The sequence below is a fragment of the Astatotilapia calliptera genome, chromosome 3 (assembly GCF_900246225.1).
Source record: "Astatotilapia calliptera chromosome 3, fAstCal1.2, whole genome shotgun sequence".
Lineage (NCBI taxonomy): Eukaryota > Metazoa > Chordata > Actinopteri > Cichliformes > Cichlidae > Astatotilapia > Astatotilapia calliptera.
In genome coordinates, this window is record NC_039304.1 from 40,403,481 (window position 1) to 40,475,569 (window position 72,089).

The following is a 72,089-nucleotide window of genomic DNA, read 5'->3' on the forward strand; positions in this document are numbered from 1 at the left end:
AGCAAGAAGTAGGAGAAGGAGTTCAAATCCACAATTGGGCAGTGGGTTCCATCTGGTTTGCAGTTATTACGCCTAGGTTAATATGTCATTCTAAACTAATTTTAATATTTTTTTCTCCGTATGTGTTAGCCCTGTCATAGACTGGCGATCTGTCCAGGGTGTACCCTTCCACTTACCCTATCACATCTGGGATAGGCCCCAGCTCCCCCACAACGCCGATGAAGATAAGAGAGTGGAGTGAAAGTTGTTATAAATCTATTACGTTTTAAGTTAACTAGACTGTTGAAGATTATGTAATATGAAGACAACATATAGTACTTAAGGGACCAAGTACTATTGGGGTAAAAGTTATTGTATAGTGTTGGAATAAAGTGACAAAATTGCGAAGGATTTAAATATTCCAAGAGCTCCACTTATTTCATCTAAATATGTTTCAATCACGTTTTATCAGCACAAAAGGTTTATTGAATATGAATAGTTGTGTTGTTTTAACTCAGTTGTTTAAGTTTCTGTCAAAGCAAAACATTTTTGTGCAACCAATGTCCACTATTCAGTTAAATACAGGGAGTGCAGAATTATTAGGCAAATGAGTATTTTGTCCACATCATCCTCTTCATGCATGTTGTCTTACTCTAAGCTGTATAGGCTCCAAAGCCTACTACCAATTAAGCATATTAGGTGATGTGCATCTCTGTAATGAGAAGGGGTGTGGTCTAATGACATCAACACCTATATCAGGTGTGCATAATTATTAGGCAAAATGGGTCAAAAGAAGGAAAAGTCAAAAATAGTGAGATATCTTGCAGAGGGATGCAGCAGTCTCAAAATTGCAAAGCTTCTGAAGCGTGATCATCGAACAATCAAGCGTTTCATTCAAAATAGTCAACAGGGTCGCAAGAAACGTGTGGAAAAACCAAGGCGCCAAATAACTGCCCATGAACTGAGAAAAGTCAAGCGTGCAGCTGCCAAGATGCCACTTGCCACCAGTTTGGCCATATTTCAGAGCTGCAACATCACTGGAGTGCCCAAAAGTACAAGGTGTGCAATACTCAGAGACATGGCCAAGGTAAGAAAGGCTGAAAGACGACCACCACTGAACAAGACACACAAGCTGAAACGTCAAGACTGGGCCAAGAAATATCTCGAGACTGATTTTTCTAAGGTTTTATGGACTGATGAAATGAGAGTGAGTCTTGATGGGCCAGATGGATGGGCCCGTGGCTGGATTGGTAAAGGGCAGAGAGCTCCAGTCCGACTCAGACGCCAGCAAGGTGGAGGTGGAGTACTGGTTTGGGCTGGTATCATCAAAGATGAGCTTGTGGGGCCTTTTTGGGTTGAGGATGGAGTCAAGCTCAACTCCCAGTCCTACTGCCAGTTTCTGGAAGACACCTTCTTCAAGCAGTGGTACAGGAAGAAGTCTGCATCCTTCAAGAACAACATGATCTTCATGCAGGACAATGCTCCATCACACGCGTCCAAGTACTCCACAGCGTGGCTGGCAAGAAAGGGTATAAAAGAAGAAAAACTAATGACATGGCCTCCTTGTTCACCTGATCTGAACCCCATTGAGAACCTGTGGTCCATCATCAAATGTGAGATTTGGGAAAACAGTACACCTCTCTGAACAGTGTCTGGGAGGCTGTGGTTGCTGCTGCACGCAATGTTGATGGTGAACAGATCAAAACACTGACAGGATCCATGGATGGCAGGCTTTTGAGTGTCCTTGCAAAGAAAGGTGGCTATATTGGTCGCTGATTTGTTTTTGTTTTGTTTTTGAATGTCAGAAATGTATATTTGTGAATGTGGAGATGTTATATTGGTTTCACTGGTAAAAATAAATAATTGAAATGGGTATATATTTGTTTTTTGTTGAGTTGCCTAATAATTATGCACAGTAATAGTCACCTGCACACACAGATATCCCCCTAAAATAGCTAAAAGTAAAAACAAACTAAAAACTACTTCCAAGAACATTCAGCTTTGATATTAATGAGTTTTTTGGGTTCATTGAGAACATGGTTGTTGTTCAGTAATAAAATTATTCCTCAAAAATACAACTTGCCTAATAATTCTGCACCCCCTGTAAATCCTACACGTTCTTTGAACAACATTGCTTTTATTTTCACAGACTGTACACAAAAATGAAACAAACATGAAGGCAACAAAGAACCAAAAACTAGAGACAAAAGTAATTAAAACTCAGAGGTTTTGAAAAATGAAATATAATAATCCTTTAATTCCAAAGAAGTGTTTTGGATTTTGTATGTGTTTTGTCTCTAGGGGCCACCGTAATGACCATATGCACAGAGCATGTACAAGAATTTAAATTTGCAATGCTCCCATGGCCCTCAGTGTATGAACAACAATGAAGAACTTAAAGATAAAAAGATCAAAATAAATGGTTTGGTATGGCTGTGGGGCAGGTGGTTCAGAGGGAAGAGGTGAATGCAGGTCTGGAGTTTTTGTGTGTGAGAGAGTCGAGAGGGACAGAGCAGGGATAGCCTAAAGGCCAGAGAGGGGAGGTGCATTTCACCATAGGTCTTGAATGCAGCTATGGACGAGTGCGCCGGACAACAGCAGCATGTGGAGCAGCTTTAAAGGTATGAAAAGTGATTAGATTTATTTTAAGTTTCTAATATCTATGTCTTAAGGTTTCTGTTGAATAGGAAAAGTACACCAAAAATCTAAATTTCAGCATTTTCTGTCTGAATGTAAAAAGTTATTTCACAATGATGCTAATATTGGTTAGCTAGTTGATAATTTGGAAATATGTTTTAGCCAAGTAGCCCGAATAAGCAAACCACATATAAATTAGACATTCAGAACTGACTTAGCTTAAAAATCAAGATACGTTTGATCAAACTTGGTCTTTGACAACCAAAGTTTCAATATTTTAGGGGATTTCAACTTTCTATGCTTTTATGATTTTAAAATAAAAAAGTTTATTAGCAGCCTTAGGTTTTTCATGTGCAAGCTAGGAATGAGTATTAGTTTGTTGATTAAGAGGTGCTAATCAAAAAGAAAAAACTAGCCTAACTTCACATACAGGTCTATTATGATATTTGTTTTATTTATTTATTATGTCACCCATATGTCACAAAAATTTGATTTGCAAAATACAGATTCCTCAAGCGATGAGAGTGAATCAGCGGCTGCTTAATATGGACATTAAACAATAAGAGATCCAACATGTCCTCTTATCTGGACCGACAGCACTGATCACAGTGAGGATTACAGAGTCTGTTACACATACTAGTCGTTCTGTGGTGAAGGAAATGTGTCTCTATTAGAAGGACCAGACCTCAGACCTCATACTTCCATTCTTCTTGTTATCTCCAAACACCTTCTTGTCCCATTTACGTCTCTGTTCTAGTGTTCATGTCCCACCCTCTCTCTCTTTGCTCGTTTGTCACTTTGTCACGTCTCATTGCAACCAGGGAGATCTGCCTGACCCAGGATCAGACACTGAACCTCAGCCTGAGGCAAGGGTGGGCAACTCCAGGCCTCGAGGGCTGGTGTCCTGCAGGTTTTAGATCTTAACCTGGGTCAACACACCTGAATCACATGATTAGTTCATTCCCAGGCCTCTGGAGAACTTCAAGAAATGTTGAAGAGGTCATTTAGCCATTTAAATCATCTGTGTTTAATCAAGGACACACATAAAACCTGCAGGACACCGTCCCTCAAGGCCTGGATTTGCCCACCCCTGGCTGAGGTGTAGATAGTTGTTTACCATTCATTCAATTGAATTTGATTTATAGAGCACCAAATCATCACAGCTATTGCCTCTCATCTTCTATCAATAAAGTTATGTTGTATATTCACTCTCATGTTGTTTACCTTTTACATTAGAGCAACCAAATCTATATTAAAAATACTGCAAACTTACTGAAGCTGCATGTATGACCATGTTTTTCTGCACTTGTGCACAATGGTACCTCTGTCGCTCTCTCTCACAAACAAGAACACACACACAGACACACACACAGCCTTTATCTTAAACGGTGCAATATAATAAATATAATTATCACATGTTTAGTCATTACCACAAACATAAATTATTTTTTTCTTTGATCGGAGGATCAATCAGTGAAAGAGATGCGCTACCGTAAACCTCAGTGTAGAAGCGCAAGGAAAATTCACCCGCAGCTGCTGTCACCTGACCACGTCCCGGTAAGTCACGTGTGTGGAGGCTCAAACACAGCACTGTGTAGCTGTAGTGTCTCCGTGATTTACAAACATATATAAAGAAGATTGGATCCCCGCAAAACGCTCGTGTCAGTGTTCATGTTGGAGTTTAATCTGTGACGTAGAGCTCGTTACCATGGAGCCTGCCGACAGGAGAAGGGGTTTCCCTCTACGGAAGCACTTTGAGCTGATCTCTCCCAATAAGGTACTCCATACAATATACCTCCATCCTTCGTGCATCCTTCGTGCATCCTTCCTCCATCCTTCCTCCATCCTTCCTGCATCCTTTATCCATCTATACTCTTTCTATCCTCCATCTGTCTGTTCTGCTGATCCGTATCAGCGTCACGTGACCACAGTCTTTGCTCCATGTTAGAAACACTGGAGCGGAGTCACCATAATCATCTCATTTTCTGCTGAATTTATTTAAATGTTTATTGAAACCATAGCGACACATTTTTGATCTCAGCATCTCTCGCCCTTTAAACACGTTAAAATGACTGAATCTCACAAAATGATACGTAGCCATTTTTGTTTCCATGGCAACAGCTGAGCAGCATCTTCACCACCAGGTGGAGCACCAGTCTGATCATAGGCTGGAGGAAACATGGTGGATGATCACCTGAGCTGTACTCAGCTTCTGATAAACAATCAAATCAGATACAGAAAACAGGATTAATATTCATGAATGACAACAAGGGAAATGATGACATCATAACAGAAACGCAAACAAGACGTACATGAGTATAAAACATGCCAGACTGAAGATGAGACGTCAACAGCACCGCAAACATTAACTTTTAAAGCTTCCATGTGGTTTTACATTTCTTCCATGAAAACAGGAAGTGCCGCTTTTCATTTGAAGACTCACATTTATGGACGTGGACGTGGAAAAGTATAAATCTGGGAGCTTTGTTTGGACATGAAGTTGGTAATGTGTCTGTGTGACAGCTGTGTGGAAGCATGAGAGCAACGTTTGCGGGAAAATCCACAGACTGTACCACTCGGACGTGTTTCAAGGAGGTTTTTCACAATAAAATCAAAGCATCGGTTTAAATAAAACCTCCTTCACCTAGTAAGGAAACATTTTGTGGACACGATTTATTTCCATTTAACAAAGTTAGTTCAGTGAGAGATGGCAGGAGGAGCAGAGGTCAGCTCATGGTGACAGAGGTCAAACAGATGTGAGGAGGAACAGCACACACAGCACTGGTGTGTTTCATCTCCACACATAGACAAACCACAGCAACACTGACTCCACTCTCAGCCTCCCAGTGACCATGAGCTTACCCGTGTCACCGGTGCCAGCCTCTGTGGAGCCCAGTGTGTCATATGATGATGATACAGGACATTTTCCACACCCAGCTCCACGCTGAGTCCTGGCTTCAGTGGGTGAGTCCATCCAGCAGAGACGTGGAGACACAAAGACTGAGAACGGCTGGACAGGTTCAGGTGTTACACTTCAGTTCAGTGTTCATGAACGCAGGTTCATTGTTGTGCACTAGAACCTGATGTAGAAGTTACAGCATGCAAGCACACGGTGATGGGGCCGAGGAGCAGCTCTTTACTGACATCTAGTGGTTCTACATCTTTTTCCTGGTTAATAAAGTTCAGCTTTCTTCTCCTGCAGATCATTTGACAAATCTTTTGCTGTCCCCATGACTCGGGAGCCAAAAACGTCGGTGCAGCACTGGACCTGCAGCGTCTGTCTGAAGGCCTGAAACTCCTCCCACGCTGATCACAGGTGAGCATGGTGACCTTCAGTAAGGTAAACCTGTGGTTGTTTCTGTCCAACACAGCTGTAGGGCAGTAAAGAACGTCACCCAACCTCCACCAGAGAGAAAGAAAAATGTCTGTATCACGATTCATATTCTGTCAGAGTAATCACAGATCCCTGTGGGGTGTTTGAACACTCGTACACACTTCCAGCTGCACTGTGGAGGTGCAGTGATTGGAGTGTACCCGTGGGGATCTGTGATTTTGAAGGCTAGGACGTGTTTCAGCCTCTGCTGTCGTTGATGTCACAGAATAGTTAAATCCTTCCTGTTTCATGGGATCGTCCTTGTCTTCTGACAGCAAGCAGAAACATGGCTGTGGTATAGTTTTGTCATGTTGACGTCTTGTCACGATGTGAGCGTTTCATTTTATGACCAGTCCTGATGGACTGTGATTAGTGAAACTGGAGACTTGCTCCGCCTTCCACCTCTTCCATCATTTTCCTGTTTGTTATCCCAGTGTGTGTGTGCTTTGATGTGGATATATCGTCAACGTGTCCTTTAATGACGTGACTGTGTGGCTGCTGTTGCTCTGTCTCTCGTTTCTCTGGATCAGCTTTGTTTTCTCAGTCTGGAGGAAATGGGTGTAATACTCATGCCTACTCTAGGCCCCTCCCACAGGATAGACAGATTGACTGTGGCATCATCATGTGATAAAACCCATTCTGTTAAATCTTTCTGTACTTCCTGTTTAGTGACCTCATCATTTAGCACAGCCTCATTAAATCTGCAGTATTTAGATAGTTTACTCGTCCTGTCCTCACTGCCAAAGATACTGGTTTGTGTCCACACACAGTGGTGGGGTCTTTATTACAGTCACTGGTCCTATATAGTTTTTTACCAGGTGGTGTTGAAGAGCTCCCATGGACACGGGACATGAAGGTGACGTTAGTGGCCCAGTTCTGCTGGGAGCCGCTCCACAGTCTGTCTGAGAGCAGAGGCGGAGCCAGACATTTGAAACACCCGGGGCTTAGCCCAAAAGGATAGTATGCATGTGGGATTTTTTTTCCCTTGGGGGGGGGGGGGGGGTAGAAATGACTGAAAGATTAATTGGCTCTGTTTTGAGTTTTGTTAAAAAAAGAATGACTTCATATAGGGAAAAATATATATCACATGTGCAGAACACCTTAAACTAGTTTTTTAATTAAGCAGCAAGGCAGAACAAAATCAGGGCTGTATCAAGACACGAGGACTAAACCCCAATTCAACCAGACCAAGAACTGATCCAGAATTAAAACAGGACTACAACAGTTCAAAATCAGGACTACTTGGGACTTAACCAAGACAGAACCAGAATCAGAACTAGATGATAGTAGCACTAAAAATCATCATAGACCTGCACTACACTTATTTTTTAATTCTACCAAAGTACAATATTTAGATTGAGAAAGGTTTATATAATTATTTAGCCTTGTTGTGCAAACAAGCCTGCATAACTTAATAAATATAGAATTTGAAAAATAACAAACCTAAAAAGAAACACGAGATACATGAGTACCTATGATACGGTGATACTTTTGGCAAACGACCATTTGACTAACATGTGTGTCTCACCTGCTCTTGTTCATCTCTGTTCTGTCCTCATTCTCCATCTCCCTCTCTGCTCCTCTCTCTCCCTCTCTGCTCCTCTCTCTCCCTCTTTGTGCTGACAATCATCAAATATACAGATATTTACAAACTCTTCAGATAAAAACACAAACACTTTTTAATTGTAACATCAAATCAGACTAAATGTTATTTTTTTAGATTGATAAATATAAAAACACATTTGTTAAATTTAAGAGTAAAGAGAGAAACTGTCTGTATTTCTTAATTGTAAATGGCACCAAATTGTATTCAAAATTGAGCCACACTTATGGAGCTCCACAGTTCTTTTCCTGGTGTTTTGGTTGACATCTCTTGATTTTTCCATGTCACAGAAACAGGCTCTGTGTTTTGCCTTATATGCATCCACAGCTGTGCCACCAATTTACTCACATGGACTCTATTAACCTATCAGAAGCTTCTTCAGCTCAGAATGGAATCGTCTGGAGTTTTCTTATTAATTAACAATAAACTTAGTGTACATGTACTCCTAAATTTGATGAAAGTGATAAAAAACAGAAAGCTGTGTCTCTCGTTATTGTGACATTTAACTAATTCAAAAGATATTTCAATATTTATCTAAAACAAAAGTTTACTCTAAATTGATGTTGTGCAGTAAAAATGTTTTATGTTTTCTCCCTAAAGTGTAAATATCTGGTTACAAATGTGAATATCCTGCTGTGTACTGAAATCCCTCTTGTTTTGCATAGAAATATACTGAACAACATACAAAGCATAATATATAAAATAACATTTACCTGAGTTTTTTCTTTGAAAGAACCCTCTAATGTCCATTCTTATATTTCAGTACATAACTGAAACCGATTTAGTCGGGGAGGGTAAGAACTGAAAATATGAAATAAACACACGTAAGCTAAGACTCTAAAAAAATAGCATTTGTTCGGCTTTTCATTTCGCCATTTGTTGATTCACTTGAAGAACAAGTAACGTAATATTGGTCAAGTGATCAGTTTGATATCAATCTTTCGTGATGCACCGTCATATTTACATTATTTGTACGGTACGAATGATTTGCTTTGGTACCTGCTCAAACTTAAGCTCTCCTTAGTATGGCTGGCTCCGTTTCTCCAACAGTGCACACAGGCAGCAGCTGCCCCGCCCCCTCGCTCAGTCGCTTAGTGCCTGAGCTTGGATCATACCAATATCAGGGGGGGATTCACGCACAGTCGTAAATTCCCACAGTGTGCACTATGTGCTTCGAATATTGTGTGTACTTTTTGTTTTATACAGTTGTCAGCCAGGCATCTAACTATGAAAAAATTGCACTCCAAAATACCCCGGGCTTCTGACAAAACAACCCGGGCTTAAGCCCAGTAAGCCACCCCCACGCTCCGCCCCTGTCTGAGAGCACAGCTGAAGTTAAATATACACAATATAAAAGTTTAAGACGTTTTTGTTTAAGCTCCCTCTTCTCACATGTTCTGTCTTCGCATCCAGCTGTTGGGTCCGCGTCTCGGTGCAGGAGATATCTGATCGTGCTTTCGTCTTTGTTGTTGACTTTGTTGTTGGTCTGTTCGTGCCCCTCTCAGCTTTCTGTCCTTATCTTTTCTCTCAAACTGATTTTCCACATATGCAGCCCGTTATGATCCAAAGCTGTCCAGCGGGAAAATCACAGTCCTTGACAGGCCAATTCTGGCCCCCGAGCCTTATGTTTGACAGCCCTGCTCTAGAGGATGCTGACACTGTAAAAACATTTAGTGTTGCAGTTTTCACTGAAGGCCAGCATATCAGGAATGGAGCTGGGCTTTTGTTGGCTCCTGAGAAGAAGAGCAAAGACAAACACATCTTCTCTTCCTCCTGAATAAACAGGAAACAGGAAAATCCTCCACTACAAATCAGAGTCAGTGGAGCATCGCTGCAGTTAGAACTGCTTCATTTATGCACAGGCAGGTGGAGGTTTTCCTGCTTCAGCTGCTGCTGGAGCTTCAACAGATGTGGTGATGGAGCAGAGGGTAGCTGATTACTGGCTGCATCTATAATAAGCACTGTTTGAATCAGACCCACAGCTGGGTTTCTGAACCTCACACTGCTGAGTGCCTCACTTGAACAGTGGACATTCATTTATAAGGAGCTCTATGAGCAAAAAAGGAATATAAAAGTAATATAAGGAGAAAAGCAGCACTAAGACACTTCACTGTAGCTTTGTGGAGCTCTTACACACAGTGTGTGTGTTCTAGTCCACATCACAATAAGACACTTACTGAGAAACAGCTAGTGCTGAAGACGCTGCAGCCCAGAGGTTGGAGGAACAGACAGTGACACACAGACATGAATCAAGAATCGGTTGCAGTGCGAGAAACAACACAGTGGCAGAAATAGAATATATGTTATTTATTTATTTTAGTATATATGTTATATACATGTCGATTCATCTGCCCATGGATACAGAATACAATTAGAAAATATGAAATATCAATGATTATGAGTGGGGTGAGTGCAAAATCCAGGTAGGACATGATGTGCAAAGAATCCAGAGTGCAACCTTTTCACATAAATAAATAAGTGTGTTATTGTAAGTGTGTTGTTGTAAGTGTGTTATTGTAAGACGTTAGCAGAGCAGTGATCGGTGTGATTCTGTGGACAGGTGTGCTTCATCCACACCTGAGCTGAGATCAGGAGTATCTGTACTTGGTTTGACTCTGTGGGAGATCTATGCATTTTCTTCTGCTTATCCAGCTCAGGGTTACAGGAGGCTGGAGCCAGAGTACACCCTGGCCAGGTCACCAGCTTATCACAGGGTAACATTTGCAGTGACACCTGCAGAATCACCGGGTGACCTAACCCCACTAACTGCATGTCTGTGGACTGTGGGAGGAAGCCTCCAAACACAGAGAACCCAGAGAGAACATGCAGACTCCACACAGGAAGGCCAGGTGGGGGATTCAAACCCTGCTGTGAGGCAACAGAGCTAATTACTGCACCACCGTACTGCCTCTGGCTGGGTTGTAGCACATCTAATACTTACCTCACTCAGGGACATGAAAACAATTCATACACAGCCTTCATGCTTTTGTTGATGTTCTGTCTCTTTTAAAATGAAAAAAACATAACACAAAAGACTTCATTGTGTGTAACTTATCAGATAATTATTCCCCCTTCTGTGATTTAAGCTGTTCCTGCTTCTGCTGCTTTTATAAAAAAAAAAAAGCAAATCAGACTTGGAGGAAAAGAAACAAAACAGAAGCATAAGTGGGCTACCAGCATTGGTGTCTCCATTAAAACATGATTCACCATGGCAACAGAGTCCTCTTGACTCAGAAGATACTGAAATTTGTTTTTAATGGATTTATTTATGGTTTGTTTGAGACGGTCTGTGTGTGTGTGTGTGTGTGTGTGTGTGTGTGTGTGTGTGTGTGTGTGTGTGTGTGTGTGTGTGTGTGTGTGTGTGACTAATGGGTTTGCGAGGATACCGTTTAAATCACTTACTGAGAACAAACAAAGTCTTTTCTTTGAAAGTTTTGAAGCTAAATTCAGACACGGGGACGGATGATATTTATAAGTGCTTTATGAAACCCGTCCTCATCGTAGCAATCATATGTTTCCATCATCATGATGGCACGTTGTTTTAGAGCACAGTCAGCACGTGGCCTGTTGGCTCATATTCTACATCATTGTGTGTCGCTGTGATTGTCACGTCCATATGATACGACTTTCACCTGCTGGCAGGTAGAACAAATACTGTCCAACACAGCTGTAGGGCAGTGACTGTTACAGCCACAGGGGAGCTCCTTCATCCCCACAGTCACACTGTGCAGTGCACACACGCACACACACACACACACACACGCACGCACACACGCACACACACACACACGATGTCACAGACATGTGTTTACACGATTACTTAGCCCTTGAGCTCAGCTCATGATCATTAACATGAACTGTTATGATCGCTGATCAAAGACCAGAATCAGAATCAGAATCGTGTTTATTGGCCATGTATATGCGCAGACACATACAAGGAATTTGGTTCAGGTAGATGGTGACTCTCAAGCACAGCAATGTAAATCTCAACAATATAAGCAACGCAATACACCCACCCTCCCACACACACACACACACACACACACACACAGACACACACATGGATCCCCCATTCAGAGATGGTCTTTCCCTTTTTAAATGGCCTTCTTGTTTGTTCTCAGTAAGAGATTCAAGCTGTATCCTCTCAAATCCATTCAATTCAATTCAATTTTATTTATATAGCGCCAAATCACAACAAAAGTCGCCTCAAGGCGCTTCATAGATACAGAGAAAAACCCAACAATCATATGACCCCCTATGAGCAAGCACTTTGGCGACAGTGGGAAGGAAAAACTCCCTTTTAAAAGGAAGAAACCAGAACCAGGCTCAGGGAGGGGCGGCCATCTGCTGCGACCGGTTGGGGTGAGAGAAGGAAGACAGGATAAAGACATGCTGTGGAAGAGAGACAGAGGTTAATAACAGATATGATTCAATGCAGAGAGGTCTATTAATACATAGTGAGTGAGAAAGGTGACTGGAAAGGAAAAACTCAATGCATCATGGGAATCCCCCGGCAGCCTACATCTATTGCAGCATAACTAAGGGAGGATTCAGGGTCACCTGGTCCAGCCCTAACTATATGCTTTAGCAAAAAGGAAAGTTTTAAGCCTAATCTTAAAAGTAGAGATAGTGTCTGTCTCCTGAATCCAAACTGGAAGCTGGTTCCACAGAAGAGGGGCCTGAAAACTGAAGGCTCTCCCTCCCATTCTACTTTTAAATACTCTAGGAACAACAAGTAGGCCTGCAGAGCAAGAGCGGAGCGCTCTAATAGGGTGATATGGTACTACAAGGTCATTAAGATAAGATGGGGCCTGATTATTTAAGACCTTGTATGTGAGGAGCAGGATTTTGAATTCAATTCTGGATTTAACAGGAAGCCAATGAAGGGAAGCCAAAACAGGAGAAATATGCTCTCTCTTTCTAGTCCCTGTCAGGACTCTTGCTGCAGCATTTTGGATTAGCTGAAAGCTTTTCAGTGAGTTTTTTGGACATCCTGATAATAATGAATTACAGTCGTCCAGCCTGGAAGTAATAAATGCATGAACTAGTTTTTCAGCATCACTCTGAGACAGGATATTTCTAATTTTAGAGATGTTGCGCAAATGGAAGAAAGCAGTCTTACATATTTGTTTAATATGTGCGTTGAAGGACATGTCCTGGTCAAAAATGACTCCAAGGTTCCTCACCGCGTTACTGGAGGCCAAGGTAATGCCATCCAGAGTAAGAATCTGGTTAGATACCATATTTCTAAGATTTTCAGGGCCGAGTACAATAACCTCAGTTTTATCTGAATTAAGAAGCAGAAAGTTAGCGGCCATCCAGGTCTTTATGTCTTTAAGACATTCCTGCAGTTTAACTAATTGGTGTGTGTTATCTGGCTTCATGGACAGATAGAGCTGGGTGTCATCTGCATAGCAGTGAAAATGTATGCTATGTCTTCTAATGATGCTGCCTAAGGGAAGCATGTATAATGTAAACAGAATTGGTCCTAGCACTGAACCCCGTGGAACTCCATAATTAACCTCAGTGTGTGAAGAGGACTCTCCATTTACATGCACAAACTGGAGTCTATTAGATAGATATGATACAAACCACTGCACCGCAGTACCTGTAATACCTACAGCATGTTCTAATCGCTCTAATAGAATATTATGGTCAACAGTATCGAACGCTGCACTGAGGTCTAGCAGGACAAGCACAGAGATGAGTCCACTGTCAGAGGCCATAAGAAGATCATTTGTAACCTTCACTAAAGCTGTTTCTGTGCTGTGCTGAGCTCTGAAACCTGACTGAAACTCTTCAAATAAACCATTCCTCTGCAGATGATCTGTTAGCTGTTTGACAACTACTCTTTCAAGGATTTTTGATATGAAAGGAAGGTTGGAGATTGGCCTATAATTAGCTAAGACTGCTGGGTCTAGAGATGGCTTTTTGAGTAAAGGTTTAACTACAGCCAGCTTGAAGGCCTGTGGTACATAGCCGATTATTAGAGATAGGTTGATCATATTTAAGATCGAAGAATTAATTAATGGCAGGACTTCTTTGAGCAGTTTTGTAGGAATACGGTCTAAAAGACACGTTGATGGTTTGGAGGAAGTAATTATTGAAGTTAACTCAGAAAGATCAATTGGAGAAAAAGAGTCTAACTTAACATCAATGGTACTAAGAGTAACTGTAGATAATATTACATCTGTGGGATGATTATTGGTAATTTTTTCTCTAATGATAAAAATTTTATTTGTGAAGAAGTTCATGAAGTCATTACTAGTTAACGTTAAAGGGATGGTTGGCTCAAAAGAGCTCTGACTTTTTGTCAGCCTGGCTACAGTGCTGAAGAGAAACCTGGGGTTGTTCTTATTTTCTTCAATCAGTGATGAATAGTAAGATGTTCTGGCTTTGCGGAGGGCTTTCTTATAAAGCAGCAAACTATTTCTCCAGGCTAAATGATGATCCTCTAGATTTGTGACACGCCATTTCCTCTCCAGATTACGAGTCATCTGCTTTAGGGTACGTGTTTGAGAATTATACCACGGAGTCAGGTACTTCTGATTTGAGGCCTTAGTTTTCACAGGAGCTACAGTATCCAGAGTCGTACGTAGTGAGGAGGTGAAATTATTAACAAGAAAATCGACCTCTGTTGGGGTAGCGTTCAGATAGCTGCTCTGCTCTGTGTTGGTACAGGGCATTGGAGATGATAACAGTGGGTGGATTATATTCTTAAACTTAGTTACAGTGCTTTCAGAAAGACATCTATTTTGATAAAGTCTACTCTTCACCGCTGTGTAATCAATTATTGTAAAAGTAAATGTTATCAGGAAATGATCAGACAGGAGAGGGTTTTCAGGAAACACTGTTAAATGTTCAGGTTCGATGCCATATGTTAAAACAAGATCTAGAGTGTGATTAAAGTGGTGGGTGGGTTCTTTTACGTTTTGAGAGAAACCAACTGAGTCTAATAACAGATTAAATGCCATGTTGAGGCTGTCATTTTTAGCATCTACATGGATGTTAAAATCACCGACAATAATTATTTTATCTGAGCTCAGAACTAAATTAGATATAAAGTCTGAGAAATCAGACAGAAACTCTGTGTAAGGCCCAGGTGGACGATAGATGATAATGTGACAGGTGAGACCTGGAGATTTGGGACCGCCCCTGGTGGGCGGAGCTGGTCTTCGCTCCTTTCATAAGCGCAGGTGTGGGCAATTGGGTATTCCTTTGCAAACCTGAAGCTGCGAGTGCTTGGTCCGAGTTGGGCAAGTTGGTGTTTCTTAACTATGAAAGTCTGATACGCGTCCTCCCCTAAACTTCTGTTAGAACGGCAGGTTACACAAAAATGTACCACTTGAGCTCTGGCTGTTGGCAGAGGTTTACAGTTATTTGCACCCTTGTAGGTGGGAAACATTGCTCCCGTGAGAACGGTATAGTGGACTTCATCGCCACTGACCCACATTTATTAGGGTGTGACACGAACTTGTGGACAGGTAACAAAACCAATTCAGTGGAGGAATATTCCTGTGTTTTATTGTCCAGCTAGTGATCTCCTGCCTTTTATTCACAGAGTACCGAGCTGCTGCTTTGCCAGGTGGATTTCTGGCTGCGGGCAAAGGACCCGACACATCAGTGTGTTTTAATTTGTTTTAAACTGGTGTAAGCCGACAGACTGACTGCTGCGGCTGTCGATGGTTTTGGTTTTTTGTTTTACTTTTTCTGTATCAGTAGGCACCACAGATATTGATTCGCAGGCGGTGAAGGCGCTGCAGGGAAAACAAATCCTTTTTTGTCTCCCCGCTCTTGCATGCACAGCGGGGGGCCCGAGTGAAGACGGCACCGAAGATTTGCCTTTTTTTTTCTATAGTGTTTTACCCATTTGGGGTCATGTGTGAGTTGCCGTCCATTTTTAACCTGTGTGCTATGTCGATTTGTTTTTAAACTGTTCTCCGCAGGGCTTGTCCTGCCTCACGGGCAATCGTACAGTTTTATCGTTTTTTAATAAGGTAACGTTTTTAATTGTTTTTAGGTGCTGCTGTTACACTGTTTCTTTTATTTTGTATTAAAAATTAAACTCTTTTAAACTGACTGTGCGCCTACGGCTCTGTCCTATTTTAAATGGGTACCTACCACGGGTCACAATAACAAGTAAGACTGGTTTCTGAGTTTCACAGCTGGGGTGGACAATGTTAAGCATCAGGCTTTCAAATGAATTAAAAGTCTGTCTTGGTCTTTCATTAATTAATAGGCTGGTGTGAAAAATTGCTGCCACACCGCCCCCTCGGCCTGTGCTTCGAGATTTCTGGTAGTTAGAATGACTCGGGGGTGTTGATTCATTTAAACTAACATAATCATCCTGCTGCAACCAGGTTTCTGTAAGGCAGAGTAAATCAATTTGTTGATCAATTATTAAGTCATGTACTAACAGACTTGGAGGAGAGAGACCTAATATTTAATAATCCACATTTCACTGTTTTACTCTTTGGTTCAGATGTGGATACTGTATTCTTTCTTTGTGATTGTTTATGTTTAAGCTGTTTGTTGCTGGTTTTTAGTTTGTTTTTTGTCTTTTTGGAAGCTGACACAGTCTCTATGGAGATGGGTTTTTGGGGGGGTAGCAGGAGGAGAGAAGCTGCAGAGAGGCGTGTAAGACTGCAACTCTGCTTCCTGGTCCCAACTCTGGATAGTCATATTTTGGGGGGTTTAATAAATTTGTCCATATTTCTAGAAATGAGAGCTGCTCCATCCAAAGTGGGATGGATGCCGTCTCTCCTAACAAGACCAGGTTTCCTCCAGAAGGTTTGCCAATTATCTATGAAGCCCACATCGTTTCTGGGACACCACTCAGACAGCCAGCAATTTAAGGAGAACATGTGGCTAAACATGTCACTCCTGGTCTGATTGGGGAGGGGACCAGAGAAAACTGGTCCGACATTGTTTTGGCAAAGTTGCACACCGATTCAATATTGATTTTAGTGACCTCCGATTGGCGTAACCGGGGTGTCATTACTGCCGACGTGAATTATGATCTTACTGAATTTACGTTTACCCTTAGCCAGCAGTTTTAAATTTCCTTCAATGTCGCCTGCTCTGGCCCCTGGAAGACAATTGACTATGGTTGCCGGTGTCTCTAGCTTCACATGTCTGAGAACAGAATCGCCAATTACCAGAGTTTGACCCCCGGCGGGTGTGTCGCCGAGTGGGGAAAAACGGTTAGACACATGAACGGGTTGGTGGTGTACCTGGGGCTTCTGTTTAGGACTATGCTTCCTCCTCACCGTCACCCAGCCTCCCTGTTTCCCCAGCTGCTTTGGACCTGCCGGGGAACAGCTAGCGGGGCCTACGCTATTTTCGGCTGCACCAGCTACAGGGGCCTGGCTAGCTACGGGTGAATGAAGGGTGCGAAGCCGAGTCTCCAATTCAGTAATCCTGGCCTCCAGCGCTGCAAATATGCTACATTTGTTACAGATATCATTACTGCTAAAGGAGGCAGAGGAGTAACTAAACATCTGACACAATGAGCAAGAAAGTGCAGGAGGGACAGGTGAAGTAGCCATGGTGCTAACGAGTCGGCTACGAGCTAAGCTAAGCTAGCGAAACAGTACAGAGACAGTGAGTGAATACTTTGGCTATAAATTAGGTAGTGAGTACACAGAAAGTGTGCTTCGGATGAAGCACGTGAAGATTATACTATGAAAGAAGAATGTATTTAAAAGTTGTTAATTAAATTGCTAAGCAAATAAGCTACTCAGAAACACCACTGTGTTTGAGCAGGAACAGGAAGTGATACTCTACCACAGAGCGAGCGAACACCAAGTGACAGCGCCTCCCAAGTGGACTCCAGCAGTCCATTAAAGTCTGTAACAATGCTCACACACACAGACCGTCTCAAACAGACCAAAAATAAATCCATTTAAAAAATGTAAAGAACAAAAGTTTTCAGTAGCTTCTGAGTCAAGATGAGTCTGTTGCCATGGTGAATTCATGTTTTAATGGATATACAGGGTCTGAGCCGTCATACTCGTAGAATCCACTCACTGAGGGAATAAAAAGCGAGGTGGCAAAAGAGTCTGGAAAAAAACCCCTAAGGCAGCATGGTCTCAAAGATCCGGGCCCAGCGTATCCAAGCAGGGTCGTGGAAAACTGGTCCCCCTCCATGGAGCTTTTCAAAGCACAGGAGACAACGCACGCTCGACATCGCTTACCAGCCAAAGCTCGCCGCCAGTAAAGCCTGAGTTTTACCTGAATAGCTGCTCTTCTCCCTCTCCTTTTCCATGGTCTACAGGGACCGCTGAGATCACCTGATGAGGATCCAGCTAATGGTGGAGGGTGGGAAATGCAGAAGGAGGAGGAAGAGACATTGTGAGGCATCATAGAGGAAGAATGGACAGTAAAGCCAGGCGATCATACACCAAGGCAACTAATACATAGTTAAAACTAAGTGAGAACAGCAGAGCAGAAAAAAACGTAAGCGAGTGCGACGTTCATGACAACAGCTGTGTGCAGAGTATGAGCGTGCAGCGTCTAAAGTGTGGAAGTACCGACCTTACTTTGACTCTCTGTTAAAAGTGATAAAAACATTAGCGTCCGCTGTTCACAGCATGGGAAGAAAACTTCTTTTTACAGCGAATAAAACCCCTAAACTTCTGTGCAAGCACCGAGTACGCTGCCACAGGAATGTGAAATTCACAGAGAAACTCCCGGATTCTTCCGCTGACCGCTGCGGCACACCTGCACCAGGGCAAACATCCGCCTACCACACTCCTCCTATCCAGGTGAAAATAGAGCAACAGGACCGCTAGCCTTTGATTTTTCTTATTTTCTGCTGTGTTTTACTTGCATCCATGTGAAAGACTGAGTGTAAACAGAAAAACCTATTTCATGTGCAGGAATGTGCAGAAAATAGGTTTAAATGTTAAACAAATTTCTTCCAGTCAGAGAATGTTGAATATAATTAAATTTTTGCTTGATTCATAAAGTTAAAAGATTAAAACTAATAAAACAAGTTTTAAAAAGAGACTTTTCCATTTGATTACATTTTGGATGATAGATCATGCAGAAAAAGTAGAATTGGGCTGAAAGATCTATCACTTTATTACCTATTCAGGTTGTAAATTATGTTTTTAAAAAGTAACTAAGTAACTAATTACTTTCAACAATAAGTAATCAGTAAAATAACAGGTTTACTTTTGGGGGGAAGTAATCAGTAATTAGTTACTGATAGGTTTGTAGCTTAAACCCATTCGCTGGAACGTTAAGGACAATTTATTACACAGCAGAAACAAGACACAAGTAGGCAAAGTTCTTTGTGTTACTCATGCATGAGGGAGAGAACCACGACAAGAGCCGTTCCTTCGCTTGACCCCAGTCGCTCTCGTCCACTCCCCCGTAACACTGCTCTTTTATTGAGGTTACATGAATATACATAGGTTCATTAACATATGACGTCTACATACACACAAAGAGTACCTTGCCTGTGCGTTGTGTAAATGTGTGTGTGTGTGTGGGGAGGGTCCAGTGTGTGACCCCATAAAGACTTCCCTAAACCTGCTGGTCTGGAAGTCCAGCAGTTCATTTAAACAAAAGGCACTTAGCCTAAAACAGATATAGCTACATTTATCCTACCATAAAACAATAATGTGTATGCCCTCTCCCATGCTCCCAGGATGTTGGTGTGACTGCCAGAACACTCTGGAATGCACACAAAGCCTTTGCAGACTATTAAGGATCAAACCTCTACCAACATGACATTGATTATACAACTCTAAGCATATATGAGTAGATATTTCTAAGCATAAATGACAATAAACAATACAAATCTAACACTTACTGATTACTTTTTTCAAGTAACTTGACCAACACTGGTCACCAGGATTGTTCACCTCTCTGCAGGAACTTTGGTTCTCTCCTCTTTAAAGAAACTCTCTGCTGTGCACCTCCCAGCTTCAGCTTCCTCCACAGGTTTTCTATGACTGAGGTCTGGAGACTGATCCACGACTCATGTTCAGTATTCTGGCTGAGAGAACAAGGTTCTCGTCTCAGATTTCACACTGCATGTTCCTGTCCACTGACCTCTCAGTGTGTGATGTTGGCCTGCACCTTAAAAAGAACGACAGCCCAGAGCATCATGTTACCTCCTCCCTGCCTGACTGTGGGGACACTGCTCTGTGGGTCACGTCAGCGTTTCTCGGGTTGATGGCAGAGATCTTGATTTTGGTTTCATGTGACCACAGTACACTTCCAACACTACATTTTCTGAGTTATTTGTGGGTGTTTTCTTGTTAGTTCGTTTTTTTAGTACTTGAACACTAAAGTGGCCTTCAATGAGATGACAGAGCCAGCAGTGACCCACAGCATTTAAGTTTGACACTCCTGCTTTAGATGTTCACTGGCAAACTTGAAGGATCTGGAGCCAGAGTACACCCTGGCCAGGTCACCAGCTTATCACAGGGTAACATTTGCAGTGACATCTGCAGAATCACCAGGTGACCTAACCCCACTAACTGCATATCTGTGGACTGTGGGAGGAAGCCTCCAAACACAGAGAACCCAGAGAGAACATGCAGACTCCACACAGGAAGGCCAGGTGGGGGATTCAAACCCTGCTGTGAGGCAACAGAGCTAATTACTGCACCACCGTACTGCCTCTGGCTGGGTTGTAGCACATCTAATACTTACCTCACTCAGGGACATGAAAACAATTCATACACAGCCTTCATGCTTTTGTTGATGTTCTGTCTCTTTTAAAATGAAAAAAACATAACACAAAAGACTTCATTGTGTGTAACTTATCAGATAATTATTCCCCCTTCTGTGATTTAAGCTGTTCCTGCTTCTGCTGCTTTTATAAAAAAAAAAAGCAAATCAGACTTGGAGGAAAAGAAACAAAACAGAAGCATAAGTGGGCTACCAGCATTGGTGCATCCATTAAAACATGAAGTCACCATGGTAACAGAGTCCTCTTGACTCAGAAGATACTGAAATATATATATTTTTTAATGGATTTATTTTTGGTTTGTTTGAGACGGTCTGTGTGTTTGTGTGTGTTTGTGTGTTTGGCAGCGCAGATACAGAGAGTAATGGGTTTGAGAGGATACCCTTTAAATCACTTACTGAGAACAAACAAAGTCTTTTCTTTGAAAGTTTTGAAGCTAAATTCAAACACGGGGACGGATGATATTTATAAGTGCTTTATGAAACCCGTCCTCATCATAGCAATCATATGTTTCCATCATCATGATGGCACGTTGTTTTAGAGCACAGTCAGCACGTGGCCTGTTGGCTCATATTCTAGTGATGTGCGGATCGATCCTGAAATATCGATTCCTCCGATACCAGTCATTTATGTTCTAGAATCGATTCTCACATTAAAATATCAATATTTTAGTAATTTAGGGTATATTTGTAGTTTATCAGTGGAAAGAAACTATAACATTCAGATTGTCTACATTGGAAGCAACTACTTCCTCTTCCGCCTTTCATAGTCATGTGTGAAATACGGCTGTATAAATGTGTCGCAGACCCTTTGCGTGCGCACTCACAACAATGGCTGAGCGTGGAGTCATTTTACATCCACAAATGACGTGGTTTGTGATACATGTGGCAAGACCACTAACCTCGTCAAACACCTCAGAGTAAATCATATCACAGAATATGACGAGGATATGTTGAGGTGAACTGAAGAGGAGGAGAGAGTCAGGTGCTGCTAGGGCGAGACAGACGTCTCTCACAGAGTCCTTCAGTGCTGCAGGCAGGCAAGGTGTTCAAATAGCGCATAACTTCAGTTTTTTTTTTATTTCTATATATGATGAACTCTGCATTATTAAGTGATAAGAACAAGTAATCTGATGTCTTATAATCACTATGACGCTATAATTTGAGATACAATAAAAGATACAATGAATAAAATAAGCTTTTGTACAAAGTATCGGTATCGGATCAGTATCGTCGATACCACCCTGAATATTACTTGGTATTGGATCGGAAAGGAAATCGCACATCACTATCATGTTCTACATCATTGTGTGTCGCTGTGATTGTCACGTTCATGTGATATGACTTTCACCTGCTGGCAGGTAGAACAAATACTAACTGACTTCCTAAAGTCATATGAGTGGGTTTGTTTGTTTGTTTGTTTTTTCTTTTTTTCACAAAAAGTAGTGAGAAACAAGTCTGGGCATGCATGACGCTGTTTGTGCCCGTTCAGTCATGACTTAGCATCTAAGGCAGGGATGTCCAACATATGGCCAGCGGGCCACATCCGGTCCTGATACACTTTTATATGTCAGTTATTAATGACCTGAGCAAATGTGGGAGCTGAATGTTCAGCTCTGCTGATCTCCATGCAAACAGGGGTGGAACCATAAAGCCAATCACATGCAAAGACAGACTGTCATACCATGGTTGGGTACAGGCCGGGTACACAGAGAGACGGAAGCCGATTTAAATACAAGAGTGTCAGGAAAATGTAAAATGAGCAGCGTTCGACTAATAATTGAATATTAGATCAAACAAAGTGAATACAAAGTGTGTTTGAATGGCAGAGATGCAGAAATGTGAGCATGTAACACAGAGCAACAGCATACATGCAAACCCTCCTGAATCTTTTCCAGGAGAATCTCGAATTTAGGTGCCCCTCCTGAAAATCTCCCAGAGCCACCATTCTCCTGAATTTCTGCTGATTTTCCACCCGGACAACAAAAATGAAAACCATATCCCAGAACCAAAACCCAGCAAATTCCAGTTTCCAACAATGGCGGCAGCTATTTAGTTTTAAGATTACTCCTATTACTCTTTCTGGGTCACAAAATAAACTTTTAGCATATTTTCAGGTGAGAATAAACTTCAAATATCTGAGCCGGCAAGAATAGCAAACTCCTGGCACATCGTTTTCAAACCCCTGCGGTCTTTCGCTACTCAGGTTAAACATGATATTTAAGTAACTCGATAACCTAAAAATTTTATTGTTGGACTTTTTCAGTGTTTTATTTGTTCCTGAGTAAATTGGTTTTGCTGAGATTAAAGTTATTAGATTAGATGAGATTAAATAAAAACTTTATTAATCCCTCGGGAGGATTCCTCCAGGGTTGTGACACTGCTGAAAAAAACGTCAAACAGAAAACTGATTAAACAGAAGTGTGAGACGGTCAAGAATTTACGCCAGCGTCCGGTTATATTTAGATAGCAAGGAGCAGACGGCAGAGTTTCACTCCACTGAGAGAGCCCGTGACGTAATTCTGAACGCTAGACCATCACAGTCGCTCACTTACGGCCTACCCGCCTTTCGGAGGACTTGGCCCACTTAGACCACGAAGGCCGGGTCCTTAGGTCGATGCAGCCTCTGAATTTGGACAGTAATAAAAGTGACATTTAACTTACTTTAAATAAATAATTTTAAATAAATAAACACTGTAAAATTCAAGTTTTTTGTATATGTGTATGTAATCCCCCCTTTTGAACGTCTCCCTAATTCTGAGGCTTCAAGGTTGGCAAGTATGAGCAACAGCTCAGTCTGAGTCTAAACGAGTCTCACAGGCTTTCTGTGCGTTTAAAGCTGTAAGAATTACAAATTACAATTATAAGTTATCATTCTTAACTTGTTTGATCCGCTGGTCACCACAGACAAACACAAGCAGACATTTTGGATTTTTACTGTATTATCATAGTTTTAAAGCTTTTCCTGCAGATACAAACCTCCCTTATGAACATTTATACTACACAAAGTCATTCAGCAATAAACAATTGAAGACAGAAAAGTTTGTTTTTCACTTTCTACTATAGAAATTTCAGTTTTTTGTGATGATTGATGAGCTATCAGAACTTTCTCTATCATTTTATTTCTTACAGTTTAAGGAGTCGTGCTGACAGGTTTCTGTTGTTGTCACAGAGCTTTTTCTTCATCATATAGAAAAACACTTAAATATGTGACTCCTTCACAGTGACAGGATGTTTCAGTGGTCCGGCCCAACTAAAGTCATGTGGTCCCCCATGTAAATTCAGGCTGTTTCTCAATCCTGTCTTTAAGTGATGATGTATGAACCCTGCTTCCAGGTCCAAATTACTCTGCGTTTAATAAGGCTGTTGTGTTTTTAACATTTTTTAATGCTTTGTATCTTGTTCTATTTAATCTCAACAAGTCCCTAAAAAAAGTCAGTGATCACTGTCGGCCTCTCTCGGTTTTTATGATCACTGCTCATTTTAAAGCTTGGTTTTTAAAACCTCACAATGTATCTATATGCAGTAGTATATTAATAACTAACCTCATATCATGGATGCATTGTCTCAGTTGTTCTCGTGGACTTGTGATACGTCATCAGTCATCAATTCAAAGTACGCATCAAGCCAAGCCCAAGTATGCTCAAAATTCCCAGATGTGTTCTCGCTCCACTTTATCGAGCAATAAAGTGGAGTCCACAGCTACTGTGAACTTGGTGCAGCTAAATCTAACTCAAAAGTGGCAATGGCAATTTTATTTGTTCCTGAGTAAATCGGTTTGGTGAAGACTAAAGTTAAGCTTGAATTCTTACTTGGAGAGTGGTCACTGTATTTTGAATTACACCCATCATATCCCCTGATGTAAAATGTTCTGTTCTTATTTAAACAGCTGGATCAGAATTACATCTAAGATGACAAATAATTAAATTCAGCAAAAACAGCATGTTAATGCATGGAGATCCTGAAGGCTGCTCCAAAAATGATCCGATTATATTTTAAACATTTGTTCAATTCTCTTCCAAACCCCAGCAGCTGTGTATTGTAAGTTTTAGTGTCTACTAAAATACAAATAAAAGTGTTCTAACATCTCACCTGTTTGTTTTTATTCAGACATACATGTGTACTATTTTATTAATAGAGACATTAGCCTCGTTTCTGTCATGTAGTGGTTGTGCTGAAGCTTATTAGACATTATGAAACTGATGATATGTAAAATTGATTTTTGCCAAAGTGCTTAAGATACTTTTTTAATTATATATTTTTTAATCTACTACATTTGTAATTTCTATTGCAAATATTAAGCACAGTTAAATTAAGAGGGGATGGCAGTGAAAACTCTGGAGCTGTGTTGTCACCATAGAAATTGTAGAGTGATCTGCTGCTTTCTGTGGAATTCTGGACTCCCGTGTGAACTTACAAAGTCCGTACTCGCGAACAGCAGAGGCTGGTGAGCAATGTTCCCTCTAAGCTGCGCACGTGCGCAATTGCGCACTGCTGGCACGGTCTCTGCGCACAGAAAATCTGTGTTGCGCACACAAAAAAAATCTAACCTAAATTGAAATTAAAATGAATACGTCAACAATTCTGTTTTGCAGTGTTAGTCAGTAAGTGACTGGCTGCTCCCGTATGGGATTAGAACGATCCCACGTTATCCCATAGTCCAGCGATTCACATTCGTATACGCAGCCAATCGATGTCGTTGACAGGCTATGACAGCGTCCTTATGTGCCGACACCGGAGCTGATGTGGAGTGAAGCCACGTTAATGACAACGTGGACAACCATTGGAGATGTGAGCAGGACAGACGAAACAATTGATGGAAAAAGTGTGGACTTTATACCAGTTTTTAAATTGTGTTGATAGGCCACGTAAAACCGGAGTTGTGATTTTAAAAAAAGAATGCAATGTTTGGTTTCCTTGCTGAATACTATCGTTGTTTATATTTACTGCGGGAAGAAACGGTAAAAACTGCGTTTTATAAGAAAAAAGCCTCGAAAGCGCTCTCCACCTGTGAGCAAAAACAACCCCCCCACCCCCTCTCTCTTTCCTATTCGTCCAAAAAAGTACCATGTCGACCAATCAAAAAATGATATGGTAACGTGGCATCTAGTTGTTAAGAAACGGGGGGAAATTTTAGGAGTGACGGCGGTGCTTTGAGATGTGAGAGATTTGAGACGTATAGCGCAAATCTTGTGTAGTTAGTGTGTAGTGTAGTCAGTAGATTTGTTGTGTGTGTCAGAGCAATGAGGCGACTGCTGAACGTTACAGGTGTTACAGCAGTGCTACATCTCCTGTTGTCAGGCCTGCAGGTATCAGGCTGTTGTTCTCCTTTATCTCACAGTGGACAGAAATTATTTTTTGGAGTGGCACAAATAATTTGTGTGGCATCAGATTTGATGCAGAACAGCTGATTGTTCTGTAAATAGTTTGAAATGTTTATTTAAAAATGCATTGGCTGCATTTAAAAAAAAATAGCTGCAAAAAACTTTGTTGTTTGCCAAACTGAGTTACTTTTTTGAGGAGTAACTATATAATTATTTGCCCAACATTGGTCATTATATACTGTATTTTGCAGACAGAGAGTTACAGGACTCTCTCCCAGACCACAGACGCATAATACAAGTCAGAGCTGTATATATAAAAAAAGAAAAGAAAAAAGAAAAAGAAAGTTGTGTTTTCGAAATTGGAGTTCAAGTCATTTTTACTTCCAGTAGTGTTAACATACTACACAGGCCAATGGCTAGATTTTTTTTTTACATTTTCATTGTAAGTGGGCTAAAGCAGTTTAAAAGTAGTCTAACATAAATGTAAATGCTGTAATTTGATTATTTTAATAAACCATGAAACTTGGATGGATTTGATGCTGGCGTGACCACAGTGCACACGTCTGATGTCGCTCACAGTGGTCCAAGGGATCGCTCAGGGAGTTTGTGTGTTCACTCAGACACATGAAAAATTAGAGGGAACATTGCTGGTGGGTGGGGCTGCTGCAGTGACCTCATTCACCCCTTCACTGTTACCTACAAGTTACACATTGAAAGTCTTGGGGGGTTGGGGAAAGGAGTTGATCACTCAAGGGTGCCCCCCTCAATTTTACCAGCGCTCCAATTTTGTTCGCATCATATTTTAGTATAGTTTCTGAATTGAGGAGAATAAAAACATATTTAACATTCGATGTAGCTGCATTGTTGAGTAGAAAGCACAGATTAAATAAAGATGTTTAAATTTAGAATAGAATAGAATAGAATAGAATAATTGCCATTATTGTCACTATACAGTTGTACAATGAGATACAGTTTTAAATTTAATTTTGGAACTTTTTTAATTTAAGAATATCTGAGCAGATGGTGCAAACAGCAAACACCTGCTGCTGAAGACACTGCAGTCCACAGGTTGGAGGAACAGACAGTGACACACAGACAGGTCGGCTGCAGTAACACTTTAATACAGAACACTATCAACAGTAATTCCATCACATGGTCACAGAGTTATCACAGTACAGTCACAGGAACACGGTTACAACATGACAGTAGCTCCTGAGCCAGGCTCCCTGCATCATCTTGAGAAATAAAAGCAAACCATAAAATGATGCTGGAACAGACAGCACTGATGCTTTTGTCTGTCATGTGCCAGTCTCTTTGGATTTCACACTGCTGAGTTTAAAGACATATGAAATGAGCCTCCACCCTTTGCTTCTCCCTGAGCTCAGCTCACATCAGTCGTTAGGCCAGTGCAGCACCTGACTGCATGTTTGAGGCTGAAAGTTTTTTTCCTGTTAGTGATTCCATATTCAGTCACATTCCTGCTGTGTGTGCATGTCTGTCTCTGTAACAGTGACATTTGTGTCCCTGCAGTGCTGATAAATCAGGATGCTTAACCCTTTAAAACCGGTCGGAGCGGGCACGCTCCGTTTTGCATAACTATTTTTAAATCCCGGTAGCACTGCAACCACAGAAGCTAGCACCATAATTTTTTTTGCATATGAAACCGGAGGAGTTGTGCTTACATCTTATGCCATCAGCTTGTCCTAGGTCACAGTTTCCTTCCACATATAGCTTTGCAAAAACAGCATAAAAAGCACTTGCAGCAACAAAAACATAATATTCCAGAAACACGCTTTGCCGATCCGATCAGCTGTTTGTAACACTTCCTACATCCATCAGCGTGGACTATCGCATGTCCGCCATGACCTGCCCGAAACAGGAAGTGACGTCATCAGGGCCTTATGAGCCTATACTGGTGTTTTTAAAAGTTATGTTTGACTTTATGACTTTCTGTGTCATTTCTGGGATGCTGAGGACTCATATTGCACTGCTGGAAATAGTTTATTTTGATGCACATGCTGGGGTTTTTTTTGCAAATTTGCATTATAATATTTATTTTCGTTTTTCCTGCAGTATATAAAAATTGGTGTATTTAAAAAATAAAACTATGAAGACACTCAAAATACATTTTCTGTGGTGGGAAACTATTTTGTGCAACTTTTTTGTATTTACAGTTTTGAGGGATAAGCCTCTTAAATTTCTCTAACTAGAAATATATGTTAAAAAAACAAAAACGATTTTAAATTTTTTTGTAGTTTATTGCACTTTTTTGCAATTTATGTAATTACCATGCACTTAATGCAGACATATTATTAAAATATGTCTGCATTAATGTATATCAACTTGAAATGCTCCCAATAATGGCACTACAGCATGTAAAAATATAATATAAGCTCTGGTGGACTTCTTCTATGGTACGTCTTAAAGGGTTAAGGAGCCGAAGTCAGCAGCAGCAGAAACAGATGGAGCAGCTCAGTCTCACTGTTACTGTCACAATATTCAACTTTAAGGACACTTTCTGCAGACCTGAGGGAAATCCCAGAGATAACACTGTGTCAGGCTGCACACAAGCAAATATGCATGAATAAGGCAGCTTTTTAAAAAGGCTTTTCTACAGTAAAGAACAGACGGTGACTTATCCAGAGGGACATCATCATAAGACCTGCTCAGTCTGCAGGTTTGCTCACAAACAAGTCAACACTTTAGAATTTTCTGGGGTGTTGGTTGATTTTCTTTCTCTCTCCATTAAAAAAAACTGCCGACAGCAATTAAACTTCAGACTAATACATGATGGTAATTATGTCCTCGTGTGTAATTTTCAGACTTGGGAAAATTATGATGCAGTTAGAGAAAAAAAAATAAGAGAAAAACAAGGCTAAAAACATCCATTCATGCAGGGATTACCATAGCAACAGAGTCATTTTCTTCTGACAACACTCATGTGTTAAGAATCAGCAGCGACACACAGACAGAAAGTATTAACACTTTGGTTTGAAAATAGATTCTTTGGTTTGTTTTGCATGTGTGTGTGTGTGTTGGTTGTAGAGAGTACCGTTTAAATGACTTACTGAGAACAAACACAATGTTCCTTGGCGAAGCTGCTCAGCAAAAAAGGAGTTGTAAAGCTAACAGGGACGGCTAAGTATTTGAGTGTTTCGTACGGCGCTTGCTGTTTCACGGTTCATCACAGGATAGTTATCGTACAGTCACGACGCTACAAATAGAGACACAAAGCAAAGGAAACATAAAGCAGCATTCAAGCTATGTTACAAAGAAATATCAGGCACACTGCAGCTGAGTCAGTGTTAAAGCTGCCTGCTCTGGCTCTGAATCAGCTCTAATGGCACTTTGTTTTAGAGCACAGTCAGTGCTGTGGCCTGTTGGCTCATATTCTACATTCTATGTCGCTGTGATTGTAAAGTGCATATGATACGACTTTCACAGATATTGTGTGTATAGCAAGCGAGGTGTTCAACTCTAAAGCTTTATTTGTCCCCCATGATAGACAGTACCTCCACCCCCTGCAGGAGGCTGTGGAGGAGCTGAGAGCTCCTTTAGCAGTGACTGTTACAGCCACGGAGCAGCTCCTTCATCCCCATAGTAACACTGTGACACAGATTCAAATGTACAATCTGAAGCTCATGGGTGGGTTTGTTTGTTTTTTTTCTTTTTTCAAAAAAAAGTAGTGAGAAACAAATCTGGGCATGCATGACGCTGTTTGTGCCCGTTCAGCCATGACTTGGCGTCTAATACAGGGCTGTCCAACATACAGCCAGCGGGTCACATCAGGCCCCTAATACACTTTCATATGTCAGTTATTAATGGCCCGAATGTATGTGGGAGCTGAATCTTCAGTCCTGCTGATCTCCATGCAAACAGGGGTGGGATGATACAGCCAATCACAGGCAAAGACAGACTGGGTCATACCACTGTGTCAAAGAATAACAGTAAGTTTAATGGTACCATTTATAGCTATAATTGTGGTTCACCATCTAAAGTCAGTGTGCCACCCCTGCTCTAAATCATGAATTACAGGAACTGTTAACGCTAGGGTTGCCAACTCCCTGAAAAATAAATAAGGGACACCTCGTGGCCAGGGCCGGGCAACCCAGTTCACCCTTCCCAGTGTGGTGAATTTTGTAGCTCTTTTTTTGTGTGTGAAATTATTTTTTAACCATTTGACTTGAATTTGATTTAAGCAGATGCATATTCTTTGTGATATGACCATATGTGAAACAAATGATCATTTAGCCATTTATTTTTTTAGCTCAAAATGACAACATTAACACAGTAAAACAGGTCTCTTTCTTAAACAGAAGCCTGTCATGCTTAACTTTTGAGAATATAAGTAAATCTTTCTTTAAAAGAACTCTGTCCTGCTTAACTTAAAATTATATAAATTAATAGAAAACAATAGAACGAAAAATACTCTTGTAACTGTGCACATATAGTGCATTTAGTACAGTTGGCTTCAGTTGAGGTATTATTTCAGCTTTTCTAAAGCTAATCAGCTGCTCCTGTTTGTAAACCCGCTTGTTCCCATGATTACGCATCTTAACTCATCATCATTATTCATCTATGTATTACTTTTATGTATTAGTCATGTATTTGTTGTAATCATCTATCCTTGCTGTTGTTTATTACACAAAATAAATTATATTATCACACTTCTGGCCAAATAGCGCTGATATTCACTGCACATGCCCATATTAACCTTAACCAGAGGGTTTAAAAAAACACAAACCAGTGTTTACATACCATATCTGCTTCTGCCGTGGCCTGGTGGACAAAAACTTGGTTAAGGGTTCCCCGAGCTGTCACGCCCCTCATGTTCTTCTTGTGCCCACCACTAGAAGCATGCCTATGGAAAAAGTGCGCCGGCACACAGTGCAGTGCGCTTTATAGGTGTTATCGTGCATTTTCCCAGCCAGGTGTTTTCCTTTTCCCATTCCTCCCTGTACTTTTGCAGCCTTTTTTTTTCTTTCTCTGAGGGGAACAAACATTGCTGCTCTAATGCTGGGCTTACACTGTGCGATTTTTGGCCCATTTTGAGACGATTTTTGAGTCGTGCGACCGATTTGGTGATCGGCCCGATTTTGGCCTTCATCGTGCATCGTGTAGTACACGTGGGGTAACGAGAAGCGATTAACACCTCACGACCAGCTCCCGATCATCAATCGCTCGTGAGGGTGTCACCACAGCCGCTCACACTGCTCACGCGCAAACACGTAAACGTCGTGTGCTTGTTGTTGTGGTCATCTGTTGTCTTCCGGTATTTTCTCCGTAAGCGACCTTTCCTCGACCAATGAGATGAGCGGTAATCTGAATTGTCATACTCGAATTGTCATAAGTGTGCTGTCAGCTCATTGGTCACAAAGCAGGAGAGGGGCTGGGAATTATGTTTTCAAACAAAGCGTTAATTCCATAAACATTTATAGACTACTTTTGATTCTCACTGTATTACGGGACAAAGTGCGTCCCTTATTAGCTCAATACGGGACGTGTACGTTTGTTTCTAAATACGGGACGATTCCGTTTTTTAAGGGACGGTTGGCAACCCTAGTTAACACTCTAGCATAGCATCAGTATATAGCATAGCAAGCATGTCCAGTCAATTGTGACATGCGCAAGCAGTGCCTTCATTAGCAGCTAACGTTAGCCATGCTACCTGCCTGTTACTGACAGTGTTCATGTGCAACACCCTGATAGTTGATGTTGATGCTCCACAAACAGTGATTTGATTGGCTAACGTTGGTTTGTACTGTTAGTGGAATAAATTCAGTCTGTTCGTGAACGTGTGGAGAGTCTTTTGACAACAGCGTCTTTTAGTTTTGGTCATAGTCGATGAGAAACAGTTTCACTGTTTGCTAAAAGAGGTGGACCGTTTGGTGGGAGCAGATCGAACATGTGCTTTAAACTTACTGCACTTCTGATTGGATCTTGTTCACTGACAGAGGTGTTTAGTTATCGTCTTGTTTTCATCATAAACATCAGTGAAACTAATGTGACTCCTGCCTGTGAGTCCAAACATGCTAAACAAGTACCTCCTTTAAAGCAATAGCCATGAAAACTGTAGATTATAAGAGGAAAACTGCAGTGAAATCAAAATCTGTGATTATCTTTAAAAACAAACCACAAAAAGAATACATACATATGAGTTTCCACCCTTTACATGTAATCTCAGCATTATCACTCATTGTAACAGCTGTTATATGAAAAAAACCAAAGAAATGAAAAAAAAAGTTTTCTGTTTAAACTCAGAGGCAGGACTTTCAGGTCAGAGGTCGGTGTTAACAGAATCATCAAGATTAAACACAGAAACAGAAATATGAGAGAAGACCCAAAGTCAAAAGCAGATCACATGTAGGTGGAGCAAACCGCCTTTTGCCAGCATTCAGTGGTGGAGCTGCAGGTGAGAAACAGAAGACAGGTGTGAGACATGATCTACTTCCTGCTTTCTACAAAGTCTCATCAACAATATCTGCATAAAAGGACACGTTCCCCTCCCATAGCAACAACCCGACACCTTCTCTATGATCCATCCCGCCTGTTCCAGCTGCTGCTCTGGGCACATTTTCATGGCACATTTTGGACCCCTCAGTGTCTGAGATTGTGTGAACGTTACAACATACGTGAGCATTGCTGCTGACCATGTCCATCATATTTTGGTCACAGTGCACCATCTTCCAGCAGGACAAAACACTGTGATACTAATTGGTGAACAAGACAGTGACTCAGTTCTCAGTCCAGTGGAGAAATCTTGGGATGGAACAGGAGATTCACATCGTGGATGTGCAGGAACTGTGCAACGCTTTCATGTTAACATGGAGCAAAATGTTAGAGGAAGGTTTCCAGCTCCATGTTGCATTTATGCCTTGAACGATTAAGGCAGTTCTGAAGGTAAAAGGGGGCCAACCCAGTGCTAACAAGGTATACCTAACAACATGAGCAGTGAGTTTAGATTGATGAAAACAACTTCATCATGTTTATTGTAAGTCATGATTAAACTAATTGTGCTATAACTCCTAGAACCTCGGCCTCATGTGTGCAGACGTTTTATGAAAGGGGCTCAAAGGCTGATCTTCACAAGGGGCTGTAACTGAAGGAACAACGCTTCAGGTGTCCTGCAGTGCACCCCCACCCACTTAAGCAAACAATTTAGGTGACAAGGGGAAGGTAAAACTCCCTTTTAACAGGAAGAAATCCTCCAGCAGAACCAGTCGCAGAGAGGAGCAGCCATCTGAGAGACCAGCTGAGGGGAGCTGACGTGGACAGGAGAAAAGACACGCTGTGCACAGCGTGTCTTTTCTCCTTATTAATCTCTGGCTCTCTTCCATGGAAGAGAGCCAGAGATTAATAATTACTAATGATTCAGTGTAGAGAGGTGTCTAAACACATAGTGAGGTAAGAAGAAACACTCATGGGAATCCTCCAGCAGCCTAGACTGCAGCGTAACCAAGGCAACTGTAGTTGTGATTTGAGGCACACAGAGAACAGATTGTTGACGACTCTACAAACTTACCCACTGGAACAATCATCAGCTGGATGGTGTTGATGGTATCAGTATTCTCAATGTGAGTCTTCCATTGGTATCTTTCTTTGTCGACGGCCAGACACTCATATGTTCCATTCTCAGCCTGCGTCACATCCTGCAGAGCCAAGGACAAATTCCCACTGTCCATCCATCCATCCATCAGATGCAAGCGGCTAGTTGAAGATGGATACTTGTTGGCTCGATGAGACATCTTGCTCTGGTACAAAAGTACTTTTTCTCGCTTTAGGTCAGCTCTCCTCCACACTACAGCCGCAGTGGGATAATCTTTATGGACCTGACACGGCAGAATGACATCCTGTCCACACTCAGCTCTGATAATTGTCAGGGCTGAAGGAGAGAAGAGACAACACAGGACAGAATCAATCTTTTCTAAGTACATTTCAAGGCAAACGCTAACTCTCTCTCTCTCTCACACACACACACACACACACAAACCCATGCATGCACACACACACACACTTCCTGTAACAAACCCAGGAAGATAAGAATTGTGTCACCAACTCATCACTTGCATGATCCTGAATCTGAAAATAGAATTACTGTGATTCTAAAAACAGGCCTTACTGAGAGCTGTGAGTGTGTGTGTGTGTGAGAGAGAGAGAGAGAGAGGGAGAGAGAGTGTTCACCCTGACACGTGTTTGTGGGGACCAAAAATTGGACAATTAATATACTTGTGGGGACCAACAGACCTTATGGGGACAAATTCTTGGCACCATGATTTTGAAGACATTTGTTGAGACTCAAAATGTGGTGTTAGTGTCAGAGTTACAGATAAGCTAGGGTCAGGCATTCAAACTCACATTCGCACCTATGGGCAGTTTTTTGTTACCAGTTAATCTGACTGTGTTGAAAACAAACATGGGGAGACAAGCACAGAAAGACCCCAGCCTGATGGTGGAATTAATGAAGGAACTTTAAAGTTTAAATCATGTAAGTCTGAGTGAGAGCAATAAGGTGTGGTTGGACATCAGATAATTAAATATCAACAACTTGATTGTGACAAAAACAAAAAACAAAGAAAGAAACAAAAAAAGCAACATTTTACAACTTCAACCTAAAGCGCTCCATCTATGCAAGATAGCATGGGTGCTGTGTAGGAGTAAAGTCAGTCAAGTTTTTGGTGGTGCTGTCACTTGTTTTTTGTTCTCTTTGTGGTAGAGTATCATTTCCTGTTCCTGTTACAACACACACAGTGATAGAGAGGGCCAAATGAAACTTTCCGAAGCTCGTATTGAAAAAGGGTACAGTACTCGAGGCTTTTCAACACAAGTTTAGGAGTGACGGCGTTTGCAATGTTCAGCGTGTTTGGAGTCTAAAGTCAGTGTGTTGTCTTGTGTAGTTAGTGTGTAGTGTAGTCAATTGTTTTGTTGTGTGTGTCAGAACATGAGGCGACTGCTGAATGTTACAGGTGTTACAGGAGTGATACATCTCCTGTTGTCAGGCCTGCAGGTATCAGGCTGTTGTTCTCCTTTATCTCATAGTGGACAGAAATAATTTTTTGGAGTGGCACAAATAATTTGTGTGGCATCAAATTTGATGCAGAACAGCTGATTGTTCTGTAAATAGTTTGAAATGTTTATTTAAAAAAACACCTTGGCTGCATCTTTAGATAAACAGATGCAAAAAACTTTGTTGTTTGCAAAACTCAGTCACTTTTTTGAAGAAGTAACTATATAAGTAATTTCCCAACATTGGTCATTATATGCTGTATTTTGCAGACAGCGTTACAGGACTCTCTCCCAGACCACAGACTCATACTCATAAAGTCAGAGCTTTATAAAAAAAAAAAGAAAAAAAAAGTTGTGCTTTCAAAATTGGAGTTCCAGTTATTTTTACTTCCAGTAGTGTTAACATACTACACAGGTCATGAACAAGATTTACTTTTAAATTTTCATTGTAAGTGGGCTAAAGCACTTAATTAAAAGTAGTCTAACATAAATCTAAATGCTGTAATTTGATTATTTTAATAAACCAAGTAACTTGGATGGATTTGATGCTGGCGTGACCACAGTGCACACGTCTGCTGTTGCTCACAGTGGTCCAAGGGATCGCTCAGGGAGTTGTTCACTCAGACACATGAAAAATTAGAGGGAACATTGCACATCATCATGAATATTAAACTGTAGTGTATATATTGTATAATATGAGTGAAAAGTAAACCATGTGACATGTAAACTTGGGTTACTAGGAAAGACCAAAATAATTTCTTTGATCAAGCATGTTGAATCTGACCAGAAAAGCCCCGAAATGAGAGGGAGCCACAGAGAGGAGGAGGATACGGGCTGTGAGGGACACACAGTGGACCAGTCCTTAGACCTGTGTGTCTCACACTGCCCTGTGATGACACTCCATACACGCAGTTTCATTAACACTAATGAATAATAATGAAAAGATAAAGTAATGAGTTACTATAGTTCTCAGTTACAGCCTCATGTTTACTCCATATTCATCTCTTTTCAGACATCAGCAGGATCAAGGATGACCCCCCCACCCCAGTCTGAGGACGTTCCCCACCACATGAATGGGGGACGGGAGGCACAGCTTCCAGCCCAGCTGGTAGGAAAGTCCTCCTTGGGTGGACTTCTCTGTAACTATGGACTCTGCCTGTTGTCATGCGTGCAGACGTTTCAGTCCATAGACATTTCAGCCAGTGCTTTTTAAACATTAACTGTGCACATGTACGGGATGTGAAATCTTCTGTTTTATTGTTAAATGTTCATTCACTTTGTTTGTGCTCCAAATAAATCCCCTTCATAGATGAAGCAGTTCAATTTTGTCCTCTTGGTTTGGTTCAATGCCCCCATGAAAAAACACCCTGAGCCCAACCTGCTAAATCTGGTGTGGAACTGCCACTGCTGTGAAGCTTCATCTTCATGTATCAAATTCTGTACTTAAAAAGTCCCCTTCCACTCATTTTCATGTCCATTTCCTGCACAATGAAACCTGAGGCAATGCTTAAACATGAGTCTGTCAACACCTATAAACACAACAGCCTTCATGTGCATGAATCAGGGTCTGTCATTTAGCAAAGAAACTTCAAACACTAGTACAAAAACAATCAAGCGGTCCTTCCAAATCTCATATTTGAGCGCACGGTAATAAAAACACTTGAGGATAATCAGGGCCCGTGTCTGAATCTTGACAGATGCAAAAATAAACAGAAAACAAAACAGCAGATTTTTAGTTAGAGAAGTGAAGAAAATGCTGTTTTCATTTTCTTCCCAACATTAGAAGAGTCTAACATGATGCACACGTGTAGAAACAGACACATATACCTGTGCATGAACACTGCTGTGCAGACAAAACACACGATTTCCATCTTTCTCATGCAAAAACTCACCTACAGATCTTGTAAACCGGCAGAGAAGAATCAAAGCCAACACAGCTTTGCTGAACATGGTTGTATTCTCAGCAGTGGAGGTGCAATGCTCAGAGCTCCTTAGTCCTCTTGGGTTTGGGGGATATGAGCGCTCATAGCAAGAGGACTGCAAGGGTACAGACCTTTATACACTTGAGTGTGCTGACAGCAGTCATGTGCTCATGTTGCGTCTGGCCCTCACTGTCACACTCACTGTTTCCACTAACACATCCACCCGGCTGAGCAGCTGCACACACGTGTCTACACTCATACATGCAGCTGCTGAGAGTGACGTCAGGCTGCAGGTCAGTAACCATGGTTTCAGGCGACGCTCTGAAACTGATGATTCCAGCCAAAGATGTCAGGTTATTGTTTCCATGCAGAATCAAGACTGAAGACAAATAAATCCACTTTCTGTTTACATAGTGCTTTACTGTAATTTCCATGGTAATGCTGACTTATAAAAACAAAGGTGATCCATCAGTCCAGATGAATAATGTGAGCTCATTTAAGCGCACGTTTGTGTATTCAGAGCCATGAATGTTGATGTACTCTGTCCACTGATGACTAGTGACAACTAGTGGACATTTGATGAGATTACATCAATAGTTTGTGTGAAATGAATAAAATACAGGCAGTACTGTAAAAATAAAATACTGCAGAACAAAATAGAAAACGTTAATTCACACAAGGGGAAGTCATGTGACGACAAATGTCATTGGGTGGAAAGATCAGCGCCATCAGAACACCGACTGATCTGCAGCCTGATGGCATTCATCATTTAGCGCTCTGTAACCTGATGGAGTCAGTGTGTAAAATAAGGTGATGCAAAGATCTGGATGGAGTAGATGGAGCAGAGCAGTTGCAGAGTTTCAAATGCACCATCATGGCTCAATAAGAGCTTATCAAAATAATACAAATACTAACAAAAAGGACCCCAGATGGTTCTGATGGTTCTGTTCAGCTTTCGGTTTAATGATTTATATTACAATAACAATAAATAATACAATAAATAAGTTTTAAGAGGTGCTGTTATCCAGTGAAACTCCAGAGCCTCAGGGCTGGGCTTAGGCCCCAGTGTTTCAAGATACAAACATACGCATACGTTTGTTCCAACATACGCAGAGTGGTGAGAACAAAATAGGCGCATTCAATAAATCTGATGGTAATTTTGTGTCAAAACTCTAAGAAGTTTGAACTTTTCCATGCAAACATTATTAAATGAGGCCCGATGTCCATAAATCAAAGAGGGGAAATGCACAGGTGATGACTTCATGCCTGTTGAGCTCTAATCTGCACATCAACCTGCTCCAGAGCAGATGGAGGAGAAATGAAGAAGAAGAGTTTAGATGGAGCCGTGTGTGCAGCAGGGAGACGAGTGCTGTCATAAAGTGTGTCTGCTTCCTGCCATACCTGCCAAGCTTGTGTGATTTATCGGTGCAGATCTTTAAACTCACACTCTCATGTCTTCTTGTCAAACAAGCTGAGTTAAATAAAGTTTTTTGTCCTCATGTGAACAAAGTGAGTGTGCGTGCTGAAAGCAGCTGCTGTGGACGTGTGTGTTATTATTGCATACCAAAACACACACTCTCTTTCAGTTCAGTTTAGTGTGTGCAGCCAAACATCACAGCAGACTGCCACAGAAGAGGGTTCAGTTTCCTCATAGTTTCACACCTCCAAAGCCTTCACATCACAGGAAACTTCATCTTGTCATACATTTTTTTTTTTTTTTTTTTGCCTGTCCCATTTGGTTCTTTAGCCATCAGAATTGTTCTCTGAAGACCAACAAGGATACCCAATGGATTTGCTTTGCCAAATGGATCATCGTGGCATTGCCGTATTGGTCCATTTGGTCGATCTTTGTTTTTATTATTTATTATATTTTATTTTCAGATGTTACAGACGGGACAGACATCATCTTGTCATACATTTAGATGTAGAAGATTTTTTGTATAACCTTTGCGTGCTTAGATGAAGTATGTGTATGTGTCAGCATGACCTTGTGAAAAATGTTTAGCTTTGCTTGACGATGTTTCACTATGTTATCTGCTAGTTTTGTAGAAGTACAAAACTCCCATGATGACCAGTGCCAGGAGCTTCCTGGGAAAAGATAGTGGGAAATGCTCTCTCCTCAGCCACAGCCCGTGTAACTACAAAATACAGAGAGTTGTGTGGGGGTATAAAAGAGGAGCTGAGACATCACAAGGGCAGAGCTGGCATGACTGTGAACTGTGATGTTTGATGTGTGTGTCTTCGTGTGCAGTAATAAATAGTTTGACCAAAGGTCACGTGAATGAAGAAATGCTGTTCACACTTTTGTTATTTTTCACTGTCTGAACTGGCAGGAAGTCCTTTGTGAGGAGCAGGAAGTCCGCTGAGATGCAGGAAGTTCCACTTTTGTTGTTTTTGGTGACTTTCAGAAATCTTCCAGCCACTATAAAATAAATACATTGCTATGGCAGAGGAAGGGTTCAGAATAACATGACATCAAATATGAAAAAAAGGATGTAAAACATGAATAAAGATCTGCAGGGACCTACTGTTATGTGAATATATCCAGTTAAGAGGAGCTAATATGGGATAAATGTCCTCTTTCTTTATAGTCCTTGTGATATATATATTAGTAATTATTTTAAATGATTGAATATTTTAAATAAAAGTACAGTTATGAATCAGTTAAACAGCTAAGAGAGCGGGGTGAAATAAAGGCTTTAAGTCTGAGGCACCATGAAAGCGAGTTAATAGAGAAAGTTTAAACTCATGATTAAAGCTGGAGGACTGATGGATGGGGAGCTGTGTGTGAGCACTCCTGCAGGGATGGGGCTGCTGGCTGGAAGTAATTACTGAGGTTGGGTCAAGGAGATCGATCAGAGAGACAGTCTGAATAAACATCAGCACTTATTCGTTCAGTTTTATTCACATAGCATCAAATCAAATCAACAGTTCATGCACTTTATATTGTAAAGACCAGAGGTGTGGACTCGAGTCACATGACTTGGACTCGAGTCAGACTCGAGTCATTAATTTTATGACTTTAGACTTGACTTGAAAAAATGTTCTAAGACTTGTGACTTGACTTGGACTTTTACACCAATGACTTGGGACTTGAATTGGACTTGAACCGGTTTACTTGAAAAGACTTGATATTTTACCCCAAATATAAAATTTAACATGCATATATAGAGATTGAAAATGTGACGTCATTCACGGGTAGAACCGCAAAGGATTCTGGGAACTCGTGGCAAGCGGTACTAGCGCACGCAGGCTTTCAATTGAAATCAGTCACACAGCGATAAAAAGAAACACAAAAATGTCAAGAAGCCGTTGTATTATTAACTGCAATAGCCGGTCGCATGACAGCCACGGGAAGCCGACGGGTAAAGAGATCGGTTGTTATCGGATTACGTCGTTGAAGAGAAATTGTTCGAGCCATGTTTCCGAAGTAACAAAGAGGCGACAGATGGCCTGGATTGCAGCCATTCAAAGATCAAATATAACGTCCCAGAACCCTCCAGCTCACAGGTTAGTCTGCTCCAAGCATTTACACGAAGGTCAGAGTTTTTTAGTAGTTAATACGTCATTTTCATAACATAATTGGTGATATAGGTTACAAGCAAGTCTGGCGCTGAACAGAAATTGTCGCGCTATGCTCCTTTATTTATTGTGCATAAATAGTGAATTGTCCTGACACAATATTGCGTTTCGCTTCTGTTATTATGGTACACTGACAAAAACATATACTTTTATTCACAGGATAAAACAGTTGTTTTGTATCACTAATTGCCCAGTACGATTACAGCATACAATATTGTTGTCACTGCTACATTTCTGTAACGCGTACCAGAAATTATTTCCACTACTAATTAATTACCCTTGAGCTCAAAGGTTATATTAATAAACTGTTAACGAATGTGTATTTATGAAGACGATTTGTGAGACTGGTAAACTTATGATACGTACGATGGTCTTTACTTTCTACACGGTGCATTTCAAGGTCCTGTACCCATCCGTCGGTAAACTGTACCTGGGCTTGTTGCAGTGACCTGAAGTTACTAAACTTCACGAGTGTATGCGCTCACTCCAAGAAGCGTATAATTATAAATATGCATATAAATATGCTACAATGAGATAGCTGACTTCATCTAACTAGCAAATGTTGTCCAGGCTACGTTGGTGATGCAGTTTTTTTTAATGTGTATGATATTTTTGTCATGCGATTTTAAAGCCGGTCCTACAACCGCATCCAAGAATAACATGCAGCTTATCTCAGAACTGTCGGTGAAAATTATTCTTGGAGCTAGGTTTAATTGAGCTGCATTTTAAAGAGGTGCAATTTCACAATTTGTGTATATTTTCTAAGTTCACTATTTTGTCATGTGTTGAGAAAAACACAGATTTTAAAATTACATGGTCTAACATTTACATTTAGCATAACTGCAACATTATTTTTTCGTTTTTTTTTTTTAAAGACTCGAAAGGACTTGAAATTCAAAGTTTCAGACTTGTGACTTGACTCGGACTTTTACACCAGTGACTTGAGACTCGACTCTGACTTGCCTGACATTACTTGAGACTTGACTTGAGACTTGAGGATAAAGACTTGAGACTTACTTGAGACTTGCAAAACAATGACTTGGTCCCACCTCTGGTAAAGACCCTACAATTACATTCTTACAGTTAAAACTGCTGTAACTAATGATCTACATGGAAACACATCTATGGAGAGGAAATCCACCTGCTGAGGGTCACATCTGCATCATTGTAGCTACAGTGGATGTTTCAGTGTCAGGACTGAAGGTGGAGCTTTGTGTGTCTCAGGGTGAGCCCGCAGCAGCTGCCTCCAACCGAGGACATGCCTCCATCACTCTCAGCACTGGAGCCCCCCAGGGGTGTGTTCTGAGCCTGCTGTACTCGTTGTACACATATGGCTGTGTGGCCACTACCAGCTCCACCACCATCATTAAGTTTGCTGACGACACCGTCGTGGTGGGCCTGATCTCTGATAACAACAAGACGGCCTACCTGAAGGAGATTAGGAAATATATATTTATATATTTTTCTTATATATTTGTATATTGTGTATTTGTGTATTGTGCATTTTGTTGTACAGTTATTTTATTTTTAACTTTAATATATTTTATTTTATTCCTTCCTAGCTAAATTTACCCTTCATTTTAATTTTCATATTTATTTTATTATCCTATTCATAGTCTTTTTTTTTCTTTAGGTCACGAGCAGTTGTCTAAGCATTTCACTGCATATCGTACTGTGTATGACTGTGTATGTGACAAATAAAATTTGAATTTGAATACTTTACCATCTTAAATCTAACAAATTCCTTCATGAATTACATTTAGTCAAAGGTCAAAGGTCAAATGCTTCTTTGTCTTTCTCCACAGAACCATTTCCATCCTGGACCACAGCTCTCCTGGCTTTTCTTGTTGTTTCTGGAGGTCTTTTATTCTATTTCTGGCAGTATTTCATGTCAGGTGAGTGTCTCCTACTACAGACAGCTGTCTGAAACATGCTAACACTGAACCCTCACACAGAACGTTTATGGCCTTTTTATCTAATAATGACAAAACAACGTCTGAGCCATGATCCTCATGTTGCTTTTAGAGAAAGCCATTAATACTTTTTATCAAGAGTAATATTACTATTATAATGATACTTCCCAGGTTATTGTCATGTGTTTTACAAGAGAAAAGGCATTTCTCTGAGCAATTCTTTCTTTGCTGTCCACCCACAGATGCCGATTAACATATACAATAGAAATAGAACATATAATACAAATAGTACAAATAAATAAATGAAGACAGAAAACAGACAAAGTATGGAGATTTGAAACAGAGATCTGTGAAACAGAGCTATAGCTTAATATGCAGGATGACCTGATGTGCAAAAAATCATTATTACTATTCAAAGTGGGTCGGCTGTTCAAGAGTGATGGCAGTGGGGAAGAAGGAGCTGTTGAGTCTGGATTTCAATTCAATTCAATTCAATTTTATTTATACAGCGCCAAATCACAACAAAAGTTGCCTCAAGGTGCTTCATAGATACAGAGAAAAACCCAACAATCATATGACCCCCTATGAACAAGCACTTTGGCGACAGTGGGAAGGAAAAACTCCCTTTTAACAGGAAGAAACCTCCAGCAGAACCAGGCTCAGGGAGGGGCGGGGCCATCTGCTGTGATTGGTTGGGGTGAGAGAAGGAAGACAGGATAAAGACATGCTGTGGAAGAGAGACAGAGGTTAATAACAGATATGATTCAGTGCAGAGAGGTCTATTAACACATAGTGAGTGAGAAAGGTGACTGGAAAGGAAAAACTCAATGCATCATGGGAATCCCCCGGCAGCCTACATCTATTGCAGCATAACTAAGGGAGGATTCAGGGTCACCTGGTCCAGCCCTAACTATATGCTTTAGCAAAAAGGAACGTTTTAAGCCTAATCTTAAAAGCAGAGATAGTGTCTGTCTCCTGAATCCAAACTCCAAATTTCACACTTCTAAACCTTTGTCTCGAGGGCAGAAGTGTGAACAGTCCGTGTTGGGGGTGTGTGGGGTCTTTGAGGATGGAGGCAGCTCTCCTCTGGACTCTGCGATGGTAGATGTTCTGCAGAGAGGGCAGCTGAGTCCTGATGATCTTCTCCACAGTTGTTATCACTCTCTGCAGGCATTTGCGGTCCATAGCAGTAGTGCTGCCGTACCATGCAGCTGGTCAGTGTTCTCTCTACAATGCAGCAGTAGAACCTGCTGTAGTCCTTGTGGGTGTTTTTGACCAGTCAAATCTTTGTATTTCACTCTCTTCTCATTGTGTTTGCTGTTCTCTCAGGGTGTCGGGTGGAGTGATCACTTTATGTCTTTACTCTGTAGTCATGTCCTGTTTAAAGCTTTGTGAGTGTCGGGTAAGCAGTGAGCAATCTGCATGAGTGGGAGATGTGGACGCTGTTGCAGGAAGGCTGTATTTTATTTATTTATGTGAGTTTAATCCATTAAATTAATAAAGAGCCACTCTGATGTTCTTTGTGAGTCTTTCGGGTGATTCTGTTTTCACATGCAGCTCAGCTGTTACTATGAGTACAGCATGAAGAAGATAAAAGGAGGATTAGACATCAGTTGGTAGTTAACTAACATACAAAGTCCTGCAGCTTCCTAACCAGCTGGTTTCAACAAGTCTCACCTGTGAGGTGGACTGTTAACACCTCCTCCTCATCATCTTTCCTGCGCCTTCAGGGAGAAACGGAGGACTCCCCTCAGTTATTACATTCATTCATTATTACGTTCTTAGCTGATCCTACATTACAAAATGATTTTAACAATGAATGCAGTGGTGAATATGCGTTTAACCTTCCTGTCATGTTCGGTTTACATGTTTCGATTTACAACTTAAAACACTCATAAATATTGTGTTTTGCATCCGATTGTCTCAAGGCCTTATGACATCCTCCATACTATGCACTTGAACATATAACAGTGATTATCGCCTCTTTAATTGAAAGCTTGTAGACAAACAGCTTTTTACAGCTACAGTGTAATTACCTGTTTTTGTTCGGTAAGGGTTAAGGACAGGATATCCTCAACTGCTGGTGAGCGAGAGAAACCACAGCAGAGACCTCTGTGTTTAAGAAGTGGACGGTTGTGGTCGCTGATGCTCTCAGCTGGCTCAGTTTCACACACAGGTACAAGAGCACAAGCCTCCACTGTGGAGTAGGGACTACAGGGACTACATCTGAATGCCTGTAGAGCAGTGTGTAGTCACAGGAACCTGCCAGAAGGTAGCAGCACATCACCCCAGCGTCACCCTCCAACTAAAATGTAAAAATGTGCACTGAGGATTATGAAATATTGTGTGTTTTGTGTTGTCACTGCTGAGAATTTATTCACTTAGCTGCTGTTTACAGTTTAAAGGTCTTCATCAGAACAAGCACTTCTAATTGACCCTGTGCACGAGAAAATGCTAACTTCCTGGTTTACGACCGGGTGTGGGGTTGTACATTTCCGGTAGCTTAACTTTGCAGTCAATCACTACTGCGACGATATACTCCAAAATCATGTCCAAAACTCGAAAACGGAAAGATTGCGTTAATTTACAAAGAGCAGAAGGTGGGAACACTCACCACTGTTGTGTCATAAAAAATCTAATGATCAATTTTGAGTTTAAAGAGTTTAGATCGATCAGTTGTTTACATCACTCAAAACAAGCAGAACTGCATTACAAAATCAGAAGACACATCATCCACATTCAGAAGCACATCTCTGTATAGTGACTGGTCTTATGATTTAAACAGGCAAATGTTCAGCATTCAAACTACAGGTGAAGAATAGTCAAACCAGATGTTTCCCCCATTATGTCGAGATCAGCTAGTCAAGTACACACCTACACAGCATGTTAACAAACCGTGAAAAAAGCCACACAAAAAATGAATGATTGCTGGTAACGGTTTCTATTTACGAAGGGTATGTTGTGACTTACCTTCAAAATTACAGCGGTCCCTCGCTAATAACGCGGTTTACCTTTCACCTCGCTGTTTCGCGGATTTATTAGTGCAAGTTTGCATGCTTTTTTTTTTTTACGTCACATTGTGTCCTGCGTCCTGATGGCTGCAGACGATCTCCTCCGTGACGTCTCTCCTGTACAGTACAGAATCTCTGTATCGATCGCTAGCAGTGTGACTGTCACGGTCTCGCTGGCAGACCGTGGGGATGTGGGGAAAGGAGGACCCAAAATGCAGGACTCTACAGTGCAACAGTGTTTATTTACAGTGGTGACAATCCGAACAACAATAAATCCCCCCGTGCGATCCCAACTCCCGTTCCGTGTCTTCTCCTTTATCCCGTGCTCCGTGCTCTGTCTCCGTTCCCTGTGTACTCTCCGTGTGCTGCCTCCTGGTCGCCACAATTCCTCCTGAGGAAACACGCATACCAAAGGCAGCCGTGAGTACAAAACCTAACAGTAGACTTGCACTAACCTTGCACAATACACTTAAGACTGACGGGAAGTCACTCAACGATCCAGCGTCGAGGAGCTCTCAGCCACACTGTTTTGAAGCTCCTCTGACGAGGCTTGATCGGCGCCAGGTGTGTGTGGATTCCTGGGTGGGACCGGTCAGCTGGCAGGGCCACACCCACCAGGCATAAAAGTGCCTGCCACGACCGCACCCTCACATACACAAGCACACACCCCTAAACACCTGACAGTACACCAACACGGAAAAACAGGACAGCAGACACAACCATAATAACAACAACCACAATAATGATAATAATAATAATAATAATAATAATAATAATAATAATAATAACTACAATAGTAGTCCACACTGCTCACGGACCCCGAATCCCTGGAACTGGGTCCGTGACAGTGACTCTGAAGTGCAGTGCTGTATGTCCACGATGTCGACGAAACGTTTTGCACAGTCAAAAAATAAAATTGGCTACTTGATTTCACCTATCGCTGGTTATTTTTAGAACATAACACCCGCGATAAACGAGGGACAGCTGAGAAATATAACATTTGAATCCATTTTCTCTTTTGCCCTGAGGCGCGGGGAAAAAATATCAACAAGTCGATGAACATCATTTACAGATATATTGGGTAAATGCCCAAGACATCTATAGAAATGTAAATCTCCGCTTGATTCATTCATTTGCTTAACTTGTTTTGGACCGTAAACCAGGCGCGAATAGGACACCGGAAACAAAGCTCCCCACAGGAGTTTCCGCACCGGAAGTAGCATATGCTAACGTGCACATAGTCAATTGTACTTTGCTCATTATCGTCTTTGAAAAGCAAGAGCTGACAAAACAAATCCAGTAAATTCACTTTCATCTTAAAATGTTTCGTGTTTTATTTATTAAATGGGGAAAAGTGCTGTCAGTCCTGTGTTGAGAGGGTGATCCATCTGTCTTGTTCTAATAAACCCACATTTCAGAAACACCTTTAGATCTGTTCAGTTTTATTCATAAAGCACCAGTTAACTGTCAGCAAATCTTGATTAAAGCCACTTTATATTGTAAGGTAAAAACATTACAGTGTTAATCTAGGACAAATGTTCACGCTAATTCATTGATGAAGTGAATGCAATTCGTTAATCAAAGGTGAGTGGCTATCACTGACTGCATGTCATGGTCCACAGGATGTGTAGGATGTGTTGTGTGTTTCTGTGTTGTGTGTTTCACTACACATGTATACTGCATCATGATTAGACAGATTTAATGTAAAACAGACATGAACAGGTTGGTGAAGTACTTTCTCTTTGCTCTGATGCTGAAGCTTTTATTGAAGACAAAAAAAATCATAGAAACAGGCAGTATATGCAGTACATGCAGTATATCCAGTATTTTCATCTGATAGATTTAAATTTCTAAGCTATTCAAACATAGATTTTATATTTAGCATAAAGAACCAGACATTCAGATGATCATAAACTCCATATTTCAGCCTTTGTTGCTTATCCGCCAGCATTGCTGCTGCTCTGAGGGTTAAAGGTCAGGCTTCCTCCCACCACCAGATAGCCCTGCAATAAAAGGCAGTAACAGGTAGTATTAGGTAGAAACAGGCTACATGTGACTGAGTGGCAGCAGCTCATTCATTAATCCCAGAAATCTCAGATTTCTGGATGTTGAATTTTCAGATTTTGTCCAGATGAACAGAATCAACTTTCTGGGATTTCCTTACCTGGATGATTGAGCATGGATCAAGATCATAGTTTATGACAACTGACATTTATCATGGAACAGCAGATAAATAAATAATGACTCGGCATGTTTTTACTGTGATAGTTTTAAAAATTATCAGTGTGGTGTAGAGGACTGTTAAAAGTTTAGCACATCAGTGTTCAGACAGAAGGAAATCAAGCTCACTCACTTCCTCAAACTGGGTCTTTGCATCAATAATGCTCAGCTCAGCAGGAAGAGGGATGGGTATTTCTTTAACAAGCCACTCTAAACACACGCACATACACATAGATTACAATCCAGTTCAAAGTGTAATAAACTATCATGAGAGTCAGGTGAGTTTTTGTCATTCTGTATGGTAGTGCTTACTGGTTATGCGTTTATGAAAGACTTTAACCAAAAAAGCCTGCACAAATAGAGACACACACGTTATTATTATTATTATTATTATTATTATTATTATCATTATAAAAATCTGCTGGTATAGAGAAATGGGTGTAAATCTATTGGAGCACTGTCTTCTTACCAGGACATTGCCGTTGATACTTCTAGCTTCGTCCTCAAATCTGAAAAGGTTTCACTGCAAATTCTCACAATATACAATCCTAGAGTACTAATGTATACACAGAGTGTACTATACAGCATGTCAGTGTCAATTTGTGTTCTTACTTACTTTAGTTTTTGAATGTTCACAATGAGGAGCCGTTCTTTGAATTCGACATCCATATTAACTTTGCAGATCTACAGGAAAGAAAGTTTGATCATTTCTGCATGTGTGGTTAGTCACTTCCATGTATCTTGCATTCAACCTCTGGTAGTTTCACACAGCTCACACAGGAGTGTCCATATAGATCAGGGGTGTCCAAACTTTTTTCACTGAGGGCCACATACATAAAAATATAGGAGGGGCTGGGCCACTTATTAGAAATTAGGTATGTAGACTTAACTTTAGTCTATTAAAGTTAGAAAAATCAATTAAAAGTGGTCAAATATGTTATATTGTTGAATATAATTAAAGACAAAACTGCCTTCATCACAGCTTTCCATAAATGGATCTTTATTGATTTATTCTGAAAAAGCTTTGGTAGCTCATTCTCAGATTTCTTCTTAGACAGAATTTACAATGTGTGGCAGTGTTTTATGAGGTCTCCATCTGAAACAGGCTCGCCATGTCTTGCGATGAGTTGGGCGACCTCATAGCTGGCTACTGGTGTCTTTTCCTGGACCTTTTGAGCACGAAAAAAATACTGTTGCTGACCCTGCAGGATAGCTACCCTTTGCTTTAATTTCTGCTCTCGCTCAGCACCAGTGTAGGATGCATAGGCCTGATGTTTGGTTTCATAATGACATTGTACATTATACTATTTCATAACTGCCACAGTTCCAGTGCAGATCAAACAGACACACGTCCCCTTGAATTCTTTGAAGAAATATTCACTCTCCCACCGTGTCTGAAATTTCTGCATTCACTTTCTACCTTTCGCTTCTTTGGTTCTGCCATGTTTAGTAATTGGGGGTAAAAAAAAATTTCTGTGATTGTCCTTTTTGGTGGAGCAAGTGCCTTAGTTTTAACACCCCCTGGTGTTAAAACTAAGAAGTGCAATACACTCAAGCAAAAGTTGAAGTGCGGGCCATGTTCTATTCTATTTATAAAATTACTTGCGGGCCAATTTAAAAATGGACCACGGGCCGTAGTTTGGACACCCCTGCTATAGATATTCACAAAAGAAAGACTCCCACAGTCAGCTGTTACAGCTGTGTGAGTTTTCTATTTTCTATATTTTTTCCATGTAGCCAAACTTTCACAATAAAAGCATCAGACCTTTCTTTGAGCTGCTCTATTCTGCAGAACATCATGGATGTTCAGAAACATGTCGCAGAGTCAAACTGAAGAAAGCTTGAAGTCCAATTCTCAGGCAGCTTATCAATTTGTTTGTGATTTATTTGTGTTCTCATTACACAACACGTAAGCTAAAAGCATGTCTTTTTCTTAATATAATATACAGTAACATCAGGCTGCAGTGAGTGATAAAGTTGTGTCAAGGACAGCTAACATACATACTTTATTGTACCCAGCTCTTACAGTAAACTTGCAGATAAAGTCTGATGCGGAGTGAATACCAGCACCGAGTTTGCTTATTTGTTAAACACTGCATCTGCACATGTGCTTACCATAGGAAAATATGTTTGTTGATCTTTATGTTGTGCTTTGAAATTCACAGTGGCAGAGAGTCCAGAGAGTTCAGAGAGTCCAGTCTTAATGATTTTAATGATTGGAGCCTTAGTCAGCTCCACTGTCCAAAGACCCTATGAATATTATTTAAAGAGCCATGTTAACAGTGTATTCTCATGTAATGATGTTTGATGATGAATGAAGTTTAAGATGAAACTTATTTGACTCTCTAACATAAACTCTTTGTAGAGTCTAGTACCGGTTCAATTTTCAGAGTTTTCTGGACAAGATTTTTCAATCCTTCAAGCTGTAGAGAAGAAGACAGGTGATAAGAAGAGAGTTTGAACTCTTGTTAACATATTTGCGTGGTATTACTACTTTGACTAACAAAAAAGAAAAAGAAATCCTCCACAATGAGAATGTGATATTGTCTGTCATGGTCCCCTAGTTCTCTGCCTGTTCCAAGTTTTGTTTTTCTCCCTCTCTTCTGCATATGTGTGTCTGTCTATGGGCGGGACCCACTAGGGATTCCCGCCTTTGGCTGAACACACCTGCCAAGGCATTGGCCAAGACATTTTGGACAATTTCATGCTCCCAACTTTGTAGGCATAGTTTAACAATGGCCCCAGAACAACTTTGGGATGAATTGGAGTGGGCTCTGTGAGCCAGGCCTTCTTATACAACTTCTGACCTTAAAACCACACAATCTATATGCATGTGAAGGCAGATAACCAAATACTTTTGCCAAAACAGTCTGTTATGATAATCACCTTCTCTCCTATCTCAAGACCCTCACGGCCCCCCTCCTGGACCCTCTGCAGTTTGCATACAGAGCCAACAGGTCTGTAGACGACGCCATCAACATGGCCCTACACTTCATCCTGCAGCATCTGGACTCCCCAGGAACCTACGCCAGGATCCTGTTTGTGGACTTCAGCTCTGCCTTCAACACCATCCTTCCAGACCATCTCCGAGGCAAGCTTTCCTAGATGAATGTGCCTGATCCCATCTGCCGGTGGATCACTGACTTCCTGACGGACAGGAAGCAGCATGTGAGGCTGGGAAAGAATGTCTTGGACTCCCGGACCATCAGCACCGGCTCTCCTCAGGGCTGTGTTCTTTCTCCTCTGCTCTTCTCCCTGTATACTAACTGCTGCACCTCCACCCACCAGTCTGTCAAGCTAATCAAGTTTGCAGATGACACCACCGTTATTGGACTCATCTCGGACGGGGATGAGTCTGCCTACAGGAGGGAGGTTGAACGTCTGGTGTCCTGGTGCAGCCACAACAACCTGGTGCTGAATGCCCAGAAGACAGTGGAGATTATTGTGGACTTCAGGAAGCACACAGCCCCACTCCCCCCATCATCCTGACTGACACCCCCATCACCTCTGTGGACTCATTCCGCTTCCTGGGTATCACCATCACTCAGGACCTGAAGTGGGAGCCCACCATCACCTCCGTCATTAAGAAAGCCCAGCAGAGGATGTACTTCCTGAGGCAGCTGAAGAAATTCAACCTGCCAACACGGACGATGATGCAATTCTACACCGCAATCATCGAGTCCATCCTCACCTCCTCCATCACCGTGTGGTACGCTGGAGCCACTATCAGGGACAAACAGAGACTGCAGCGTGTTGTGCGCTCTGCTGAGAAGGTGATTGGCTGCAGACTCCCATCTCTGCAGGACCTGTACACCTCCAGGACACTGGGGCGTGCAGCCCGGATCTCAGCTGACCCTTCTCACCCTGGACACAGTCTGTTTGACCTGCTCCCCTCAGGCAGGAGGCTCCGGTCCATTCGCACCAGAACCTCTCGCCATAAGAACAGTTTCTTCCCCTCTGCTGTTGGACACATGAACAATAACCATATGACTGTACCCGCCACTAACACATGACCCTACGCTGTGTTCACTGCATCATTCCATGTTTGGCACTGATCACCACCTGCACTCATGTATATATCATGTATATATCTATCTACTTAGCACTTTTAATTCTTATTCTTATTTTTATATCTATTTAAGCGTTATCCAACAGTATGTTTGCACTGAAGCACCGCAGCAATTTCCTAATGTTGTAAACCTGCTCAACATTCGGCAATAAAACCCATTCTGATTCTGAAGCAATAAGAGTTCTTCAGGAAGAAATGTAGCAGTAAGATGCAGGAGTAGGACAGAATTTATTTCCTTATTATATTAAACAATGGTGGAAGATCTGGTGTTATTTCTTTCAGTGAGAGCAGCTCACTGAATTGTCTGTCTGTAAAACTCATTACATGCTGCTGGTCTAGAAAAATGTCAGGTTAGTTCAGGGAACAGAAAGGTTCAACCAGGTGTTTATTAGCTTTTCTCACCTTTGGAACATTAACTTCAAATGGTCCTGAATTGTAGATTGCCATGGCGGCCCCATTGAAGAAGAACTCAGAGATGCCCACATAGATCATCTTGTTAGTCTCTGTGAAAACTGGTTCTTTGCCTGCCGTTATTGAGTCAGTGTCCACAGCCTGTCCATGTACAGAAATTAAGCCCTGAAACACACAGAGAATGATGATTTTTATTTACAGAGTAGAAAAACCTCCAAGTCATAAAATCATGAAGGAGACATGCCCAAGAATCTCAATGCATCTACTGGTGTGTATTTCATGGTAAAAACATGATTTCATTAGATCACATTACTATTAACCCAGATGCTAAGATACTGGCATTAAGAAAACACAACATATCAGTGTCACTACACCTTACAGTTTATTTGTGTTGCTGTGCTCTGACTTTTAACCAGGCATTAATGTCTGTAAGGTTATGTTCAGGGTCAGGATAATTCAGTGGGTTTTTTTGGTTGTTTTTATTACCTTGAAAGATATATCAATGCTCCTCGATTTCACTGCAATATCACTGCTCAAGGAGTAGTCCAAGTCTAATTGGCGGTTTTCATGGACTGTCTTCATCATTGGCAAATCCCTCAGCATATAATTTATCTTAGGTTGAAGAGCAGGACAGAACTACAGACACACAAACACTTCTGAGCCACACAGATGTCATAAGGTCTGCAAAAGGCAGATTAATACTATAAAATATATATATATTTATTTTTAAGTCTTGTATGTGGTGACAGTTGTTCAGGAGGGACAGCAGGTCATCTAATAATTGGAAGGTTGATGGTTTGATCCACAGCTTCTCCAGTCTTCATGTCAAAATACCCTTGGGCAAGATATTGAAGCCTGAGTTGACCCCAGTGCATTGCTTGGAGTGTAACTGTGTGAATGTGTTAGCTAAAAAGCATTTAGATATATTTAAAAAGTGCTTGCATGAATACGGGTGAATGACGCACAATGTACAGAGCACTGTAAGTGCTTGATTAAAGGAGTGCTGTGTGAGAACCCAGGCTTTTTGACATAAAATCACAGTTGCTGTTTGAGTGATTCAATTATTTGTCTCACAATTGTGGAGGAGTTCAAGTATCTCGGGGTCTTGTTCGCGAGTGATGGGAGAAGGGAGCCGGAGATCGACAGACGGATTGGGGCTGCAGCTGCAGTAATGCGGACGCTGCACCGGTCCGTCGTGGTGAAGAGGGAGCTGAGTGTAAAAGCGAAGCTCTCAATTTACCGGTCGGTCTACGTCCCTACCCTCACCTATGGCCACGAGCTGTGGGTAGTGACCAAAAGAACGAGATTGCGGATACAAGCGGCAGAAATGAGCTTCCTCCGAAGGGTGGCTGGCCTCTCCCTTAGAGATAGGGTGAGAAGTTCGGCCATCCGGGAGGGGCTCAGAGTAGAGCAGCTGCTGCTCCACATCGAAAGGAGCCAGCTGAGGTGGTTCGGGCATGTCCCACCGGGAGGAGGCCCCGGGGCAGACCCAGGACACGCTGGAGAGATTATATCTCTCGGCTGGCCTGGGAACGCCTTGGTGTTCCCCCGGATAAGCTGGAGGAGGTGGCTGGGGAGAGGGAGGTCTGGGCCTCTTTGCTTAGGCTGCTGCCCCCGCGACCCGGCCCCGGACAAAGCGGATGAGGATGGATGGATGGACAATTGTAAACAAAGTATCAAAACTGTTGGCACTTTATTTAGTACTTTTGGGTCATCTGATTGTTGGGGTTTCCTCTGTATTATTGAAGAATGTTTACCTTACAATACAAAGTTTATGCTCAGGTGATTGTTTTTGTGATAAAGAAAATCTAATTTAATTGAAGTTATGAAAAAATATGTCTGAAGACACACAGAATAAAATCTGTTCTTACGTTGCATTACTTTGTTCAGTAGATTACTACTTAACAGGTCTATTTGTTTTTTGCCTCGTTCATTTATTCTGTTTCTGATATATTGTGCCGGTCACTATAGTGTCTTTGCTCATAAATTTGACCAGTGATAGATGACGTTTGACGTTTCCACTGTCTTTGCCTTTTTTATTTTTTTGTGTGTGTGATTGCAGCTTCATGTTAGATGCATTTCTCTCCCAAAAGCTCAGGTTGCCTGGCAGAGCTACCACTCATATCTGCGTAGGTAGTCATACACAAGGTGTTTATCCTAAGCAGCACACTCCACAGGTTTCATTGATTCCGATTCCATTTTCGATTCTGTTTAACGATTCGATTCTTTATCATTCTCTTATCGATTCTTTTTTTTTTTTTTTTTTAAAAAGGAGAACACTAAGGTCAATTAGCTTAGAACTTTGTTTTATATCTTCTCTTTGAACAAGATAGAAATTTAGGAGTAACATGGCCTTACAAACCCAACAGTGAGATCTTAAGAGATCCAGCCTACGGCTCTTCAATGTGGTGTCACAGGGTCCCCAGGAAAAAAAATTGTAAATGTAAAATAATAAAATAAATATTCTTCTGTAGCAATAACAAAGTATAACATAAATTGTTCTGTGGCAATTACACAAGAATATCCAGTAATGTCCCTGCCTACAATTAAACACATTCACTTACCAAAAATCGGGGGCATCTGCTGTGGCAAATGGGTGCAAGCCTTTGACCACAAACTTAGACACTGCTCGGTGACATTAGTCTATCCTGGCCTGAAAGGAGACGCTACCGGTAGACTGCAGCGAGAACTGCCAGCGAGCGCCAGCCAGACTCTGTCTGTCTCTCTCATCATGGTCACCTACATGTACAGTAGTGATGGGACGTTCTGTATCGAGGCTTCGGAGCGTGTGTCGAGTAATGGAGGGGGCGTTTCCGCGAAGCGCGTATCGAGGCTTGCTTCATTTATGGGAGGAGCTGAAAATGATGACGTCCGAAGCCTCGCTGCCCGGCTGTACCACGTGACTGGTTCATGAAGCGGTTCGAACTTTGCCGCAAATAATCATTTTCCATACTGCCAGCATAAATATACACAGTATACTGCCATCACTACAATATACATGTTTTACACACTCCTTTTGTTGTTGACATTTACAGGCTGTGTGCAAAATGCCACACTCTTCAAATTCATGCCAGCTATTATTTTTACGTCCAGTAGGTGTCCTGCTAGAGCAAATGAAGCTTCATGAAGCTTCGCGTTGGGGTGAACCAATTGGATGAAAAGCTCCAGTGCTTCATGGGGCTTCATCTGCCCATCACTAATGTACAGTAATGGCAGGTCTTGTAATAAGGCAGATCGCGCTAACAGAATGTGACAGGTGAGACCTGGAGACTTGGGACCACCCCTGGTGGGCGGAGCTGGTCTTCGCTCCTTTCATAAGCGCAGGTGTGGGCAATTGGGTATTCCTTTGCAAACCTGAAGCTGCGAGTGCTTGGTCCGAGTTGGGCAAGTTGGTGTTTCTTAACTATGAAAGTCTGATACGCGTCCTCCCCTAAACTTCTGTTAGAACGGTAGGTTACACAAAAATGTACCACTTGAGCTCTGGCTGTTGGCAGAGGTTTACAGTTATTTGCACCCTTGTAGGTGGGAAACATTGCTCCCGTGAGAACGGTATAGTGGACTTCATCGCCACTGACCCACATTTATTAGGGTGTGACACGAACTTGCGGACAGGTAACAAAACCAATTCAGTGGAGGAATATTCCTGTGTTTTATTGTCCAGCTAGTGATCTCCTGCCTTTTATTCACAGAGTACCGAGCTGCTGCTTTGCCAGGTGGATTTCTGGCTGCGGGCAAAGGACCCGACACATCAGTGTGTTTTAATTTGTTTTAAACTGGTGTAAGCCGACAGACTGACTGCTGTGGCTGTCGATGGTTTTGGTTTTTTTGTTTTACTTTTTCTGTATCAGTAGGCACCACAGATATTGATTCGCAGGCGGTGAAGGCGCTGCAGGGAAAACAAATCCTTTTTTTTGCCTCCCCGCTTTTGCATGCACAGCGGGGGGCCCGAGTGAAGACGGCACCGAAGATTTGCCTTTTTTTTTCTATAGTGTTTTACCCATTTGGGGTCATGTGTGAGTGGCCGTCTATGTTTAACCTGTGTGTTATGTTGATTTGTTTTTGAACGGTCCCCCGCAGCGCTTGTCCTGCCTCACGGGCAATCGCATATTTTTATCATTTCCAATAAGGTAACGTTTTTAATTGTTTTTAGGTGCCGCTGTTACATTGTTTCTTTTATTTTGTATTAAAAATTAAACTCTTTTAAACTGACTGTGCGCCTACGGCTCTGTCCTATTTTAAATAGGTACCTACCACGGACCACAATAATATGCACTGTTAGTTGATTATTTACCTGCCGCATTAACGGGAGAGGACGTGCAAACGTTACCGCTGCTGCTGGGTTGAGATTCACGAGTCCGGAGCGGAATTAAAAACACGACATTCATTTAAGGTCATCACGTGTTTTGTGAGCAAATGCTTTTGCATATTCGTAGTGTTTCCTCCCTTAAATGAAATATCTACTTTGCAAGTTGCCCTGTTGTCATCGGTTCTCATAAAGTATAATCAAACTTTTGAGCGTTTGAGCCGCTTAGACGCCGTGTTTCCTGCCAGGTAAATGACGCTCCGCAACGTGGTGACGTCATTCGGGACGACTGGAATCGATAAGGGAATAGTTTGCAAAAATGGCAAACAATTCCAAGGAATTGAAACAGTGGGAACCGGTTCTTGTTCCCGGTTCCCCCTGTTTCAATTCCTTTCGATACCCATCCCTAGTTGGAACTGACCTTATTGTTGAAGAGATACTGGTAGAATCGTCTGAGTAAGTCCCCCTCCCAAAACCTGAAAAACAAACAAAATTCAGAAATCCTTTCATTCATCAGCAGGACTGGTGTGACAAGACTATTGATCTACCAGCTGATGGTTCATGTTTCTCTGAGGATGAAGTGGAGAAACTGATCCTAAGACATCTTAGATTTTTGTGGACAAATAGCTGAAATTCCATTTTGGCTTTGTGGATGCTCCTGCAGGACCATTACTACTCTGAACTAATTAAAAAGATGAACTCAGCCAGTGGCCAAGTATAAATGTCTGAGAAAACAGTTTACTGGTTACATAGCTAAAATTCCAATCAGCCCCAGCTGCAACAGCTGGATGTTGTGGGGGTGGGACTATGCATGTGTCTTCCTGAAAGGTATCTTAAACCAGAATTCTCTGTAATTTCCAGCAGGGGGCGACCTCTCTGATCTGATTGCATAGAGGTCTATGAGACAATGGGCCTCTTTCCCAGTTCAGTGTTCTGAATAAATAAAACTTTTGTTGAACTATTTTTCAGTTAGAGTCAGAGAGAAGCAGGAAGCCCCTGTTCTTAGTCTTGTTACCATTTAAAGCCAGTGGACGTTGTTCTGCTGGTATCGGTGTTGATTATGCAGTTATCTTGTGGTATGTAAACATTCAGGTGTCCTTGTGTGTTTTGGTTCATTCTCACTGTGATTGTGGCAGTCACGCCTTCTCCAGTTAAGGTTGTCATACTTTCGATAATGCTGCATAGGAAAAGACAAAGAAAGTGCTCTGTGTGTGTGTGTGTGTGTGTGTTTGTTGTTATCTGCACAGACACTGTAGATCACTTGATTATTTTGGTTTGTTTGTTTTTAATGCTACTGTCACATCTTGGGAAAAAAAAAAGCTTTCTGGACTGTGGATCTAATCTGAGGAGACTGTTCTAAAGAACAATTAATCTCAGCAGGAATTTTCTAGGTTTATTATATCAATCTAGTGCATGTATCATAAAAGCAGATACACTGTATGTGAAGCTCTGTGTTCATTCAGAGATACTTAAAGATAAAATCTGTATATGAAGATGAAACCTGAGCATGTCCAGCTTACAGAAGACCCCATGATCCACTATAAATAAAAAAGCTGATTCTCAGCAAACCACGCTAAAATTATGAATGTTGCTGTAAATATACTGTTGTTATCTTTAGAGATTTTCAAAGAGCATAATATTCTTGAGCATCAACAATGCTGAAGCTTTACTGCAGGCAGTGATCTGATTTGCTCTACATTGTCTGAGAACATTTTTAATGTTGTAGTTGTACGTACTTGATGTGAATCACAGGTATTTTTGCTTCTTGTTGAATTTCTAGAGAAAAGGCCATGTCCTTGATTTCAATCTGGAGACCAATGTTCTCCTGAAAGCTAAAACCCACCTTAGCAGGATCAACTTGTAGTTCAATAAGTTTCACACTGTGATCAGGATAAAAATACATTGTACTGTAAAAAACTTAATATCAAATAAAACTATAAAAAACACATTTTCATTTTCTAATTGAAATGAGGAAACAAAATAACCATGAACCATAAACAAAATAACTTATTGTTACCTTCTGATTGGTAACCATATATTTTTTATCTATGGGGAACTCCTTGTTAACCAGCCCCTTTAAGTACATCAGACCAAGCTCCTTCACTGTAAAACACAGTACATGTACAACAACATATGTTGGTGAAACTGCAAAGACAGCACAGTAAAATAAAGTCCTTTCTGCATGTTAAAAAATTCATGATCCCAAAATTACAAAGGAAACCTAACAAAGGTTGAAGAGCCAGAACCCAATGAATCTAACACCATAAATTAAAGTACTGAAGACAAAAATTACTATTATATTTTTAATAAATGTAGAAAGCAACAGATAAACAATGGCATTCGACTGCTGATGGTCTTTAAGGGTGAGTGGGTGGTCTATGAATCGAACATTTGGTGGCTCGATCCCTAGTTCCTCCTGTCCATATGTTGACGTATCCTTGAGTAAGATACTGAACCCTGATCAATGTCAGATAAAAGTACTTAATTATAGAAAAAAGAGTCTATGAATGTGTGTTTATATTAGGCTTTGATGCTTTATAAGTATTATGTTTAAACAAGAAATTAATATTCTTTCTAAACACAGTTCATAGGTAACTGGTGAAGACAAATCTTCATTAAACCAAGATTTTAACCATTAGTTGATCTTTAAGGTCAAGTGTATTGTATTTGATATGAGTTTTGTGAACTTTTTTAAACTTCTACATCATCAGTGTGAAACACCCACCAAAAATGCACAATGCATTTTCAGCAATAAATTTAGCAATAAATTGTATTTTTAACATCAGATGTAGCACATATGATACAAATTAAAATTCATGTATACAAAATAATATTTAATTCACTTTAAAAAATATTGTTAAAATGTTCAATAAACTCTATTTTCAAAAAAATGCAACTTTTCTGACAATTATTTCATGGCTCAGGCTTTAAAAGACTTAAAGTGTTTAAAAGACATAAGTGTTTAACGTGTTGGTGCAGCTCTTACAGACATCCTTCGCATTTCCCGTGATTTGCAGTTTGATGCCAGGTGGAGGGGGAGCAGTGTTGGAGGAAATCAGAGACGCCAAGAAGAAGAAGAAAAGTACACAGGACTTCATCCTGAGCCAAAAACCTGGATCATCAGAAGAAAAGGAGGGTCAGGTTATTCTGACAGAATGACGTACTTAGCACTGAGAATGGTCATAAAAAGTAAGTGAAAGTATTCCTAAAGTCAAATCATGAAGTTAAGCTGTCAGTAAAATGTTACCTAATTAGAACCAACTGAAAACAACAATATTGTCAGATTGTTGTACATTTTATTGCAGAAAAGATTTATATTTTGTTTGAATTAATCATTTGTTTATCACTTTATCTTATAAAGACAAACATGCTTAATAGGTTATGCAGGATGACTGAACTACACTCAACAAAAATATAAACGCAACACCTTTGTTACTGCTCCCATTCCCCATGGGATGGACGTAGAGACCTAAAATTCATTCCAGATACACAATATAACCATCCCTCCCAAACAGTGGTCACAAATTAGTCCAAATGTGTGGTAGTGGGCACATCTGCCATATTGAGATAATCCATCCCACCTCACAGGTGTGCCACATCAGGATGCTGATCTGACATCATGAGTAGTGCACAGGTGTACCTCAGACTGCCCACAACAAAAGGCCACCCTGGAATGTGCAGTTTTTTGCGCTATTGGGGGTCTGGGGACCCAGAACCGGTCAGTATCTGGTGTGACCACCATTTGCCTCATGCAGTGCAACACATCGTCGCATGGAGTCTATCAGATTGTCAATTGTGGCCTGTGGAATGTTGGTCCACTCCACTTCAATGGCTGTGCGAGGTTGTTGGATATTCGTGGGAACTGGTACACGCTGTCGTATACGCCGGTCAAGCACATCCCGAACATGCTCAATGGGTGACATGTCCGGTGAGTATGCTGGCCATGCAAGAACTGGGACATTCTCAGCTGCCATCTGCCCTGAACAATGTGAACCATGATTCATCCGTGAAGCGCACACCTCTCCAACGTGCCAGACGCCATCGAATGTGAGCATTTGCCCACACAAGTCTGTTACGGCGACGAGCTGGAGTCAGGTCAAGACCCCGATGAGGACGACGGGCATGCAGTTGAGCGTCCCTGAGACGGTTTCTGACAGTTTGTGCAGAAATTGTTTGGTTGTGCAAACCAATTGTTCCAGCAGCTGTCTGGGTGGCTGGTCTCAGACGATCTTGGAGGTGAACCTGCTGGATGTGGAGGTCCTGGGCTGGTGTGGTTACACGAGGTCTGCGGTTGTGAGGCCGGTTGGATGTGCTGCCATATTCTCTGAAACGCCTGTGGAGACGGCTTATGGTTGAGAAATGAACATTCAATGCACGGGCGACAGATCTGGTTGACATTCCTGCTGTCAGCATGCCAATTGCACGCTCCCTCATTGCTTGTGGCATCTGTGGCATTTTGCTGTGAGACAAAACTGCACATTCCAGGGTGGCCTTTTGTTGTGGGCAGTCTGAGGTACACCTGTGCACTACTCATGATGTCAGATCAGCATCCTGATGTGGCACACCTGTGAGGTGGGATGGATTATCTCAATATAGCAGATGTGCCCACTACCACACATTTGGACTGATTTGTGACCACTGTTTGGGAGGGATGGTTATATTGTGTATCTGGAATGAATTCTAGGTCTCTACGTCCATCCCATGGGGAATGGGAGCAGTAACAAAGGTGTTGCGTTTATATTTTATGTTGAGTGTATTTGCTTATTCATTTATTGCACAGTGCGCACATTAATCATAGGTTTACTGCAACAATGATATTCTGGTATTATTCTATTTTCAGATGACAGTAGTTATTTTTGAGAGTTTACACTTAGCTATGATATTTCTTTTCTTAAAGTAGTGAAATATTTTGCGACTCCTTCAGCAGTTAAAAGAGGACTTAGCACCTCATGACTTACATAGGTCTGTAAACGTATGTACGCTTTCACATCTAGCATTTGTTCTATAATTCTGTTTATATATGTTAATCACAGTGATATTATTACATATTTATTTCCGTCAATATTTGGGGTTAGTAGGTTGCTCGGCATTTTAGCATATACAGTTAGATCCATACATATTCGGACAGAGACAACTTTTTTTAATTTTTGTTCTGTACATTCACAAAATGAATTTTAAATGAAACAACTTATAAGCAGTTAAATTGCAGACTTTCAGCTTTAATTCAGCGGGTTGAGCAAAATGATTTAATAAAAATGTGAGGAAATAAATTATTTTTTAACACAGTCCCGTCATGTCAGGTGCTCAAATTGGACATATTAATTAATTGAAAATAAAATGTTCATTTCAATTACTTGGTTGAAAACCCTTTGCTGGCAATGACAGCCTGAAGTCTTCAACTCATGTACATCACCAGATGCTGGGTTTCCTCCTTTTCTAATGCCCTGTCAGGCCTTCACTGCAGCAACTTTAAGTTGCTGTTTGTTTGTGGGTCTTTCTGTGCGAAGTTTAGTCTTCAACAAGTGAAATGCTCAGTTGGTTTTAGATCCAGTGACTGAATTGGCCTGTCAAGAATATTCCACTTCTTTGCTTTAATAAACTCCTTGGTTGCTTTGGCTGTATGTTTTAGGTCATTGAGCAGTGTTTCATGATGGACAATCAGTTTGATTGCATTTAGCTAGATTTGAGCAGACAGTATGTCTCTGAACACCTCAGAATTAATTCGGCTGTTTCTGTCCCACGTCACATCATCAATAAACACTAACATTCCAGTCCCACTGGAAACCATGCATGGCCAAGCCATCACACTGTCTCTGCTGTGTTTTGTAGATGATGTGCTATGCTTTGGATCATGAGCTGTTCCACACCTCTTCACCATCATTTCTCTTAATCATAAAAATATTCTGCAATGGTGTGGGGATCAGGGAAATATTTTACTGCTGTTGTTCATGATCATTGCCATTGCATTGATGATGTGATCTGCAGCATTGATATGTGGGGTGGCTGTAGCTCAGGTGGCAGAGCAGGTCAGCCACTAATCAGAAGGTCGGTGGTTCGAGCCCAGACTGCCTCCTGGCTGCATGCCAAATATCCTTGAGCAAGACACTAACCCCATGTTTGCCTACTGGTGGTGGTCAGAGGGCCCGGTGGCGCCGATGTCCGGCAGCCTCGCCTCTGTCAGTGCGCCCCAGGGTGGCTGTGGCTACAATGTAGCTTGCTATCGCCAGTGTGTGTGTGTGAATGACTGAATGTAGTGTAAAGCGCTTTGGGGTCCTTAAGGACTAGAAAAGCGCTATACAATACAGGCCATTTACCATTTGATATTGCATTCAGATGTTTAAACATACTGGCATCATATTAACCTTTATCACAGGTGCAGTGATAACCACTTTAAACTGTTGAGTTGAATTTATAATCTTAAATGTGTATGTGCTGATTCTGTTGGGTTATAAAAGAAAGGCTCAACTCTGAGTACACTCTGTGCCAAAGTAGACAGGAAGCGCAGGCTTTTGAACGTGCTTGTGAAAGTGAAACTAACCAGAGAGCATTTAAGGTCGACACACACATACACACACTTACACAGCAGTTAGACTCAGGGGTAGGTGAAGGTTCAAATAATATTTTGTAAAAGCTTGCAACTGCAAAATTGTGCCTGCAAAAGAACAGTTTGTTGCAGAACTGAGCCTGATGTTACAGACGATAAGCGGGCGTCCGGCAGCGACAGGAAGCACCTGCCGTGAAGACAATGTTCTTTTTTAACTGTGTCACAAGTTGTCAACAGAACATTTGTGGTTTTAACTTATGCATGTATTGTATCAGATGACGTATGAGGGGGCGTCAGAAAACCTACCCTGATGTTATAAAACCATTCCTGTGTACTTATGGGGCGGAGATCTGATTACTGAATAAAAACTCAAAGATCAGATGTTAATCAAATTTATTTGCTCTCCCTCCTCCTTAAACATGTTTTTAATGTTAGTTATAATTCAGAATTGGCGACTGAAACACGTAGGACACATACGAACATCAGGAAATAAAATCCCGATAAATATAACCTCAGTAAATGAAGCCATTGTGTACCGGGGCCTGTGCTTTGTCGGTGGTAATAAAAGCTCGATTGCTTGCGAGGCGAGCGGGTCTATCCCACACTTTGCTGTGAGACTGGGCAGACATCTCCGAAATCATCGAAGCACTTTTGCAAAGAGGCTGTATCTTGACAAACCGACCAGACACATGAAGATTAAACCACTACATTCTCGGCTAAAAAAAAAAATATTAAAATGGTATTTGGTGACAAACAAACAGGGTTTTTCAAAGTTCAGTTCTGTTAGTTTCCACATGCCGGTTGTTGTGTGCTAGAAACACCAGGCCAAAGTAATGGTTTTGACTCGATCAGCATTAACCCCGCCCCCTGAGTTTGATGGGTGAGGCTGACAGATAAAATAATTTCATGGTGAGACCTGAAGGTATGGAGTGCCAGGACTGCCATAATGAATTAATTAAATACACCATTAAATAATTAATTAAATGTGGCAATAATTAATTAAAATTGGAATTAATTAATTAAATAAATAGTTATGACACATGTAATTAATTAATTATTGACACATGTAATTAATTAATTATTGACACATGTAATTAATTAATTATTGACACATGTAATTAATTAATTATTGACACATGTAATTAATTAATTATTGACACATTTAATTAATTCATTATGGCAGTCCTGGCATTCCATAGGAGTCAACTGTGCCAAAATGAATTAATGAAATACACCATTCAATAATTACTTAAATGTGTCAATAATTAATTAATTAAACGTGTAAAAAAAATTAATCATTTCCAATTTTAATTAATTATTGCCACATTTAATTAAGTATTTAATGGTGTATTTAATTGATTCATTATGGCAGTCCGGCGTTCCATACAAACCTGCCCACGAAACAGCCTTTAAGTCAATTGTCCAATTACCTCCAAAAGTTGATTCTGTTCTGTTCTGTTCTGTTCTTTTGGACATCTTTATTTTCTATTTTTTATATTCTAAAATTTCTCTTTTTTAAATATTGAACAAAAATTGATAGTATATTTCAATGGGAATGGGAATACTCTTCAAATCCTCATTACTCCTCTTTCAACTCTCACTGCTTCATTCACACCATTAAAACTAAAAAATGAAGCCAAGACATTGAACAGTTTAAGTCTCGTGCTTTGTGTCTGTCCTTTCAGAGTTTATAATGGCTATCAATAGGATTCTTGCACATTTAAACTCTTCTAACCTTTATTTAATGTCTCTGTTTTTGCCTGTATAGTTTCTCCCCACTAACACACAGTTTTAAAATACAACCCACAAAAACGGTTTAAGATTACAAAAAATTACCTTTTTTACATTACATTTTATGCCTGTTCCCTTCTTTCTCTGTATGTCACTCACTCATTGATACTCACACACACTCAGCAGGTTAGTATCAATTGATAACTGTCAGAAATTTGAATGAGCTCTTTTCTGACAGAGATATGGACCTAACTGTATCATTTTCTCTTAATGCAGTAAGAGGCAAATATGTCATGTAAAATTAAATAAAAGAGTTCAAATTATGCTGGGTGGGAATGTTTAGTTTGACAGTAGGTGTTGCCTAACATCATGACAAATCCTAATTTTGTCATTATACAAAGAATGAATACATACATAAATACATGTATATGAAACAATAGCAGAAGTTTAAATGTAGCAGCTCCAGAAATCCCTGGATTTCAAGATGTTTAACACTCAGGGGGTGTCCACATCAGGTTTTAAAAAGCTCATCTGATTTAGATTTTACAGAGTCCATTGATCAACAAAACTTATTACTATGGTGGGATTTCTTTTTTGAAAACAACCTTGCTTTATTGTTAGAAACAAATCTTTTACACAAGTTAGAAAATTAAGCCACCTGCATTCATTCTTCAAACACAAAAAAGAAAGAGGAAGAAGTGTTACCTGTTGATGTACTTGTTCTGCAAATGTTTGCAGAGACTCCAGCAGCTGATCAGAAATTCACCAACCCCTCTGATACTTATACCGGCATTTCCCTATGCACACTATAGAAATCCAGCTTTATGACCCTCAACAGTTTGACTAAAGAAAGATATGTCTGTGAGCTCACTGCATCAGTCCAGTACATTCAAATTCCAGCTGCCGCTACTCTGGCTGTAGTTCAACAATTTACATACTGGATATGCAGTATCTCTTACCTTAACTGTTTGGTTTCACACCTGGTGTTTGCTAACTAACATTAATAAGGAAGTTTGTCCATAACAGAGACCACAACCATTCTGCTTAGAGCCATAAAACACTTTTATTTTAAGCAATTAATGAGTAATGTATTTAATGAAGTGTGGTAATCTAAAATAAGACATGGACCCATGCATTTCCATTTCATAGAGCCGAAATGTGACAGTTGCAGGTATAGTACTTTTTGTAGTAAAGCTGTTAGCAGTAATTGTAGTAGTCTAAAACGTTTCACCTGTCATCCAATGAGAAGTCCAGACTGTTTTCTTTCCAAGATGCTTAGACTACAATGACATGGATGACTGAGAACTTTTACAGACATAGCAATTGTAGTAGCTCCCTTGAAGGTATCGCCAGTCTCCTGCACTAGTATTCAAATTAAAAACGAAAGCTTATCTTATGCTGAAATGCCAGTAAGTTAATGTAGGAGATACCATATATTTGCCTATTCAAATGGCTGCAGCCAACAGTTACAGCACCAATGTAAAACAGTCTATTCAATAATCTTTTCTTTTTTTCTTTTTCTTTTTTTTTTTATGTCCATGTGGGCAAAAACTAGCTTTGTGGGAGGTGGGGGATTTTTTTCATACAGGAAAATAAACCTTAACTGTTTGTATTTTAACACAAATTCTGATCTTTTTCCATGTATACAAAAATAAATATTAATATAAGTAATAAGAATAAATAAGTGAAATACATTTCTAATCAATAACAGCTGAAACTAATTTAAAAAAAAATGTATGTGTAAGTTTGATATGATCCTCCCTTCCTCCACTTCTATATGAAGGTTTTCTGCTTTGTGAATTTGGACATAATTCACTACACATGACTGATGCAGAATTACAGAAACATGTATCAACACATGAAAAGTCACGACTATTTCACAAAATACTATGAAACTGGTTTACTTTCTGACTTTGCATTTTATTCAAACTGACCAGCCAGACTGAAAGAGTCTGTGAAAGAGTCACAGCAGCTAAAAAAAATGTTTGAGTTCAGGCAGTACACAGGTTGGTCAGTCTGGTCTTACATTCTCAGTCAACTGCTCTGTCTACCAGTAGCTGGTGTTTCACTTGTCTGGTATTCCTGCCAATTCCTTTCTGTGCCCCGCTCATGTATTGAGCCATATTGCATGTTCATCTTAGCTGTTATGATGCCTGACAGGAGCTTCCATGTGGTACTGAGGCAGGTTATTGACCGGTAGCTGAATGCGACCACTCCCTTCTCCCTTTCTGCCATTCTATTTTGCCATGTCATGACACTTGTGACATTCATTTGCTTTCATACTTTAAGTCCATTTCTAGTGGAGGTGGCAAATATTTGCTGTTGTATTAATTTAACCTTGATACAAGTGCCTTTCCAAATCTGAGGTAAAACTGGAGGCAGCCATGCATTTCCACAAAGCCAGCATACGTCAGACACTTTTTGTCTGGGTTTTGTAGTGGAATGACAGATGGGCGCTTTTCCATCTGTGCAGTCTTTTGTGATTTTTACTATTGTAAGGTAATCAGTTTGACATAACAACATCAATAACACTATAACAGTGGTTTTTAGGTATTTACAATTGGCATTTACTGTGCCCACATCAGAATCCCACATATTATACTATATATATATATATATATAATAATATACAACACAACCTTGTAATAGGTTGGAAGTGGGAAAAAAAAATCAAATCAAATCAAAATTTATTTATATAGCATATATTGAAAACAACAAAGTTGACCATAGTGCTTTACAGTCAGGAAAAGCACGAGACAATTAAAGCAAAACAATAAAAATAGGACAGGAAACAATAGGTGACAACACAACAAGCCAGATAACAGCCAACTACACTCAACAAAAATATAAACGCAACACCTTTGTTACTGCTCCCATTCCCCATGGGCAGTGTTGGGAAGGTTACTTTTAAAATGTATTCCATTACAGAATACAGAATACATGCCCCAAAATGTATTCTGTAACGTATTCCGTTACGTTACTCAATGAGAGTAACGTATTCTGAATACTTTGGATTACTTAATATATTATCATGCTTTTTACAACAACGTGAATGTACTATTGCTGTGTGATTTATTACTATTACTGAAGGTCCGCGACTCCGAACTGTAGTAAAGGGACCTCTGACTAATACGGCGGGGTCCCTGTCGGCTCGTAGCCGCAAAATAGCTTTACTTTGTTGTGTGGGTCAACTTTTCTTGCGAGAGACAGAGAGAGGCGTTGAAAGACTGCTCCAACGGAACTTATTGTTTTCGGAGGAAAACACGAACACGGTGTACAGTCGAGTCTTAATAGCTTACTTACAACTGGGCTCGTCAGGCACTCTTCTTGGCTGAAGTGGTTATTATTATATTTACATGCTTCCAGCTCCCGTTTTTCCTCGACGACAACTCGTACCTTTCCACTCCCCTTTTTCTCCCTCCTCGCGCTCACAGACACATAACGTGTATGGCAGTCCATTCTCCCTGCAACACGGACTACACTGCCCATGATGCTACATTCTTTAGAGCTATGCTTGTAGCATTCTGCCTGTTAGCTTAGCACAACAACAACAACAACGAAAAGGCGCTCTCTCACCCAGGAGAAACACAGTCGCAGAAAGAGAGAGAGAGCGTCGCCCTGTAACTATGGCAACCGTAACGCTGCCGCCTGGAACGAAAGAACGTAGCTGTCAAACAAAACCCAAACAGTCCTGACCCGCGACAAAATGAAACAGGAAAGTACCGCAGTGTAATCCATTTATTTCAACAAAGTAACTGTATTCTAAATACCACCTTTTTAAACGGTAACTGTAACGGAATACAGTTACTCATATTTTGTATTCTAAATACGTAACGGTGGTACATGTATTCCGTTACTCCCCAACACTGCCCATGGGATGGACGTAGAGACCTAAAATTCATTCCAGATACACAATATAACCATCCCTCCCAAACAGTGGTCACAAATCAGTCCAAATGTGTGGTAGTGGGCACATCTGCCATATTAAGATAATCCATCCCACCTCACAGGTGTGCCACATCAGGATGCTGATCTGACATCATGAGTAGTGCACAGGTGTACCTCAGACTGCCCACAACAAAAGGCCACCCTGGAATGTGCAGTTTTTTGCGCTATTGGGGGTCTGGGGACCCAGAACCGGTCAGTATCTGGTGTGACCACCATTTGCCTCATGCAGTGCAACACATCGTCGCATGGAGTCTATCAGATTGTCAATTGTGGCCTGTGGAATGTTGGTCCACTCCACTTCAATGGCTGTGCGAGGTTGTTGGATATTCGTGGGAACTGGTACACGCTGTCGTATACGCCGGTCAAGCACATCCCGAACATGCTCAATGGGTGACATGTCCGGTGAGTATGCTGGCCATGCAAGAACTGGGACATTCTCAGCTGCCATCTGCCCTCAACAATGTGAACCATGATTCAACCGCAGACCTCGTGTAACCACACCAGCCCAGGACCTCCACATCCAGCAGGTTCACCTCCAAGATCGTCTGAGACCAGCCACCCAGACAGCTGCTGGAACAATTGGTTTGCACAACCAAACAATTTCTGCACAAACTGTCAGAAACCGTCTCAGGGACGCTCAACTGCATGCCCGTCGTCCTCATCGGGGTCTTGACCTGACTCCAGCTCGTCGCCGTAACAGACTTGTGTGGGCAAATGCTCACATTCGATGGCGTCTGGCACGTTGGAGAGGTGTGCGCTTCACGGATGAATCATGGTTCACATTGTTCAGGGCAGATGGCAGCTGAGAATGTCCCAGTTCTTGCATGGCCAGCATACTCACCGGACATGTCACCCATTGAGCATGTTCGGGATGTGCTTGACCGGCGTATACGACAGCGTGTACCAGTTCCCACGAATATCCAACAACCTCGCACAGCCATTGAAGTGGAGTGGACCAACATTCCACAGGCCACAATTGACAATCTGATAGACTCCATGCGACGATGTGTTGCACTGCATGAGGCAGATACTGACCGGTTCTGGGTCCCCAGACCCCCAATAGCGCAAAAAACTGCACAATCCAGGGTGGCCTTTTGTTGTGGGCAGTCTGAGGTACACCTGTGCACTACTCATGATGTCAGATCAGCATCCTGATGTGGCACACCTGTGAGGTGGGATGGATTATCTCAATATAGCAGATGTGCCCACTACCACACATTTGGACTGATTTGTGACCACTGTTTGGGAGGGATGGTTATATTGTGTATCTGGAATGAATTTTAGGTCTCTACGTCCATCCCATGGGGAATGGGAGCAGTAACAAAGGTGTTGCGTTTATATTTTTGTCGAGTGTAGTTAGAATCAAAAGCCAAAGTAAAAAGATAGGTTTTAAGTCGTGATTTAAAAGACTGGATAGACTCCGCGGTATGAATATGAACAGGGAGGTTATTTCAGAGTCTAGGTGCTACGGTTGCAAAGGCCTGGTCACCTCTCGACTTCAGTCGAGACCTAGGATGTGCTAGGAGCATCTGATTGGATGATCTAAGTGCTCTATTGGGATTGTACAAGTGGAGGAGTTCAGCGAGATAGCTGGGCACTAAATTATTTTGAATTTTAAAAGTGAACAAAAGAATTTTAAAATCGATACGATATTTAACAGGGAGCCAATGTAATTTGGCTAAAATTGGAGTGATATGTTCATAAGTTAATAACAATAATAACATGGAGTGAACCACCACTCACAACCACTAGCACTTTATATAGCCTCTGTAGAAACTATCTACACCCTCACTTATCTTAACTGCACTACTGTATAGCTCTGTGTAAATAATCATTCTGTACATTCAATAATCTTTAATCCTACAACTGTTTACAACTTGCATAGTTCCCATTTCTGTATAGCTGTATATCTCAGATTTCTGTAAAGTTATTTATCTCATATTCTGTATAGTTTTTCATATTTATATCCTGTTCATAGCCTGTACATACTTATAGTTATAGAATATTCACAACATACTTCATACCGTGTACATTATAACATACCATAATAGACCCATTTCTGTAATATACTTACATATCTATACTATTGCTAATATATATTGTAATATACCTATATCACTAAAGCACTTCTGGATGGATGCAAACTGCATTTCGTTGCCCTGTACCTGTGCATGTGCAATGACAATAAAGTTGAATTCTATTCTATTCTATTCTATTCATAGATTCTCGTACCTGTTAAGAGACGTGCAGCTGCATTCTGAACTAACTGAAGCTGGTAAAGAGAAGAGTGTTGGAGGCCCAAGTACAGTAGTCCAGTCTGGATGTGATAAATGCGTGGATAAGCTTTTCAAGGTCCTTTAATGACCTTTAAGGCTTTGCTTTGGATATCTGATGCAACTGGTAAAAGCTGTTTTTTTTTTTGTTTTTTTTTTTACCACAGTGGAGACCTTTTTCTCAAGTTTAAAACAGCTCTCCAGGAACACTCCGAGGTTCGTACAGTGAGCAAGAGATGGCGAGCAAGAGGGCCAAGGACATCAGCTAACTGGTCTGGCGGAATGTGACTATCAAAAACTATGATTTTGGTCTTATTCTCGATTCAGTGTGAGAAAATTATGTGATAACAAAATTTTAACTTCTTGCAGACAGTTCAACAGAGGTTGCAAAGATGCAGACACATCTGATTTCAAAGGTGAATAAATCTGGATATCATCAACATAACAGTGAAAGGAGATGTTATATTTTTTTTAAAAATTAATCCCAACAGCAAGGACCGAGCACAGACCCTTGAGGCACACCACAATAAATAGGTTCAGAGGCCAAGAAATGTTGCCCCATAGCAACAGAGAACGACCTCTCTTAGAGGTAAGATTTAAACCAGGATAAAACTGTACCTTTAAGACCAACAACATGTTCCAGTCTTGATAGAAGAATGTTGTGGTTAACTGTGTCAAAAGCTGCAGTAAAGTCTAGTAAAACTAAAACCACGGAATAGCCAGAGTAAGCATTTAAAAGAAGATCATTAAAAACTCATTTGTCGCAACATGTGAATTTAAATAGGCCTTGATACGAACACGGATGTCACCACATTTACCCCGTGTCCGTGAACATTTCCTTTGAGGAAATCTTAAAATCTTGCGTCTGGTAGTTCAAAGGCCGGAGATTCAAAAGAGTTTGGTGATCATTATGCAAGTAACGTGAAGACATCAGGGCAGCACATAGAGAGAAGGACGACAAACAGCAAAGAGCGGAGGAGACGGCTTGCCACGAACACTGGCACCATCTTTGATAACTAAGTATGTCGTATACATACATGTAAGTATGTAGGGAGTATGATGTGTAATGGATTTCGCTAAATCAGCTGAAACTACTTTTTCCATCATCTGTCAAAAATCATGTATCACCCCATGTGTTTGCCTATGTTCCGCGATCACTGCACATTCTACTTGATTTTAACTTGGAGCTTGGTTGCGTGATGCCAAATCATCCACAAAGACCCTCAGGTTAGAGTTAGTCAGCGATGCTTCCTGTGGGTCAAGTCTGGATGAACAGATTGCAGAAATGGCTGCTATAAAATCATGTCGTTCACCATCTGCTGCTGTGAGAGAAGCGATGCTGGGTTTAACCCAGTACATCTCTTAATTGTGACATTTGGCATTATTCAATAATACAATGTGATACCATAACCAACATGCAGCTAGTAAATACATAGTTTTTGCTGTAGAAGGATCAGTGACACAAAATGTGGCAACTAAAGGATTACGGCTGGATGGTCCACAAACTCATGTGAAGCTAGAAAGTCTTACCAGCTGCT

The 72,089-nt window shown here is 41.0% G+C and overlaps 1 protein-coding gene and 1 long non-coding RNA gene across 2 annotated transcripts; one reads left to right on the forward strand and one right to left on the reverse strand.

Moving 5' to 3' along the window:
* The first annotated feature begins 4,361 nt into the window (after window positions 1–4,361).
* LOC113019560 (uncharacterized) lies at window positions 4,362–42,522 on the forward strand. The gene is made up of 4 exons (XR_003272046.1): window positions 4,362–4,393; window positions 5,819–5,932; window positions 35,637–35,732; window positions 41,934–42,522. It is a non-coding gene; the product is annotated as an uncharacterized LOC113019560 (long non-coding RNA).
* Window positions 42,523–46,695: 4,173 nt separating this feature from the next.
* LOC113014749 (BPI fold-containing family C protein-like) lies at window positions 46,696–59,189 on the reverse strand (the record flags this gene model as incomplete). The annotated part of the gene is made up of 14 exons (XM_026156472.1): window positions 46,696–47,055; window positions 47,406–47,482; window positions 47,585–47,781; window positions 47,889–47,956; window positions 49,388–49,522; window positions 49,648–49,695; window positions 51,744–51,917; window positions 52,239–52,388; window positions 56,477–56,531; window positions 57,071–57,220; window positions 57,792–57,935; window positions 58,003–58,013; window positions 58,088–58,150; window positions 59,046–59,189. Coding segments are annotated over 14 exons (1,482 nt in total), but the record flags the coding sequence as incomplete, so codon positions are not given.
* Between the last annotated feature and the right edge of the window lie 12,900 nt (window positions 59,190–72,089).